Raw genomic sequence first — 72,089 nt, 5'->3', positions numbered from 1 at the left:
ACAAAAATGAAAAGTGAAAGTGGCAAATGGCATTCTAGCCGAGCGCCAAACACTTAGCAAAGTAAGTGGCAAATGGCACAATGAGCCGAACGCCAAACATTTACATAAAAATGATGTTAGAAGGCAACAAAAGGATCTTAAAATTTTCTGGGACAAGAGTTGGTCAAAAATCATTCATTTCATTTCTTTCAATTCATAACCAGATTAGGATTACAAAAATGAAACATCTTGATGAAATGAATGCAGTATAAAAGAAAATGACACATCTGCAGGGTATTAGTTAGTCCTATCTGCTCCTTCGGTCTCTTGCCCCGGCTCGGCGCTCTCATCACAACCATTATTTGTCCCATCTCCTCCGGTGGGAGAGTCAAGCTGGATAATCAACCCGTCCTATTGGGCTCTGCCCTCAGCAATAGGTGCAGGAGGAACCATGGTGGATAGAGGAGGAACATCCAGAGGTTGGATGGATGGGGGGATAAGAATGATCCTAGAAGACACAATCTCCTGACATTCTCTAAATATGTTCTCAGCAAGAGTAGGGTCAGGGTCAGCATATACCCCAAGTTGGTTGATCTTCAGTTCTTTGTCAACATCATTAGGACCGGCATAAGAACTGGATTGACCTTCAGGAAGAGAACGGTCAGTATAGCCGTCTCTGTACCCTTCGGCGTACCTGAGGGCCCCTATCCAGGAGAAACGATCATGGAGAGCCCTCATTCCTCCATCAAACCTGCCAATAACGCTGAACAAGGCTTAGCGTTCATCCAGGGCTCTCTTCTCAAGAGCCAGACGCATTGACCGTTCATCATCTAGTAAGCGCTGAAGGTTTTCTTTTTCAATCTTCAGAGCCTTTCGCTCGGTCTGTATGACGCTCTTCTCAGTTTGGAGAGCGTTCCTCTCATCTTGAAGGGATTCTGTATCCTTTTTCAGAGCGTCTCTCTCTTTCTCAACATTATTGTAACACCCCCAACATTTTCCACGCATAAGTTGATCAGGCTTATACACGAAAAACGAGGGATATCAAAAACAATTGGCAATATACAAGCATAGAATACAAAATGATGATAAATAAAGAATTTAGACAGGAAAGGAACACTAAACAATACAACATCCATCCATCCTTTATTTAATACAGTACTCCATTACAACTTGGAAATCCTATGTCAAGGATCTCTAAATATAAACCTGAGAGTTCAACGTCAAAAGTAAATAAAAATTGAAACTGAAGTAATACATAAAACTTCTACCCTGAACTGGATCATAAGAGTAGATGAGTTCGGATGGTGGTTCCTCACTGCTAACCTCAACCTTGGAACGGGTACTGACCGTATCCTGAAATAACAACAATGGTAGGTCAACCCCACGAGCAAGTCCTCTCTACTATGACCCAAATCAGAGAATCAAATAAATTAATCATTATGAATCGGACGAGTACTATATTTGCATACATCCTAAGGGAACTATCCAATGTATAACATGACCTCAACCAGAATAGACGGTGATCACTTAGACTCACACTAGGTGGTTAAGTGTCGCCTTTCCCTACCCGGGAAATCAACTATTATACATGGTGCACGATACTGACAACACAGACTATAACGAACTACACAGTGATGACACCTCTCAATGTACTGATGAATATACTGAGCATATCAATTAGGCAACACATGCCAACAATATTAATAAATATACCGAGGATGTCAATTAGGCAACACATGCCAATAATATTAAACCACATACCCCGACAGCCACACATCTGTCTATCGCAACGAATGCATAAGGTATAAATGAGTCTAAACTTATTAGCCAGCTCACATGGTTCTATATGGCAACACATCCATATAATATAAATGCGACATAATTAAACAGTCCATTTATTTCCTAAAATGCACACAGCATAATAATCATGGTTTATATATCATTTAACAGTATAAACATCCCATAAGATATCATGGATAATTTATATGACTAAAACCGTGGCATTATTTAATTTAACAGTAATGTTTGATACCATTTAATAAGATAATAACACTATTTATATTTAACAATGTCGTTAAATAAATCACATTAATATCCGTACTGTAAACGAGCCAATACATGCTTAGAAAAGATTAATCGGCCATAAGAATAAGTAACGGGTATTAAAATAATAATTCGTGGCCCGTTAAACACGTAAATACCAACACAATACCTAAAAATCCAAGTTTAAGGTTCTGGAATTTACAAAACAGGCCCTAGGGGTATTCTGGTAATTTCTAGCAGCTGACAGGGCCCCTCACGCGCCCCCACGCGCCGCCCTAAACTTCCCCACGCGCAGCCCAACCTTCCCCACTCTCCCACGCGCTTGCACGCGCTTCCACGCGCGTCTGGAGAGTTCCACGCGCGCGCACGCGCTCCCACGCGCGCATCGATGGCTTTTTGCTGACGCGGCGTCCTCCGGTTGGTTGGCTGCATCATCTTTCCTATATGCGCGCCACACCGGATCAATCCACCTATGCTCCTTTCATCCTGCGGCTGATGATTAGCGTGCACCATAATATGGTGTCCCGCGCTACACCAAATCAATCTAAGGATTCACAACCCATCTAACGGCTGCTGATCCATGCGCATGCTTGTTACAATACACCGCAACACACCAGATAACTCCGGTCACCTTCCTCACTGCCGGTGGCCAGAAAACTCGCCGGAAATTGCAGAAAAGCCCAGGAAAAATCTAGAAAATTCTAGAAAAATCCCTAAAACCTTATTTAATTATTTTCAGCCATTATTAATTGCATAGGATATTAAATAAATATATACCATCCTATATAATTAAAATTTCATTAATTTAATAAACTAAAATTAATAATTTATTAACCTCATAACCTGGTCTCTATGCATGAAAATAAACTAAACAATTAATTTATTAGTTCAAAGGGGAAAAGTAGATAATAACTTGCCTTTTTGGATTTAAAATAAATCCGCCGGTTGTGCGTAGTCGGGTAAATTTCTCCTACACCGGTCCAAGCTCCTTTTTTTCTCTCTCTTCCTTTCCACACTTTTACAATGGCTCACTAAAAGTTATAACTTTTTCTAACTCCCTTCCATTCCTTCTAAGGTAGGCTAGCTAATTTATATACAATTTATATAATATAAATATTACAAATATCTGATTTTGCATTTAACTAACCACATTCCCAACCATATGGCTTCAAGTCTTACCCATAAACATTAATGAAATCCTATCCTAATCTCTAATTTCATCATGACTTATGATATAATACTATTATTATTATTATTATTATTATTATATTATTATTATTATTATTATTATTATTAAACTATTATAATTATTATTATTATAAATATTATTATTATTAAACTATTATTATTATTATTATTACATAAAAATACATTATATCATCATAATACTTTATAACACAAATATAATACTTTAATTAACTAATAATGCTTAATTAAACATAATCAACAAATAAAATTATTAATAATAATGCATGCACCATTAAATGAACTCAATATAAGAATGGTAAAAAAATCTACACATTAATTAATTAAATAAACTAAACTCTTTAATAAAATACGGGGTATTACAATTATTGAGCTACACCATCAGCTCGGGGTTCTTGGTGCCGATAATGTTATTTTCCTTATTAGCTGCTTCAAGCCCAGTAGCGAGCCTGCGTGCCCGAGCGTTGGATGATTCGACATGCTTCTGCATTATCATCATCCTGAAAAGAGTCTGTAAATAAATGCATGAGTACTAATTTAGCCGAGCGTGTATTCAAGGAGGTCAGCGTATGAAGGCTTACTTAATCTTACCAGATGAGAGATTGAGAATTAGCTCCATAGCGGCCATAGGAAAACGGTTGAACGTTTCCTTTTGGGTCAACGCCTTTGCCACCTCGATGTCCGTGGGGGACCACAGGTTCTTGTAATAAGTCATGGCGGTTGGGCATCCTTAAACATGGTGTCATTTATGTTGACAACCGACCCATCCGCCCAGATGAATCGTGGGTTCCAGGGAACTAGTTCAGGAGGGGAAGTAAAAGTTCTGCCAGTTCCAGGAACACTGATAGCTATAGTCTGGGGAGCAGTGGATGCACCCACTCTAGAGGGTCAGATCCTTCTCGAGAAAGGGACATCATCGGGGTCGGTTTCACTATCAGGCTAAGGTCTCTTCCCTCGTTCTTTATTCTGGATAGGAGCAGTGGCTCTTGAAGGATTACTGACCCTTGGAGCAGCGTTTGGATTGACAGGCGAAATATTGACAACTGGGTTGGTGGTAATCACAACGTTTAGCGTAGTGCTGGAAATAGTGGCAGAAGTGGATGCCGAGGCTGGAGAGGAAGTCAGGGCAGGAACGGTGACACTCCTAGGAGGGTCTTTCCTTCTGCTAAAAGAAGAAATCCGAAGTTGACTCATAGTAATGCTGAGGAATGAAATATTGCTAAGATTCTCGGACACGAGGAGTTCTGAGCAAGAAGGGACGTTGCTTAGAACGTATTCCTTCAGGTAGTTGATCATATCCCTGCAAACGCTGTAACTGAGTTCATTATGAGGAATACCTAAAGAATTGCAAAGAAAAGAGCAAAAGCGAGGAATGTAAACTTCATAGGGGCAGTCACTCTTATGGGTCTTATACTTTTTATATAGAGAAACAGAGTATTCACCAAATGCATTCGGGACGGGGTAGTCCTTGGTAGCCTGAGCAAACCAAGCCCCCCGAACCCCAACTATGTTTTTCTTCCATCCTTTCTCAGAATCGAGTTTGTCCATATAGATGGATCTTTTTTCAATAGGGTAAAAATGATAATACATGTCATCCAACCTAATCTTGCTGACTTTGTAACAGAGGAGAAGATCTATAATATCAAGATCCAGACCTCTGTCATGGTTCAGAAGTAGCAGAACGGACACAACCCTAAGAAAATTGGGGTTGACTTGAAGAGGGGAAAGCTTCAATCTATTGAAAACGTAACAAATAAAAGGGTGTAGAGGAAATCTAATGATGTTTAGGTGAATGAGGGTGAATAAAGTTTCACCGGGAAAAAGGCCGGCACTGGTTTTAATGTTCACATTCTTAGGGCACTCCCTAATAAGAACGCTGCTGGGGAGTTAGAGTTTCATGCGAAGAATATCTAAATCGATGGGCATGGTGAAGATGAACAGGGCCTCCAGAGAAGTGTGTAAAATTCTTAAAGAAAAAGGAAAGGGAAGTAAAACTAACCTCAAGAGGAGAATCTTTCAAAGGAATTCGCCGGGGAAAATTTGATTTACTTGAAAAAGGTGAGCAAAAAGTTGATTGACAGCGAGATATGATATAGACAGTAGAGAAGGTTAAGAGTACGACTTGGGGGTTTTTTAAAGAGGAAGTGAACCCAATAGTCGAGACGTAAAGAAAATGAAGAGATTTTGAATCTCAAAACATTGGTTCATGAGCCGACCATTCACTCCCCACGAAATCGCCTTGAGCCGCCAAGTTATGATTAGCCATCATTAATAATCACACCCTAATTAATTAGGGAATGATTATGAGGGCAGTTGAGGGTGTCAAAAATGACGTGGGCCGGGTAAGGCCCATAAGATAGGCAATAAGTAGGGTAATTGATCTGGGTTCAAACCAAGCTCATGCAAAAGAAGCCCAAGATTAAAGAACCATGCCAAAGGACCAATGAAAATAATTAAGCTCATTAATAGAGAGGCCCGGGGTGTGGACCCAACATGGGAAGTTAGTTAGGAAGCTTCTAGAAAAATTGTAACAGTCTATAAATAGAGAAAGATTAGAGGGAAATACCCGCCGCCGGGGGGGGGAGGGGAATCCTTGAAGTGTAAAGATATTCTGTCAAAATAGAGAGAGAAATTTCTTGCAACTTCAACTTTAAAAGAAAAAAGTTAAAAAGTTTTGACTTTTTCTATTAAGGAAATTTAAGGAATTTGAAGAGTAAAAAAAATAAATAAAGATATAATTTTAGAAATTACAAAATTGAGGGGGGCACTGTATAATTTTTTTTCATATATATGAAAAAAAATTTAAAAAATTACCACATATATTATAGACTGCGGGCCAACTAAAGGGGGCACGTGCCCCCCTCTAGGCCTTCATTAGCTCCATTCCTGTTTAGTGCATTGCTAAAATTCTCTCGGTGTCAAGTGCAAGAACACAAATTCAAATTATAAAGCAAATAATGCCAAATGTAAAGTCCGGAACTAATCCACATCTTCCATCAGCCTTGATTAACGAAGGTCTGTCAAATTGTGGAAGTTCTAATTACCACTCTATGTAAGTATGAAGTACAAGCAAAGGTCTGTCAAATTGTCATGGACCTTGTGAGTTCAAATTACGAGTCTTCCTTTAAACATATACGAAAGCGATTTAAGCAAATCTGCAAATCGATAAACATCGAGCAAGACTCGCTGTTATCTTTCTTAAGGAAGAAGCAAGAAACTAGCTTTTGAAAAATAAGATATATCGTTGCAAGGGATGGAAAATTCTCCATCCCCGCCAGGGGCCGCCCCGCCTCGTTTATAGCGGGGATGGGGATCTTTTTACCTAAACGGGGTCGGAGATGGGTAAACCCGCCCCGCCCCGCTCAGATTAAGTGTAAAGTTACTAATATACCCTTACATATAATAATTTATTACTAAATTAGATTTAGTGTATATATGAAAATAAGAAGAAATGTATTTTTTTTTTAATTAAAAAAATTATGGGGCCGGGGACAGGGATAAAGAGTCGGGGGCGGGTATGGGGATGGTGGCGAAATTTTAAGCGGGGATGAGGATTGAAAAATTTATCGGGAATGGGGATGGGGAATGGAATCCCCGCCCCGCCCCACCTCGTTGTCATTCCGAATCGTTGTTGCTATGTTAGCATGTAATGACTAACGTCGCTTTACTTATTAAAGTTGTGAATAAAATGTGTGTTGGCTCATTCATGGTGAAATTTGAATGGAAATTGTGGCGTTGGTTTGGCCTTAAAAATAAGTTTATTATTATTTTTTAGCTAGAAATAACTGCTGAAATTTAATGTTCCACATATGAAAAGAAGATGATGCAGTAATGAGGCTGAGATGGTAAAAAGAAAAAATTATGGGCTGATGATTAATCACTAAATGTGGCATCTATGGAGTGAGGAAATGAATCAAGGATTTTTCTTTTTTTAAATAATCCCCCCCACCCGGGGCCTGACACAAAAAAAAAAAAAAGAGATTTTATTGACAAAGATAAAACAATATGGTACAAGGCCAAAAGTAAGGGCATACCTTTACATGAAAATGGAATTATTTTTGCATGACCTAATTGGTTGCTTATTCGTTGTCATTTTCATGTTGTGTTGTAATATTTTGTTCTAATAATTTATTCAAGTGTTTGGAGTTTGATTGAAGACTAGTGAGATTACAGAATTGTCATTTTCATTTTGTGTTGCAAATAATATCAACCTTTTAGGTTTGTGTTCTCGTTTCTCTATGCATGTGCTGTTTTTTACAAGTCTAGCTATCAGATACATTTTCTTCTGATAGATATAGATCTTGATTTTTAGTTTGACTTTTAATTTTAAAATATCTTGTGTTGCGTTTGGAAGTTCCAAATTGACACTTTGGATTTAGAATTGAAGGAAATTTTTGTACAAAGTTTTAACAAAATTTCTTCCTATTCTAAATAGAAGCCATTGATATTCGGTGCTCCCAAACGATAGGGTTAGTTCTTTCTGATAGTAGAAATATAAAAAGAAGAGAAAAAAGATAATTGCGTAAAGGCTTGAATGAGATAAATTACCCATTCACAGTTCTAGTATTTATAGATAAAATAAGCACATGCTCATATTACAAGAAATGAAACAAAATCAAATCATTGCATATTCTATGCCTAGACATATGCGCAAATAAAGTCAAATACATGATTAGTGGCTATCATATCTCACAGATAATATGGTAAATCACATCCCATGATTTGGGCCTATGATATCTCGGCTATTATGGTAAGTTATATCATAAATCGTGGTATCATAAATGCTAACACTCCCCCTCAAGTTGGTGCGTGGATATCTAAAACGCCCAACTTGGACAATGTTTTCTCAAACACAATCTTGCTGACGCCCTTTGTAAGAATGTCTGTAAGCTGCTGAGAGCTTGTGACAAATGGAGTACAAATTTGACCAGAGATGATCTTCTCTCGAATGAAGTGACGGTCCACCTCTATATGCTTAGTCCTTTCATGCTGAACAGGATTTGTTGCTATGCTAATGGCAGACTTGTTGTCGCAGTAGAGTGAGAATGGAAGCGACACTGGAAAGCACAAATCTATCATCAAGGTTATTAGCCAAAGCAACTCACCTACCCCAAGAGCCATAGCCCTATACTCTGCCTCTGCACTAGATCGAGAGACAACATCCTGCTTCTTACTGCGCCAAGTAACCAAGTTACCACCAATAGTTGTACAATAACCTAAAGTAGACCTCCTATCTGAAATTGATCATGCATAATCAGCATATGTTCAAGCCTCAACACGTAAGTGACCATGATTAGCAAACAAAATACCACGGCCTAGACACCCTTTTAAGTAGCGAAGAATCAGAATAGCTGCATCAAGGTGTGGGGCACGAGGAGAGTGCATGAATTGACTCACAACACTCACGGCATAAGCAATGTCAGGTCGAGTCATGGATAAATAGATGAGCTTCCCCACAAGTCATTTATACTGACTAATATCTGACAACAACTCCCCCTCAGAATCAGCCAACCGATGATTCTGCTCAATCGGAGTATCAGCAGGACGAGCACCAAGCTGACCAGAAGCATAAAGCAAGTCAAGAACATACTTGCGTTGAGAGATGAAAATGCTAGTCTTGGAGCGAGCCACCTCAATGCCCAAGAAGTATCGTAGGGGACCAAGATCCTTAATCTCAAACTGACGGCCAAGATAGCTCTTAACCTCATTAATTTAAGTAGTATCGTCGCCGGTAAGGATAATATCATCGACATACATAATGAGAGCAACTGTCTTACCACCTGAATGACGTAAAAACAAGGTATGATCAGCTGCACTTTGATGGAAACCAAACTTGAGTATAGCAGTGCCAAAGTGATCAGACCAAGCTCGAGGAGACTGCTTGAAGCCATATAGAGAACGACGAAAACGACATACCATACCAGAATGAGCAGGAGAATGAAAGCCCGGAGGAGGAACCATGTACACCTCCTCCTGCAAATCACCATTAAGAAAGGCATTCTTGACATCTAACTGAAATAGAGGCATAGATCGAATTGCAACAATGGAAAATAATACATGGATGGTATTCATCTTGGCAACAGGGGCAAAAGTCTCTTAATAATCTATGCCATAAGTCTGAGCATAACCCTTGGCAACCAATCGGGCCTTGTAACGAGCAACTGACCCATCTGGATTATGCTTGACTGTAAACACCCAACGACAACCCACAGCCTTTCGTCCAATAGGAAGCGGAACCATGTCCCAAGTCTAATTTTTCTTAAGTGCTTGTAGTTCTTCTGTCATAGCATCATGCCATTGAGGTTATGCTAACGCATTTGCAACACTGGAAGGAACAGGAACCGAGGCAACAGAAACAAGAAAACTCTAATAGGAGGGTGAGAGAGCATAATCATAAACAAAATTAGAAATAGAGTAAGTACAAGAACGTTTATCCTTTCGAAGAGCAATGGGGCGATCATTAAGCTAAACAATAGTTTGAGAAGACGGAGCTGGCGCTAAAGGAACAGGGCAGTCGATCGTGGGAGTAGAAGCTTGTACCTGTTGTCTCCGATTATAAACCTGTGAAAAAGGAACAATTCCCCCTGCTGGAGGGGTATCACGAGGAAGAATTATAGAAGAAGAAACAGGTAATGGTAGAGGAGTTGAAAATGGAAGAAGGTGATCATCCATTATATTCAATGGGAACCATTCACTCTGAGAACCAACTGAACCACTATAGTATGGTGTATGCTCAAAGAAAGAAACATCCATGGATATAAACCGCCGATGACTGGGAGGATGGTAACACCTATAACCTTTTTGAGAGTGAGAATAGCCCAAAAACACACACTTCAAAGCCTTGGGGTCAAGCTTTGTACAAGTTTGCCCCAACTGCTGAACAAAGCACACACACCCGAAGACTCGTGGAAGAATCAAAAATAGAGATGAATTGGGATGTAAGATTGAGAGTGGGGCTGCAAAGTTAAGAATCCTAGAAGGAGTCCTATTAATGATGTAAACAGCGGTAAGAACTGCATCTCCCCAAAATGACTGAGGAACATTCATGCCAATGCAGATTGCTCTGGCTAAGTCAAGGATGTGGCGATTCTTTCTCTTAGAACGACCATTCTGTTGAGGAGTTTTAACATTAGCCAACTGATGCGCAATCCCAAATTCTGTACATAACCGTTGTACCTCCCCATAAGTGTACTCTGTACCCTGGTCAGATCGGAATTTTTTAATGGTACGACCAAATTGAGTCTAAACCATTGTCATAAAAATTTTTAAAATGGTGTATACCTCATTTTTGGTTTTCATAAGATAAACCCAAGTAACACGACTATGATCATCAATGAACAACACGAAATATCAAAATCCAAGACTAGAAGTAACTGGGCAAGAACCCCACACATCTGAATGAACAAGATCAAAAGGTGTTAAAGCAGATTTATTACTACTAGTAGGATAATTGGAACGAACATGTTTAGCCATATGACATGTTTCACAGGATAAATCTGACATTGCCACGTTACAAAATAAGGAAGGAAATAAATGTTTCAAATAACCAAAAGAAATATGTCCTAAACGCATGTGCCAACGCATAAGCTGGGCTTTATTAGATGAAACAATATTAGAAAATGAAGCTGAATGTGCTTGCGGTGACAAAGGAGCATCCAACAGGTATAAACCCTCCACTTCACGCCCACTGCCAATCGTCCGTTTCGACACCAGATCCTGAAAAATACAATAAGAGGGAAAGAACGTTACACTACAATTTAATTGTTTAGTAACGCTACTAACAGAAATAAGATTTGTAGTCAACTTTGGAACATGAAGTGTATTTGACAAAGTTAATGAAGGAGTAACTGATATGTAACTCTTCCTAGCAATAGAAGATAGAGAGCCATCCGCAAGGTGGACCTTGCGTTGGCCACAACAGATACTATAAGATTGGAAGAGTGAGGACAACCAGTTATATTGTTTGAAGCACCAGAATCAATGATACATGGTGTTAAAGATGTAGATACGCTATGTGCAGACGCAATAGTACCTGAGTGGGCATAAGTAGAGGTTGGCTGAGATGATGCCTCAATTTGGTTGAAGAATTGCTTGAACTTGTCCAAATCAGCTTGAGTCAAGGTAACTGTGGCAGAAGATGTATAGGCAGGGTTGTTAGGAGTTGACAACAAGACTGGTTGTGTAACAGAATGTGCAGAGGATCGAGGTTGTTGTTTCTGTTGCGGTAGACGTCCATGTAGAGCATAACAATGAGATTTAATGTGACCAATTTTTTGACAATGGTCACACCGTCCACGTTGTCGTCCCAGAGGAGGTCCGGTGGTAGTGCTCTGAACTGACTGGGATGGTGAAGTTCCTGAAAGGTTGGGAATCCGAACTGCCATAGCGATCAACAGAAACAACACCTAATGGATGAGTCCGGCGGCTCTCATCTGACAACACATAGGAATATGCATCCTCAAGAGTAGGGAATGAAGATAAGCCCAATAAATGAACACGAGCATACTCAAACTCGTTGTTCAACCTAGCAAGAAACTGAAACACTCGATTCTTCTCCACAATTCCTATATATAAAACTGCATCATCTGGATCCTTCTAAGAGTGGAAGGAATCATAATATGACATCTCCTCCCAAATAGCACGAAGCTTGGCGATGTAACCTGAAACTGTCAAGTCACCTTGAGAAATCCTGGTGATATCTCGCCCCAGCTGGAAAATTCGTGCATTATTCTGCCTCTGAGAATAAGTGCGTTGAACTGAATCCCAAATCTGCTTAGCAGTCTTCATAAACATATAGCCAACAGCTATGTTTGGTTGCATCGAATTGACTAGCTAAGACATAACCATAGCGTTATCTGCAAACCACTGTGGATATGCCTTCTCTGACTCAGCTGGCTCTTTCTCAGAACCAGTAATATAGCCAATCTTGCCTTTGCCACCAATGAACATCTTGGCAGACTGTGCCCAAATCAAATAGTTGGAACCATCCAATTTCACTGTGGTGATTTGAAGTCCTGGATTTTCTGATGAGTTGGTGGAAAAAATGGCACCACCATCTACAGAACGCGAGCCAAGAGAATTAACAGTCGAGGACCCTGAATCTGCCATAATCTGTCACACGACAATAAAAAGAACTCCAAAAATACCACAAATTCTATTAATAAATCAAAGGGTCTCCTCAGACCATAAACAATGTCTCCTCAAACCATTCCCAAAAAATCCAAATACATACCTTTTTAAGGAGCGCTGTCTGCTTACATATAGCCAGACAACCTCCTTCTTAATATTCGGAACCTCTTTATAAACTATTTTTTTTTTTTACCCAAGCCCTTCTAGGTGTTGGAAACCAACTATTCCAATTTACCCAACCCTAGAATACTAAAAAAGAAATTGTAAAACTTAAAATACCTATTTTCGATCACAAAACAACAACACAGAAAAACATGTATAGGCAACGTCACACGATGTCACAAACAGCCTAAAGTAGCTGTCGCACAAGTAGCAAGGCTGCTGAAAGGTGTGGAAAGGTGTTAGCTCTGATACCAAGTAGAAATATAAAAAGAAGAGAAAAGAGAGAATTGCGTAAAAACTTGAATGAGATAAATTACTCATTCACAGCTCTAATATTTATAGATAAAATGAGCACATGCTCATATTACAAGAAAGAAAACAAAATCAAATCATTGCATATTCTATGCCTAGACATATGCATAAATAAAGTCAAATACATGATTAGTGACTATCATATCTCACAGATAATATGGTAAATCACATCCCATGATTTGGGCCTATCATATCTCGGCTATTATGGTAAGTTATACCATAAATCATGGTATCATAAATGCTAACACTGATTAAGTCAAACCATGCATGCATGTCATGGTAAGTGAGAAGATATTAATGAATTAAACAGCCTTTTGCCATATAATAGACAAGTATCCATATATATATATATGTTCTTCAAATTGGTTGGGTACCTTTATAGTTCTTGGTTTCTCTCCTTCATATAGTTGATTTTCTCTTCAAGTGGGCGTATACTCCTAATTTGTTTACTTTTTTTGCCAATCTATAAAAACGATCACTGCAATTTTTTCTTTTTTCTTTTTTTTTTCCCCTTTTTCATTTTAATCTTTCAGCCGGGAAATATCTTTAGTGGCTTGGCATTTCGTGAAGTTTTCAGTTTATAATTTTGATAAATGGTTTCTGTAGATGCATGGAAGTTCTTAATAAGTAGTTTGTAACTGTTTGAGTGGATTCAACTATGGTTTTCATGGTTTACCAAATTACCAGTGTAAATGAAGTGATTAGGTGGTTTGCTATTTCGGAAGTAGCCTAAAGATATTCTTCTTTAACAGGTATAAAGTATTCTTAGGCTCTGTTTGCATATACTTATGAGATAAAAGAAAAAAAGGAATAACATTAGTTAAGAAAAGAAAAGAAAAAATTATGATTGCAATTAAAACCAACTGTCATTATATAAATGGTTTATAATTAATATAATATTTTCAAGTTTTTATGAAACAATGGTTCCTTTCCGTATTTTGAAAATATTAGTTGTAATGTATTTAAATACATTCTATGCTGAGGGATGAATATTCGATGAAGACTTAATATAACAAGAAATTATTACATGATTCATTATTATTATTATTTTCCTGGCCTGTCAAATTGTGTGTAAAAATGTTAGAATGTATTAGCTTAGCTACACCATACCATAGCCTTAGCTACCCCATACCATATCCTTAATCTACCGATGTATAACTTGTGACAAATTTAACAAGTTTAACTACTAGCCTCTCAATAAATTTTGTATTTGTATTTATTATTATTTTACCTGAAAATTTAAAGAAGATTAGATTCACGACTAACATCAAATAATGAATTATCACATATCTTCAATGATGCACGGAAACTCTCACACTCTCCTATGAGCTCTCCACTTACATCTTAAGAGTTGTTGACTAGAAATGAGATTACTATATTTATAGACATCCTCCTCCCTAGTGTACACTAGGATGCATTACAATCGAGATTCAAGTACTAACATTCACTCTTTAAAAATCTCTTCCCCATGTTTACAAATCTACTTCAAATCTTCACTCTTCACTCTTCTAGAATATTTTTTTGTTACTGTATACACCACCGCAACATTCTAGAATCCCCAACACTTCTCACAGTTATGAAAGACTTGAGAATATAATTTTCCAAGCTTCCCAAGCAGACCACACGCAGAGTCCTTCTCAGCCTCCTCTTCATCCTCTGCACTCACGTGGTGCCTTGGCGGAGTGTGACAATATGGTGAAAATGATGATTATGTGACCATTGGTGAATCTGATATTCCAGTCACAAGTGATGATAATACTGATATGCGAGTTTTTTTATATAAAATTGCTACTTGCGTGACTAATGCTTCTATAAACATTTTATTTCATTGTATTGATGATGATATAGAATTAGTGATTTTTTTAAAAAAAACTATTTTTATAAATGGCATGTTGGATTAAATTTTATTACATTGAATAAAATTGTATAAAAAGATAGGTTAAACTATTTTATGGCGTCAAAACGCTAAAAAAAATACTCAGGCAAACTAGTTATTTTAGTAATAATAGAAGAGCTTCATAAAATCTTTAGCCAAACGGATTAAAAAAAACTGGTCTAGCATTAAAACTGGAAAATTGTTCATTAAAACTAAAAAACTGGTCTAACATTAAAAGGCTCTTTTAAGTACTGTTCTCATACACTAATACATAAGTCAAATGAAAGTAATAATTCTACTTAAACCAAACATAGTTAAAAGATGGGCTCTCTCCTAATTTTTCTTCCAAATTAGAGTATTTATCTCAATAAATGTCATATTAATTATTTGATAATAGCGATCAATATGGACTCCTATATATATATGTAAATAATGATAATACAAAGCGTGAGGAAGGCTAGTAGAGTAACCCATACATTACAAAGTCCGGCCCTGGCCCAATTACATCCCAACAAACTCATACAACCCAGGCCCAAGTACAGCCCCAAATACAAAGTATCTCAACAGAGTAACTAACACATGACAGTTAACCACATTCCGGTGTAGCAGGCTAGCAGGCATTGGTATCCAAGTGAAGCAGCAAACTTTTACGCGCTTCATCAACAAGATCATCTTCCTAATCTGGTGGTCTTGGAGGACGACGGAGAATCGAGCAAGGAATGCCCCATTCGCAAACAATTCTTCTGTTTATTGGTGAATCAATTGGTGGATCAGCCAACAGTTTGAATCGGACTGAATCCAAGATTTTGCTAAGGATTGAGTTGGCTGACAGCTTCTTCCTTTTAAAGATCCTGCGATTTCTCTCTGACCAGATATTGTAAACAAGGGAGGATAATGCTAAACGAGAGACATGTGCTCTATAATCAGATGCTTTCCCTTTCCAATGATGAGCTGCCTATGCTATTAAGTTGTTCCACGAGGATGGGAGAATGTGGAATCCGTAACGTGCTTGAATAGATGTCCAAATGGGAGAATGGAAGGTGCATTGGAAGAACAAGTGGTTGTGAGATTTTGGAACTAAGTTGCACAGATGACAAAGGTTTGGGCTATTTAGTAAGGCTGTGCAATCCCTATCTAATGTAGAGAATCTTGACTGGATAGCTAGCCATAACATGAATGAGTGCTTTGGGATGCTTAGTTTGGTCCACACTAGGTGTGTCCAGGGTAGAGAGGGGATGTGTTGTGTTGTGTAAGGTATTTGAGGGTATGAGCAATGGAGAATTTGCCTGATGGAGATGGAATCCAAAGTAGCTTATCATTGGTTTGTGAGTTTGGTTGGGGTAGTAGGTTATGTAGGAGCAGCTGGGGAATAACTTCTGTGATGGTGGTAGGAAGAGACCATGATGAAGTGGAGATAAAGGCACTGACCTTGGTGCTGTGTTGTCATAGCTGGAGGATAAGAGTTGCTGTCTTGTAACCCTTGGGTGCAGTGGTCTAAGATTAGACCAATTGTCATACCAAAAATTGGAATTCATTCCATTACCAATTTCTAGTTTGACAAGAAGTTTGATGGCATGTCTGAGCTGCAACAACTTCCTCCAAGTCCAAGAGCATTGGCTTGGGATGTCCACCTCCCAAATGCTCCTGCCTTTTAGGAGATAGGTGTTGATCCATGTAATCCAAAACATTCCCTTCCTTTCTGTAATGATATTCCAGAAGTGCTTCGATCATAATGGCAGTCATGTTCCACGTGTGAAGTGCAGGCAACCCTAGACCTCCAGCCCTCTTAGGAAGACAAACAGAAGGCCATTTGATCTTAGCTCCATGCACTTTGAGCTCTGACCCTGTCCATAGGAAGGCCTTGAATATGCTAGTAAGCTCATTGACCACACTCATTGGGAGAATGAATTTGGTACTCCAATAAGTGTGGGTACTATGAAGAATGAACCTAATGAGCTGGACTCTTCCTGCAAAAGAAAGGAATTTGCTAGACCAGTGTCTGATCCTAGCTGTGACCTTGTCAATCAATGCCCTGTAATCAACAGCTTTCAGCATGGTGGAAATCAGTGGCACACCCAAGTATCTAATTGGGTGAGCACCTCTCTCAAGTGGACTCCACTGAGGATGGGACACTAGATTGGAAAATCTGGCTCTTGCTATGGTTGACATGGAGTCTAGAGAGGCTAGAGAAGGTGTTAGTGGCCATAAGGAGTGAGTGCACAGAAGGGACACTCCCATGACAGAAGAGCATCACATCATCAGCAAAAATCAAATGAGTACGTGTCAACTCCTTGCATCTCCAATGGAATTTAACATTCACTTTTTAAAAATCTCTTCCCGATATTTACAAATCAACTTCAACTCTTCACTCTTCTAGAATATTTTTTTGTTCATGTATACACCACTGCAACATTCTAGAATCCCCAACACTTCTCGCAGTTATGAGAGACTTGAGAATATAATTTTCCATGCTTCCCAAGCAGACCACACGCAGAGTCCTTATCAGCCTCCTCTTCATCCTCTGCACTCGCGTGGTGCCAACTTCTTTCGGCGGAGTGTGACAATATGGTTAAAATGATGATTATGTGACCATTGGTGAATCTGATATTCCAGTCACAAGTGATGATAATACTGATATGCGAGTTTTTTCATATAAAATTGTTACGGAGGGGACTAATGCTAACATTTTATTTCATGTTGGATTAAATTTGATTACATTGAATAAAATTATATAAAAAAAGTAGGTTAAAACTATTTTATGGTGTCAAAACGCTAAAAAGAAATATTCACCTAAGGGCAAACTAGTTATTTCAGTAATAATAGAAGAGCTCCATCAAATCTTTAGCCAAACAGACTAAAAAACTGGTCTAGCATTAAAACTGAAAAATTGTTCTAACATTAAAAAGGCTCCAAACAAACTAAAAAACTGGTTTAGCATTAAAACTAAAACATGGTCTAACATTAAACGGCTCTTTTAAATACAATTCTCAGAAACTAATACATGAGCCAAATGAAAGTAAAAATTTTACTTAAACCAAACATAGTTGACGATCGATAGGCTCTCTCTTAATTTTTCTCCCACATTAGAGTATTTATCTCAATAAATGACATATTGTTTTTATAATAACAATCAATACGGACTCCTATCATTTTCCTATTTAATAATGTACTAGTGGTGTAAAGAATTCAGATTGAACCAGTTAACTGGACATGACCAAATCGGACAAGTCGATTTGGTAAAGTTTTTTTTCACTATTTGGTTCCATCTCAGTTCCAAACACATGGATGGTTTACAAATAGCTTGGTTCTGGCTTGAGGTCATGCAGGACCAAACCAAATCGGACCATTATATAAATACATTATAATATATATATATATATATATATATATATATATATATATATATTAAATTGAATTATAAAAAAAGTATATAGATGCATAGAACTAAAATGTTTTTTCTTGATTTGATTTCATTGATTTTACATTTTGATTCGACTCTAATTTTGATGAAAGCACTTAAAATCAACTTAATTTCAAAATAAGTCAAAATGGGTCCAATATGAATTGTGTACACCCCATAATGTACCTTTGAGCACTTCAAAATGACCGAGAAAGTAATTTACCGGGATGTACCTATGCCTACTTCGAGAAGAGTAGTGAAATCCAGGTTGAAGAATTGCACTGAATGTCTAACCAAATGGTTTTGATTAGTTATTTACGTAAAATACAAGTAAATGGAGGGCTTTTCTTCCTTATTTATTACATAAATGACTAATTAAAAATAATAAGTCTGAAAATTTACTACAATTACTAGGCATAAATATTATTTTTCTTTTGAGAAAGTATATAAATACCTAAGGATATTTTAAACGTAGTATTCCTGTTCAAGATATTATGTATTAGTACTTTCGAAATACTTTATACTTTATGGAACACTTCAAATTGAACGAGAAAGCAATATATGAGAGGTATAAAAGGAACTCGGATCCTCTACCCTAAAAGAATAATTTTTGATATGCCTAGTTTGAAATTTACCTTACAAAAAGATTAAAAAATTTATTATAAAACGGACTGAATGTGATTTACTGTTCTTATGAGATTTTCTTACCGGGTGGAAGAGCCATAGAATGGGGAAGGGAACGCTGACATGGACAAAAATTGTAGGGCACTTTCTTTTGACAAATGTTGGAATCAAACAATAAACAAAGCCTCCAAAGAAAGATCTCTAAGGCCACAAAGAACTTGTGGCTCAGAATTCACTTCATCTGCTGACCTGGCGTGCCCCCACTTCCTTATACCCACCAAAATCAAAAAAACATTCGTCCCCTCCAACCAAACTATAGACGATCCAAACGACGACGAATCGGGTCGTCCCTCCCTCCACCCTCCTTAGAGGACTAGAGAGAGACTTCATCTAGAGAGAGAAAGTGAGGGTGCTGGAAAAGGGTAGAAGAAGAATGTCAGAAGTAAAAGACCCAGCGATCAAGCTGTTTGGGAAGACGATTCCATTACAGCCCAACGAGGAAGCCTCGGGTCAGCCCAATTCAATCACTTCTTCTCAGGATAAAAACTGTAACTCACTCGGAGAGTCTCAAGAAGACAACAAGGTATTGAGTTATAAAAAAATAAATGTATGTATATATATATTGGCATCAATTATGTGTTCTTCTAAGACCTGCCCAAGTTTCATAAATAGAAAACTAAAAATGGGTCGATTTTACTTTCTATATGCTTTTTGTATTTCATTTTCATTTTATATAGGTATATTTATTGGCATCAATTATATGAACTTCTAGGAACTACCCACTTTTCATAGATGAAAAACTAAAAATGGGTCGATTTTACCTTCTCTGTGCTTTTTGGATTTCATTTTCATTTTGTGAAAACCTTTTAGTTTTCAAGTTTGAGTTTTTGCTATTAGCTGTCTGCAATTCTAAGAGCAACCCCAAATTCCAATACTTTCTATAGATTGACGTTTCTTCTTGATTATTCCTTCTTTTTTTTCAATTGTTTTGTTACTTTAAATATGATCATTATGGGAATTGAGGGTCTTAACAGGGTTTTTGACTGCTAATTTTGTTGGACATTTTTAAAATTAAATCAAAATTTTGGGGCTTGATTTGATCATGCTCAAGTAACTAACGAAGGTTATTTCATAATCGATTAAAACTCTCAGGTGTTTATTTTGTAATCATCAAAAACAATTTTTAAACTTTCTCTACATTTGTTTTAGAAATGAAAGATTTATCCTTTTTTTAAAAAAATTTTTGGAGTGATTGAATTGTTTTTGGTTTTTTATTGAATTGTCCTTGGCTTTTTGGACCAATTTTGCCAAGCGATCCATCGGCTTTCCTCTGCTTTCATAGTTGATTTCTGTTTAATTCTCAACAAGATGAAGATAGTTTAGAGGGATATCTGGAAGGCTTTGGATTAAGTGTTCGAAAATCCTCTAATTGTAGTGATTTGACATACCTTAGCTTCCTAATCTTTGAATCCTTGATCCTTTGCGTGTTTTGTTTCTAAGTGCTGATCCAGCTATGTCAATCAAGTCAATCTCATCGGACTTGATACATTAGAAATTGTCATGAATTCAGACAATATCAGATACACCAGTTTCTGATAGATATAGACATTGATTTTCAGATTGACTTCCAATTTTAAATGATCTTCTCCGGGATTAAATTTCTTCAATTTTGGATTACGGTTATGTTTTTCACGGAATTAAGTATCTTTTGCCTAAAGGGATTAGTTGCTATATATGTTGTTCTTAAAATAGCTTGGTTAGGTAGCTCTGATGTTCTTGGTTTCTCTCCTTCATATCTGAAGAAATTCTGAGATTTTTCACTACGTTTTCCTACTATTTTCTTTGTCATTGCAAATATTTACTCAATTTTAATTTATATGGTCATTGATGGGTTTCTAATTTTAAATAAATTTATGTCTTGATTAAATCAATGTGGATATAATCAAAATCATTGAGCACACTACCTATACCTTTTCAAGAAATCAAAAGGGAAGAGATAAATTTACATATCAGTAGCTAACGAGGAAAAGGAATGCATGAGATCTTTGTTTCCCGAGGCGTTAATTGCTCTATATTATCTTTTGAATTGTATTACTCCTACAATGTTGCTAATCTTATTAGTAAATGGTAATTCTAAAAATTTCAGAAACCTTCAGAAAGTGAACTAACTGGAAGTAAAAAGGAAGAGAGTTCTGGCCCCCCTACTGCAGAGGAGTTAGTTGATCTACCAACATCATGTGAGAACCCTAAAACACCATCTGTTGGCAGCGAAACTTTGTCACCGAAATCTTCCAAGAATGAGGAACATAGTGATACTAATATCTCACAAGAGAAGACACTGAAGAAGCCTGATAAGATTCTTCCTTGTCCTAGATGTAATAGCATGGACACCAAGTTCTGCTACTACAACAATTACAATGTTAACCAGCCCCGTCACTTCTGCAAAAACTGTCAGCGGTACTGGACTGCAGGAGGAACTATGAGGAATGTGCCTGTGGGTTCTGGTCGTCGTAAGAACAAAAGCTCACCTGCTTCACATTATCGTCACATAATGGTTTCAGACGCTTTCCAAGCAGCTCGAGCTGATGCTTCAAATGGGATTCACCAACCTTCTTTAAGAACCAACGGCAATGTACTTACTTTTGGCGCAGATGCACCCCTTTGTGAATCCATGGCTTCTGCATTAAACATTGCTGAGAAATCACAGAATTGTGTCCCAAATGGGCTTCATGGATATGAACAGGGGATCTCTGTTTCTTGTGGAGGGAGACGGAATGGGGATGAGTACTCGTGTGTGTCTTCAGTGACAGCTTCAAATTCAGTAGAGAAGGGAGGAAATGTCGGTTTACAAGAATCACTTCTGAAGAATTATCAAAGCTTTCCTCCTCAAGTACCGTGTTTCCCGGGACCTCCTTGGCCTTGTCCATGGAATCCAGCACAATGGATGTCTGCAATTCCTCCACCTGCTTTTGGCCCTCCTGGCTTTCCCATGCAATTTTATCCCACGCCACCTTATTGGGGTCTACCAGGTCCTTGGAGTATGCCATGGCTTTCCTTGCCACCTTCTTTGCCTAACCACTCTGGTGTGAGCTCGAGTCCTAATTCTCCAACCCTAGGGAAGCATTCAAGGGATGGTAACATGATTCAACCATCAAACACAGTGACAAAAGAGCCCTCAAACGTAAACAATTCTGAGAGATGTATTGTGATTCCAAAGACTTTGAGGATTGACGATCCAAATGAAGCTGCAAAAAGCTCTATATGGTCAACACTCGGGATTAAGAATGAGAAGACTGATTCGGTTAGTGGGGGAGGTCTCTTTAGGGCATTCCAATCAAAAGGTCATGAGAAAAATCATGTAGCCGAAACATCTCCAGTATTGCAAGCCAACCCTGCAGCCTTGTCTCGGTCACGCAACTTCCATGAGAGCACATAGTTAATGACAGCTGAAATGTTATCGTAAATGTTCTATAATGGCAACAGCTTCTTGCTAACTCCCGAAACCGGAAGTCGAAGAACCACTGTTGACCATATGACCATGTTGATTACCAACTTCCCTGGAGGAATCTGTGTGTGAAGCAATGCAACTTAGATGTAAGAGGAGCTGTCTCTAATATGCTCAATTAGCAGCTACATTTTATATCTTTTATCACAACAGTAAGAGTAGTGCTTTTTGGAAGGAGCTTAGATAGTTTGCTGATAAGTGTTCTTGTACATATATATACAAGATTGTTGGTGGTAGAATAATCAAAGAGATTTTTGGATGCAACAGTAATGTTTGGAATAAGATGTGAATCTAAATCAGGATTTTCTTTTCAAGCAGTACCCATGCAAAGTTATAGGCTCGTGATATACACAGCTTTACTTATGCATGTAGAGGGGCTGTTTTCTGTTTCGAACTCGTGACCTCCAGGTCGCAATGAAGCAGCCTTACCGTTGTGCTATTACCCGCCCACATTGTGTACATATATATATATATAGATATATATATATTGGTTGCATCACTTTGAATGGTGCCACTGCATTAAAATCATGGACAAGCCTTACCGTTGTGCTATTACCCGCCCACATTGTATATATATATATATACACATATAGATATATATATATTGGTTGCATCACTTTGAATGGTGCCACTGCATTAAAATCATGGACAATATATCAAAGGGCCGGAATGGAAATATTATTGTAACTGGGGCAGAGTAAAAAAGAAAAATATATATATTTGTAGGCCCTCGGTTGTGAGGATAAACTTGAATTTGTGTCACAAAGAGCCAAGGACCTTTCTCTTTCAAAGCATAAAAGGATCTAAACAACTAATGCAAAAAGGCACAAAATTCAGGATAAAGTTGATCTTTTTCTCCTCTTTTTGCCTTCTTTTTCCTGTTGCTCTCGCATTTTATTTGGTTTGGAATCTATAGGAAAAATCATAGATGTATCATGATCTGCATTAACTGACCATATCTGTGAATTGGTGTTCATACTTTGCTTGGATGTATCAAGATTGGATTGACATGTTTGTCTCTGAATGATCAGCCAAGGATGAGACATACAGATATCTCATTGTTGTTATCAACAATGGAAGGCCACATTTTCTGCATAAGATGAGTTGTTATGGGACCCTATACATGTGATGCTATGGAGACATTTTATCATCCTCTTTTGCTGTTCCTTTCTTTCCTGTTCTTTCTGTGTGTTTTTTTCCCTTCACAAGAAGTGAGTCCACTGCTAGGCCAGATCCTTGCCATTGCCTCAGGGAGAGTACTGATACACTGCAAGATAAATTTTGAATTTTTACAATTCTGTGCATTATGGTTCACAGTATTGGTTACGGTCACAGTAATGGTGTAACGGATTCGGACAAAATCAGTATAAACTAGTCGATACGAATCGCATATCGGATTTGAAAAATGATTGCGTATCGGAAAACCATGTTGTGGAAATCATTTAAAAACAACTGTTTTTGCATCCAATAAAAGTGAAATTTAAAACTTCGAAGTCAACCTGAGCTTTTGCCACTGCATCAAGTCTTTAATTATTTCAAAATTCATTGTCATAATAAAAAAATAAATAATAAATAAAAAAATAAGACATGGGAATCAATCACCATGTACAGAGGCAATATGTGAAAACCTTCATGACATTAAAGAAAAACCACCAACCCTTCGGAGAAACTGGCCTTCTATATTAAATTTCTTCCACTAAGTCCTATGTCAACCTTAAAATATACGGAGTATTAGACTATATTAGTGTGTGGCAAACGTTATAATAATCAATAAATGAGACTAAATTACAATTTCTTTAAAAAAAACAATGTTATCCGTTTGCAATCCATATTAACTAACCTTGTTATCTTTTCTTTCCTTCCAAATATCAAGGTATCATTATACTATTCTTTTATTAAAGCTCAAAATAAATATTACAACATGAAATTCAAATTTATTATCGTTAAATAACATAACGATAAGATTATTTCATTATGACATCAAATCATGTTTTTGAAATCAAGAATAATTCATTAACTAAAAATAAAGTCGTGTGCATCTAATCTTTCCCAAACTTTACAATAACAAAAATCTCATATACTGCATCCCGCGTAAACTCTGTATTTGGACCATTAGATAGCAACTTTTGGGGGGACAATTTTAAACTTATGATATTTTTGATCCATTGAACTAGTGACATGTTGGGCAAATTCCATTAGTGATGATTGACATCAGGTCCACCGTATTTTAATGTGTACTGTGCAAGTGAAGTGCTTGGAAAAGTAATAAAAGTCAGCTTTTTGACCAAGGTGGGCCTATAATGAAATTAAAAAGGCGAGGCAAAGGTGCATGAGACTTTTTGAACTTCTTTTTTCCTCTGCCAGTGGGAGATGACTAAAGTACCCTTATTTACCTAATTCCATTACTGGTACTGTTGTAAAGGAGATTCCAATATGAAGACACCATGCACGGTATATTTATATTGAATTAAGTCCAATTATAATATATATATATATATCAGATACTCACATTCATGTATCTATGTATTTACTTTTTTAAAGGAAATTAATAGTAATGACGTGGGAACCCTTGTTATTGGTCCTTTAAATTTGTAACTCACAGATAAATTTTCGGATAAGAAATCTCGTATTTAGCTCTTGAACCAATGAAACTAACTCGTACCGACAATTATTAAATACTTATTTCCGTAGGAGATAAATATTTTGTAGAAGATTTATTTATTTATTTATTTTCACATATGTAGAAGATCTATTTGTTTATTTATTTATTTTCCACATCTGTATAAGATGAATGATGCAGATGCTGATGATAATGATATTAGGTTTGGTTTTGTTGTACGTTTGTCAAAAGTATATTTCAGTTTCATATTTGAAGTCATGGGATGAAAAAACGGGATGTTTGTTAAGGGTATGAAGTCATCAGCCCGAGAATTACATTAATCGATCTGAGAACTACGAGAATTAGATCCAAGACATTCTTCATAGTTGAATTTGTCTTTCATTTATCTATAAAAAAATTAGAAATTTCTTGATCAAATAGATTAGAGTCTAAATTGAGAAATAGTAGAACTTTGTAGATTTTTTAATCACCCAAAATTTTAAGAGCTAAATTATTTGGTAAAATAAATATATATATATATATATAAATATATTATATTTATTTTTTTAATTTTAAAATTTTGGCGTTTATTGATAACAGAATTTAATTTTACTTAACGTTTTAACAAATTTTTAGTGACACTTATATTTGGTGATATTCAAATTTATTAATAATTGTATTTTAATTCAATAAACATTTATTCATAGTTAAGTACTGAATTGAGTAGTTTTTTTTTTTTTTTTTTAGTCCAGATGAAATAGGCCTAGATCCACTCCTAGGGAATTACTTGTTAAGCAATTGAAATTTATACATTCAACTATATATGTACTAGTAAAATGGTACGTGCGTTGCACGTGAATAAAACCTAATTTAAAAATAATATTTAATAAGGTAATTAAATAATTATTTTTTAAAACAATAATTAAAACTAACTTTTTAAACTAATAATCACACTAATTTATTAAATGATCAATCAATATAAAATTGACACAAGATAAAAGAGATAACCATTTTTCAAATAGAACTCAATTATTGATAGGTGTATAAATCCTAAAATAATATCAAAATTAAGACAAAATTTTTTATTACAATTTACTAATATTTATTTAGTAATGAATAATATTCAACAAATCAATAAAACTCTTTAAAAAAGAGAAGATAAAAACCTTAGGCAATATATATATATATATATATATATATATATATATATATATATAATAACAAGATAGGTGTTCTGTGGTAGACTTTTATATAAACTCTTTTAAATACCTCATATTAATTATAAAAAAAAAAAAACTCATAATAAACAAGTAATTTGAGTTTTATAGGAACTCTTTCAAATACCATCTAATTAAGAATTTATATTTAATAAGGTAATTAAATAATTAATTTTTTAGACAATAATTAAAATCCTAAAAGAGATAAAGATCGTAATTTTTATTTGAACTTTGCAAACAGAATTCAATTATTGGTAGGTGTATTTTCAAAATCCTAAAATAATATCAAAATTAAGACAATTTTTTTTATTACAATTTACTAATATTTATTTAGTAGTGAATAATACTCAACAAATCAATGAAGCTCTTTTAAAAATAGAAAATAAAAATTTAGGCAATATATGAATATATATAATAAGATAGGTGTTGTGAGGTAGAGTTTTATAGAAACTCTTTAATTAAGAAATAAAAAAACTCATAATAAATAGGTAATTTGAATTTTATAGAAATTCTTCCAAACAATTTATATTAATTAAAAATAATTTAAAAAATTCATAATAAATAAGTAATTTGTATTAGTGTTTTATAGAAATTCTTTTAAAAATTCTTTTTATACTAATTTATAAATATTTTTTATATTAATAAATAAATACCTAAATACTGAAATACTGAAACTCTTTACACTTATATATATATATATATCTTATATTTTGAATTTATTAAGTTAAAATATTACTCCTTACTTTATTACTTATTTAAAATTGAGCATTCGAGTATGCAAGCCATCGATCTGAGAGTTCAAAGTAGCCAATGGATAAGTTATTTTTTTGTTATAAAATATATATATATATATATATATATATATATATATATATATATTATTAACTGACTAGCTAGAAATACTTTTTAAGCTTAAAGAACTTATTTTTTATTAAAATATGCGTGTTAAGTTATTAGTATTAATCTATAAGATGTTAAATAGAATTGTACATTAATAACTTTTCTTGAAGAGAAAATTAGCCTTAATGGTGTAGGTACTACCGAATCATGGATCACATGATTTTGGGTTAATTAATAAAATTCTTGCGGAGCTATAAAAATTTATGTTTGATCCCTTTGTATACGTAGTATCATGCAAAATTTTCTAATAATTATGAATTTTTTAAAATTAATCTTGATCAAGGTAATTTAGTACTTTTATGAAAATTTTAGTAGTCATTTTTTCTTTTCTTTTTTTTTAACTTTATCAGCCTCAAAACTCACGCATGTGTAAAAAATACTTATCTCTTTACCAACGAGAAGAAATATCTTCCATATCGCTGATATCACACAATGATTGAATAATATTTAGGTAAAGTGCATATAACCCCCCTAAACTTTACTCTCTCTCCCTAAAAATCCCCCTGAACTTTTTTTTTGACAGAAAACCCCTTAAACTATCCCCATTTTTGCAAAAACACCTAGGGATCACTTTTCCAGTTGATTTTGTCTTTGAAAGAGGCACATGAGGCATGCGACCTATGTTATAAATTTTAAATGGCAATTTTGCCCTTATTAGTAAGAGAGAGGGAGAGAGTAAAAAACCCCCAAACCGTTAGCTCCAGCCATCGGCGACCTGTTTCCTCCTTTGACAATTAACGACGGTCTAGTGCAGAATTATGGTCACCGCAAAGAGCAGCGACACGAAGTTCCATCCTCATATGGATTTCTCGGCGTCGACCTCGAAGCGCAGGTTAGGGCCATATGTCACTACCACGGCCCCAAAGAAAGATGATTCATTCGATTCCTATCTATTTAGTGAATGCGGCAGCTAAAGGAAGGGACGCCGAGTCGGCAACCATCTCCATCCATCAAAAGCTTCTGTAGAGTCCGCTGCCCTTCCAGCTAGCACCAGTTTCTGGTTTGAGAAGAGCAAGGGCTGCTTTCAACAGAGCAGCGGCCTTCACAACGTTGCCTTCTTCTCGTATAACCAGGTCGCCGGAGCGCGATCTGGAAACCACTATGGACGGCAACCATGGTCGCCGTCCCTCTCAAAAATTATTGGGTCGCTGACCAACGATGCAACCTTCTTCAAATCGCGACCCAAGGTCGCTGCTTTTCACGACAGCTAATGTCGCCGTCTGGGGACTTGGAGACCTGTACCATGGGCCGAGCAGTAGTTTTGGACATGGGTCGCTTTTTCGCGACGCCGATGACCACCACCGGAGCAGTGCCTCCATCGCCGGCCATGAAAAGGAAAGAGAGGGGAAGAGAAGGTTAGACAGAAGAGAAAGATAGAGAGGGAGGAAGGGAGAGTCCGTACAGTAGCTATATTAGGGTTTCAAAGCTTCACTTTCAGAGTTATTCAATTGCAATGAACTGTTGGTTTTTTGGCTTTGGCGTTGACTCTGTTGAAGGTGCGATTGGAAGTGCAAAATCGGAAGCCTGAGCCATCGTTGGCGCCGTGACATCGAGGAGAGAGATTAAGGTTATAGAGAGAAAAGTTACGACAAAACCCATTTTTGTGGCTCTAATGGTTTGGTTCTTGAGTTAGCGGGGTGTTGTGAGAAGAAGGAAAATGGAGAAGGAGTTGGGTCGAAGGGGGTTGGGGGGCTGTGAACGACGGAGGTGATTGGGGAAGAAGAAGAGGGTTCGTGGCGGCCATGAGAATGGAAGGAGTACTAAAATGAGGTGGAGAACAGGTGTTCCTTGCAAAGTGTGGGGTGTTGTCTTGTGATAAAATGATGAGTTATCAAATTTTTATTGGTTATTGAAATTTGATTTTACACATCAGCAGCACAAGTTTATAAAGTATCAAAACTACGTAGTTTCACTAAAGGATAATTTAGTAATCTTCTTTTTCCGGTACCGGAAATTTCACTGTTGTCCTCAACTGCAACTTTTTAATAGTTCAGGGGGGCACTTGTTAAATCAGGGGGGTTTTGTGCAAATGCCTGAAAGTTCAGGGAGGTTTTTTGCACTTTACCCTAATATTTATCCATTTTAAATTTAAAATATATATATATATATATATATATATATATATTAACTTGTCTTCCCTGATTTAAAATTTAAAATAGACTAGCTTTATTTTATCATCATGACACATCATACGTGTGAATGAAGTTACTCATAGGTTAAGTCATCTTTGCAATTTTAGAATATTTTCTACATATCTACCTAAGTCATATTGTAGGACCGTATGTTTTCATACTTCCCTTTCTATAAACTCCTACAATGATGGAGAGAAAGAAACCATTGAAAGAGTTCTTTTCGTTGTTGGCTCTAATTTCCAAGAAAACACAATATAACCTTCCAAAAAGAATTTTGATTATTTTGAAATCTTCAAGGGAATGCCAAGTCCTCACATTTAATTTATATGAAACAATCTTTGAAGCCAAGTCCTCACATACAAATATATATGAAAAAAGTATTCAATGAAGGGAAGCAGCAACAATAATAAGAGTGCAAACAAAGAGAATACGTGCAACATGAGCAAATGTCTCATCAAAGTCAATGTTGTATTCTGTGTGAACCCTCTAATAACAAGTTAAGCCTTGCAACCAGGGACGGAGCTAGGATTTCAATTTAGGGGGGCATAGTGCAAAAAAAAAAATTTAATAAATAAAAGAAGAATTTTAAGTAGTAGTAGAAGAAGAAGAATTTTAGGTAGCAGAAAAATGACATAACCTTAGAAAGAAAAAGAATTAGAGATTGAAGAAGAAATTTTTTAATTTTTTTAAGGAATTTAAATAGAGGAAGAGAAAAATAAGAAAAAATTAAAGTGAATTTTAGAAACTAAAATAATTTTAGGGGGGGCATTATAAACAAATTTCCTTATATATGTAAAAAAATAAAGAATATGACTATAATAATATAGTGGGCGGGGCCAAGTTAGAGGGGGCATGTGCCCCCTCTGGGCATGAACTGGCTCTGCCCCTGCTTGCAGCACTCAACAAATGCATCTAAATGATTGAATGAGTCTTGATCTTGTACACCTATTTACATCCTACAACAGACTTTCTAGGAGACAAATTTATCCGATCTTATGTTTGAGTTTTGGTCAGTGCAACTAACTCATCTTTTATAGCTTGTTGTCAAAAAGGGTTAGAAGATGTCTCATGAAAAGTGTGATATTCCATGTAAGGTTGCAAATGCATGATAGCAATGAAAATCACTAAGATGTGCAAGTGGAGCTCTTACCCAAGTGGAACGGCGAAGATCCGAAATAGTTGTGTCGTCAAGAGCCTCGGATTGGTCAAATGATTGAGACTCGGTTGAGGGAAGATTGATTGCTCCTCATGATTCTAAAGGTTGAGAACCAGGAAAAATATCTACAAAGAATGTTGATGAAGGAATAGGAAATGTATTATCAGGCACATTGAATTTGGATAATGTATGAAATATCTTATGTTCCCAAAAGACAACATAACGAGAGACTCTGAGTCATTTACCGATTAGATCATAAAATCGATACCTCTTCTATCAAATTCCATACCTAAGAAAGTAACAAAGTTGAGTGCGCAGCTCCAATTTTGTGTGTTCATAAGGTTGGAGAAGAACAAAACAAGCACATTTACAAACTCTAAGATGATTATAGTCAAGTGGTTTGCCAAATAAGCGTTCATTACATGATAAATGGTGTATACAATAGTGAAAGCTGTTCCCCCCCCCCCCCCCCCCCCCCGCCCCACCAAAAAAAAAAAAAAAAAGGCAGGAATAGAAGCAGAAATGGTGAGTGAGCAAACTATGTCCAAAATATGTCGAAATTTGTGCTCAGTTCAACCATTCTGCTATAATGTGCTTAGACAAGATGAGTGAGAAACAGTGACATAATATTTGAGTTTTTGAAAAAATGCATTTTATTGATATTTCATAGCATAATCAAAACGAAATTTTTTGATATTTTTTGAAAACTGAGTTTGTTACGGCCCAGATTCTCAAAATCCGATGTGTCAGCGAGTGACCAGAAACTGACTCGATAATGGATCCCAAATGTGGAAGTGAAATAAAAGTAAAGTGGTCTCTATAAATGAATATCATCTCTAAGACGCCAAAGTGGCTTCCCGAGGAGGCCTGAGACTCAACGGAAGCTAAAATCTCAAAACCCGACAAGAAATAAACCAAGGGTAAAATGGTCATTTCAAACATATATGGATGCTACAGTGCATACCATTGGATAGACAATGAAAAACTAACAAACCTAGACTCAAGAATCATTTGATTCGGAGTCCGGACGAAAAAGATATCGAACTTCAAAATTTACGGAAAACTTGATAAAGGAGTGCAGGTGCGAACGATGGCCCGGCAGCCATGAATTTTCCAAAATATGTGGCAATTTGAGGGCCAAGATGGAGATTTTTGGGAAAATTTTGTGAAGTAACCCCCCCAAAAATCATGTTTTTCGATCAACTATGGTCCAAACCACAATTGAAAAATAAATCAAAATGACAAAAATGCCCCCAAGATAAATCAGGTCAAGAGAATTTAAAACATGCTGAGTTGCTGCCAAAGAAAGGAAAATGGGGTTTCAGGAGGTTTTTAAAACACCTAAATTGAATATGCAGTGTTAAAATACACCTACAAGACCTCCGGAATGGTCGACACGATTTTTTTTTAAAAAAAATCGATGAATAGTAACATTCTCAAATTTTTAAAAGAGGGCTCACACTAGAAAATTTGAGAAGACGCATGATTTTCGAGACCAAAATGACATTTTTTGGAAAAATACTGTGAAGCAACCCCTTCTAAAATCATATTTTCTAAATGACCATGTCAAGGCGGAAACTTATTTTTCAAGTGAAATATCCAAAATGCCCTTATGTGCATACTTTGCAAAAAAATGTAAATACTTAAGTTAAAAGGCATCCATTTCATATAAAATAACATTTTGTGCAAAAGTAAACATGTACACAAACGTAATATGTATTTTAATACGAGATACAATGACCCGCGGCCTCAATAAATGCCTAATACAAAATATTACCTATCAAACCTCCAAAATCTGAAAAGTTGTTTTCATAAGTAAAATGTGAAACCATGTGCATACATGTAATCCAAAAGAAGTTTGGCCCTTGACCACATATCGTACATATAAAATGAATCCCAAAAAGTGTACTTAGGTACATATTACATATTTCAAAGTAAAAACGACATATCAAGCCTAATGTGATACCCCCTAATTTCGGAATACGGGTTGATCAAGTCCGCGCACAAAATTAAGGAATATCAAAATAATTAAAGTATTTACACAAGCACAAAATACAAAGATAAATAATAAAGAATAAATAAACCGCTGCAGAAAACTATTAACTAAAAGTTTCATTAATAATTCTCCAAAAATTACAACTCGGGAATCCTGTATCTCAAGGACCCCTTAACAAAAGTCCACTATCCAGAAGTTCATTATTAAATACTAACCTTAAATGAAAATAATAATAATATCCTACTTTTAAATAAACCGAAAAAATGGATAAGTCCTCCAGCTATAGATCCTCAACCTTGAGACTTGAATTTCTAATAACCTGCAAAAAGAAGTCGTGGGTTAAACCCTACGAGCAAGTTCTCTCTACCAAACCTTTGAAAACCAATAAATAGATCATCTCTGATCAAAAGCAAACCTAATAAAGTTTTAACCTTAATATACCATGATATACATATATATATAACTAATTATATCCAATATAACAATAACATCTATAGCTAGGTGCATTAACACCAAAACCATTATCAATGATTAAATAATAATCATATCTAGTCCAATTCACAATTTCTTTTTAAAGAAACTCTCCTAACCTTAATTCCATCCTAGATGGCAATTTAATAATTTAAATAATAAAATATAATTAAAAGAATATTATATTTAATTCCAAAACCAATAATGATTTTAAATATTTAAATCACACAGCCAATATCTAGGCTTTGACAAATCATCCATGTCACCACCAATATTTTGTTATTAATATGTATAAAATAATACACTAACATGTAAGTACTAGAGTTCTAATTTAAGAATATCTAACCCTAATCCAACTGGTACACACAATAACCATATATGCAATTTAAACCTTTAATACCCATAACCATTAACTTATACTTTGGCAAATCAATCATGCCATTATAAATATATTTATTTATATATTGGTAACTCAACTATGTCTCCTTAAGTATATATATTTATACTTTGGCAATTCAACCATACCTCCATAAGTATATTTATTTATACATTGGCAATTCAACCATGCCTCCACAAATATATATTTTATACCTTTAAACTAGTAACTCATCCATACTTCCTATGTATGTACTTTATTCGTACAAATACTTAGGCAATATATTTATGCCTATGGCAATTCATTCATGCCTACAATTCAACTATGTCCTAATTTTAGACTCAACGATAACTAATTCATACACAGACATCTCACGCAAATTATAAACATGTCACTTTATTTAATAACCAGTCTATTATGATTAAATCAATCATACTATATACCAAATAAGAATAATAATAATAATAATAATACTCTTAAATAATAAATACAAATACACATATATTACGTATAACACCTTCCTTGATAATACTTGATTATGTAAATCATAAATATACATACATATCAATAAATATGTATATATACAACCTCCTAAATTAATTAAACCATATACACATATATAAATAATTATATATATATATATATATGTATATATATTTCTATTTCCTTCCGTCATGTAATATTAATTAATCATATATATGCACATTAAATACCGTAATGATACTCTATTTCTCTCAGAACACTAAGAGTATCTCCTTTAGTGGTTGGTTTAAACCCTAACAACCTTAAAATCAAATTTGGGAATTCACTGAACCCCATAGGACCTTACCGGGACCCCAAACACCTCTCCACGCGCCACCTCACTCCGCTAAAAGTTCCCAAACATTCCTCACGCACTTCCACGTGCCACCACATGCTACCAGGTGGCCTCACGCGTAGCCACGCGCTGCCACGCGCCTGCACCTCTTTTTGGCTGATGGGTTTTCTCCTGGTTGGCTGGAACTTTGCTTTCTGGTGAGCCACATTACACATGATTTCTTTTGTATTTACTGGACCACATCTTTGGTCCAGATCGGTTGTGCACCTATTCTCCATAGACCTCCACCACAGCAAATCAATCCACTTAAATTAACTTAATCTAATGGCCCAGATCAACGTGTACACTAACTCCCTATGCACACGACCACACTGGATCATCCGCATATTATCAGGACCATCCCATGGTCCTGATTTGAGGTGCACTAAAGTTCTATGCACCGCATCTCACCGAATCTCTAGTCCTATTTGATGCGTCGATTCACTCTCTAGCATATATGTAAATAGTATCTATATATATACACATATATACATATATACTTACACATATTTAATTCTAAAACTTCCAAAAAAAATATTAAAAAATCTCAGAAAATTTCAGAAAAATTATAGAAAATTGCTAAAAATTCTATAAACCCTAATTAATCCTCTTGGGTCACAAATCCACTTATACCTTGATTTTTAAAAATATATACAACACCTACGTACACCATTAAAATTCAATAAATCCATAAATCAAATAATAATTTATGTTTTTAATTATTCTGATCTAACTATGATGTAATCAGTAAATTTAATTTAAAATTCTGATACTCAAGGTGATAAACTTATGGGTCCTAAGAGGAGAGTTAGAAAATAACTTGCCTGAAAGTTTCAAAACGAAACCGACGCGTCAATCTTTGATTGTCTTTTCAAATTCCAGCATCCTCTGTCTCAGATCCGGCTTACTCCTTGTCAGCTTTCCCTTCTTTTTCTCTTTCTATCTCTCTTATTTTTCTAACGTGTAAAATTTTTAACAATAAAACTTTATGTCTATACTTATACACATTAATTACCCTAATCCTATTCCTACTAGGATTAGCAAATAGAAATAATAATAATTATCTTTTAAATAATATAATATATATAAACATATATTATATTACCTATATATATATATATATCTTCCATAATTAACTATTGGTTAATTAAATCATATATCATATATATATATCCTTCTATAACACTAATTAATTAATTATATTTATATATAATTAAATATATAGTTATAATTATACAAAAATGATTATTTAAATAACCACAAAACCATGAGCTTTATTAATTAACGCAATAAAGTTTCATTCACGCCCAAGACCATATCCTTTGGTTCAATTTCCCTTAAGCCCAGTCCAATTAATTTAAATAAATAAAATAATTAAATAAACACTTAAATTAAAATAACTAATTACATGAAACATATACACAAATAAGAATGTACAACTAAGTCACATCATACCAATAAAATCAATACGCCAACAATTCAATCAATAATTAAGTACACAAACAATCAATCATCATACATAATCATGAAATATAACTTAATTAAAATAAGACAATTAATCTAGCACTTAATTAAATAAAACAAATTATTTTAAAAAAATAACAATAAAAACAATTAAATCCAAATAAATTATTTTTAAAAAATAAAATAAAAGTAATTAATTTCATACAATAAATCCTTTAAAATATCGGGGTATTACTTTCTTCCCCCCTAACAAAAGGAATTTCGTCCTCGGAATTCACGAATCCATGACATGAAACTCTGGTTATTTAATCCAAGTTTTCATTCTTTCTTTATCCATGTGGAATTAATCCATCCACGCCTACTCATAAGTAGTAGATATATCTCGTAATTTATTAAGACGATGCTAAGCTAATCCACCTCGTTACATTTCTTTGCAACCTAATCTCACCAACTTATATGCGTTAGGAAAATATCCCCATTGCTGTATTTTCTTGCAGTAAAACAAATAAAACCCTTTTACACATATAACGCAAAATATATAACATTGCCAACAACAGACCATTGCCTAATCAAACAAAATATGAATAACCCACATAATGAGGTAATAACCTTATCTTTATTGCTAAACCACATTATACCCTCCACGTAAAAAAAATGTTTTAGGTAATAACTCGCTTTCCATTTGCAAACTCTAATATACGAGTTTACGATATTCTAACTATTTCGCCCTTTCTGGCAGTGCACATAAGATCTCTAAAAGAGTAATCTCCATAAATATATCCTTAATTAATATAGGACTCACAAGTCAACTCTTTTTAAACAACGATGCACGAATGAAAAATCTTAAAAGATCGTCCAGACAAATCCTTAAGCAAAGCCATACCAATAGGCAACTCCGAAAGCTTTATTTTATGCTCTCAACTAATCGTAATCAAACTATCATTTATGACCCATATGGAAATAAAAATCTCATCACTACGTCGGTACTCCCATCCTTAATTCTATGAAAGTACCCTCTCATATCCACTTTAGTATATGAAGTGGCTATATTAACTCCGTGATTTTCTCCTGCCCTCCTAAATAATCAAGAACTGAGAATTAGGTTCCTCAGTCAATGTAATACCCCTAATTTTAAAAAGGATATTCCTGGTATTTAATGGTATTTAATTTATTATTTAAGTGCATTTTATTTGATTATGTGTCATTATTTTTTTAAAAAGGATATTCCTGATATTTAATGGTATTTAATTTATTATTTAAGTGCATTTTATTTGATTATGTGTCATTATTTTTTTATTAGGTGCTTAATTATTTTCTTTTGTGGTGATTTAATTTATTTAAATGATATTTATTTTTAGTTATTTGATTAGAATTACTTGTTAGTGTTTTAATTATTTAATTGGCATTAATGGTTTAAGTGTAATTGGTTTGGTTATTTGATTGGAATTACTTGTTAGTGTTTTAATTATTTAATTGGCATTAATGGTTTAAGTGTAATTGGTTTAATTATTCTATGTGTGTCTTATTTTATGTGTGTCTTATTTGGTTTAATTGGGTTTACTAATTATTTTGTTCAATTAAATTATTTGTTAAGTATTTAATGGTGAATAGGGTAATTAGGTAAATACATCTAACTAGGGTTTTAATTATAGTATAAATTAGGGTTTTATATTATAGCCGTCGTAGGTTTCTACATTAATTGGATGGGCCGGTTAGGAGTGTGAGTTAGACTTAAATGAACCTAAAGTTTAGGAAAACTCTATAAGTATAAGGTAGACGTCTGTGTAGGGTTTTTTTAAACAAAGCACACGTTTTGTGGAAGTGGAGAAGGAAAAACGTAGTTTTTCACATTCTACCAAGGTTTGATCAAGCTCCGATCCCACTTTGTCCGTGGTCCGATCGAGCTGAATTTTGGAGGAGAGGTTCATGACTTAGTGATACACAATCTGAACGGTGGAGATCAGAGTTTGACCTCGGGAACAGTGATTCGTACTCGTGAACAATAACTGGGTCGCATAGGTTTTTTCCATTCTGCCCAGATTTCATCAAACATCCGATCCTGCTTCATCCGTGGTCCGATCGAGCTGAATTTTGGAGGAGAGGTTCACGACTCAGTGACACACAATCTGAACGGTGGAGATCAGAGTTTGACCTCGGGAACAATGATTCGTACTCGTGAACAGTAACTGGGTCGCACAGGTTTTTTCCATTCTGCCCAAATTTCATCAAACATCCGATCCCGCTTCGTCCGTGGTCCGATCGAGCTGAATTTTGGAGGAGAGGTTCATGACTCAGTGACGCACAATCTGAATGGTGAAGATCAGAGTTTGACCTCGAGAACAGTGTTTCGTACCCGTGAACAGTAACCGGGTTTTGGAACTCGCCGTGATTTTTTAAGAAGACGACGTTTAAACTTTGAACAAAAGTTTCTGAGGCAAGATTCTATCCTTACTCTTTCCCTTAGGCTTCATACTCTTTGCACTCTTAAATGATTCCAGGATTAATGAAGATTAAACCAAACTAAAATGATATCTGTTTTGCTATGAAACTGGTAGTTACAGTAGTGTTGTATGCTTGTTCAACCTAGAATAAGCATGTTTGTGGATGCATTGTGGTTCTGTGGTTCACGTTTTCCTTACCACTGCTAGTATAAATTATTGGAAGGATGGGTCTAGATGATAGCTATCTTAACTTCTGTAATAGCAACTGTTAGAACTTAAATACTAGGAGGATTTGAGTTTAACACTAGATCGGTTTTGTGGAACACTATAATTTGAGCATGTCTACATACATACTGTGAATATTGTTTTGATGCTTACATTATCACAATTAGTATCAACTGTGGAGGTTAGGATTTTGTGATACATACCCTACATATCTGTATGTCATTTGTAAGGTGTTAAATGGAAGTTTTAATTAATTCTGTCTTTATATCAGACTAAAGGGAACAACTTAAATTGGGCATGTATATGTTGTTATTGTGACCCTGTTTATCAATGCTTATTTTATCACTGCTAACATTGAATGTTGGATGTTGGAATTTAGTTGATATATACTTGATTTATTGGTATTATTGACTACTGGAGGATTGGAAAGTAGGCACCGGTATGGGACGGTGGCATACTAAGGATGGGTTTGGTTTTTAAAACAATACCATTACCCACCTACTTGGAATAAGGATGGGATTAACTAAAAGTTAAGTCCCGTGGATTTGTATTGTCATGGCAACTACTTGTTGAGCGGCAATACCAGGGATTTTGGATGGATTTTATATATGTACTGTTATGGTGCCTCGGTATGAGCGTGAGCCTCAGGACCGATGGCTAGGGAGCGTATATGCATCGGGATGTGTAGCTGGCTACGATGGTTGGAGGTGTACCCTATTTAGGTATAGGTACATATGCCCACTTCGTGTGCGTTTTAGCATGTTACCTCTATTCAGGTTGAAACCGGCCTTTAGTGTGACTATATATATATTTACGGACTATTAGCTATTGTTGAATTGTTTTGGATGTACATGCGTATCGGGCCTCTGTTTGGATTGTAGTAGTATAGAACTTGCGCGTGGGCCTGACCCACTTCTATTTTTCAGGTACACGATAGTTCCAGGCTTAGACGTGTTCGTGCTGAACAGAGGTCTCTATTCACTCTTCCGACGATGTAGGGCTCTCTCTATAGTTTTATTTCTGGACGTTTATTACAGTTGTTCTATTTTCCATTTGGATGTTTAATAGGGGTCCACTAGAGATGGATTACCAAGTTGTAAACTGATGGAGTTTTGGAGTTTGGGTTTGATGGATTTTAATAATTATAATATTTTGTGGATTCTATTTTTAGTTCCTTACAGCTTTAAATTCATTTCTTAATTTATTTTGTATTCCGTGTTCATTATAAAATATTAATTGTTTGATATTCCCTCGAGTTTGGGCCTGGGCCTGATCAACCCGTGTCTCGGATCCGAGGGGTATCACAGTCAACACTACTTTCCTTAAAATTATCACAAAGACCTATTAGTCATTCCTTATAAACCATACCCTGTCGGATTCTTCTGAGTAAAAACAATTCCTTTAAAAGTTAACTCTCTATTTCCAAGTTGACCTATAGTTTCTTGGTGAGTAATAGCAAGTGTACCAGCTTTACCACTATACCTAAACGAGATAACTTCTCAACAGACTAACCATTTTATATTGTATTGACGTTTAAGAATATCTGCAACTACGTTCATCCTCCTTGAACAATACTGAGTGTAGAAGTACTAACATCCCACAATTCAGTTAGCTACTTTATCTCGCACATGTGTTTATTATATGAACATAAACAATCAACCTTCGTAGTCTATGCCATTCAATCAGTCTTCATAATAAATATTGTCTTCCTATATACTGATTTAGCAAACAATCCTGGCACCTACGTTCTTGCCTTCTCCAATACCTTCCAAATCGGTGTCCTACCATTTACTGACAAGACTCAACGATTCAACCTTAAGACACACTAACGGACTGAATGTAGAATACAATGAATCCTAAAGTTAAGCTCTAAGTAAAAGAGTATATAACGCGGAAGTCACACAACGAAAGACACCCTAGGGATACTTGAACCTGGAGTGCTCTGATACCAAATCTGATACCCCGTAATTTCGGAACACAGGTTAATCAAGTCCGCACACAAAATTAAGGAATATCAAAATAATTAAAGTATTTACACAAGTACAAAATACAAAGATGAATAATAAAGAATAAATAAACCGTTGAAGAAAACTATTAACTAAAAGTTTCATTAATAATTCTTCAAAAATTACAACTCGGGAATCCTGTAACTTAAGGACCCTTTAACAAAAGTCCACTATCCAGAAGTTCATTATTAAATACTAACCTTAAATGAAAATAATAATAATATCCTACTTTTAAATAAACCGAAAGAATGGATAAGTCCTCCAGCTGCGAATCCTCAACCTTGAGACTTGAACTTCTAATAACTCGAAAAAATAAATCGTGAGTTAAACCCTACGAGCAAGTTCTCTCTACCAGACCTCTGAAAACCAATAAATAGATCATCTCTGATCAAAAGCAAACCTAATAAAGTTTTAACCTTAATATACCATGATATACATATATATATAACTAATTATATATAATATAACAATAACGTCTATAACTAGGTGCATTAATTCCAAAACCATTATCAATGATTAAATAATAATCATATCTAGTCCAATTCACAATTTCTTTTTAAAGAAACTCCCCTAACCTTAATTCCATCCTAGACGGCAATTTAATAATTTAAATAATAAAATATAATTAAAAGAATATTATATTTAATTCCAAAACCAATAATGATTTTAGATATTTAAATCACATAGCCAATATCTAAGCTTTGACAAATCATCCATGTCACCACCAATATTATTTTATTAATATGTATAAAATAATATACTAATCTGTAAGTACTAAAGTTCTAATTTAAGAATATCTAACCCTAATCCAACTGGTACACACAATAACCATATATGCAATTTAAACCTTTAATACCCATAACCATTAACTCATGCTTTGGCAAATCAACCATGCCATTATAAATATATTTATTTATATATTGGCAACTCAACCATGCCTCCTTAAGTATATATATTTATACTTTGGCAATTCAACCATGCCTCCATAAGTATATTTATTTATACATTGGCAATTCAACCACGCCTCCACAAATATATATTTTATACCTTTAAACTAGCAACTCATCCATGCTTCCTATGTATGTATTTTATTAGTACAAATACTAAGGCAATATATTTACGCCTATGGCAATTCATTCATGCCTACAATTCAACTATGTACTAATTTTAGACTCAACGATAGTTAATTCATACACAGATATCTCACACAAATTATAAGCATGTTACTTTATTTAATAACCAGTCTATTATGATTAAATCAACCATGCTAAATACCAAATAAGAATAATAATAATAATAATAATAATAATAATAATACTCTTAAATGATAAATACAAATACACATATATTATGTATAACACCTTCCTTGATAATACTTGATTATGTAAATCATAAATATATATACATATCAATAAATATGTATATATACAACCTTTCTAAATTAATTAAACCATGTACACATATATAAATAATTATATATATATATATATATATGTATGTATATTTCTATTTCCTTCCGGCACGTAATATTAATTAATCATATATATGCACATTAAATACCGTAATGATACTCTATTTCTCTCAGAACACTAAGAGTATCTCCTTTAGTGGTTGGTTTAAACCCTGACAACCTTAAAATCAAATTTGGGAATTCACTGAACCCCATAGGACCTTACCGGGACCCGAAACACCTCTCCACGCGCTACCACGCGCCGCCAAAAGTTTCCAAACATTCCTCACGCACTTCCACGTGCCACCACATGCTGCCAGGTGGCCTCACGCGCTGCCACGCGCCTGTACTTCTTTCTGGCTGATGTGGCTTCTCCTGGTTGGCTGAAACTTTGCTTTCTGGTGAGCCGCATTACACAGGATTTCTTTTGTATTTACTGGACCACATCTATGGTCCAGATAGGTTGTGCACCTATTCTCCATAGACCTCCACCACAGCAAATCAATCCATTTAAATTAACTTAATTTAATGGCCCAGATCAGCGTGTACACTAACTCCTTATGCACACGACCACACTGGATCATCCGTATATTATCAGGACCATCCCATGGTCCTGATTTGAGGTGCACTAAAGTTCTATGCACGGCATCTCACCGAATCTCTAGCCCTATTTGATGCGCCGATTCACTTTCCAGCATATATGTAAATAATATCTATATATATACACATATATACATATATACTTACACATATAATTCTAAAACTTTCAAAAAAATATATAGAAAAATCTCAGAAAATTTCAGAAAAATTATAGAAAATTACTAAAAATTCTATAAACCCTAATTAATCCTCTTGAGTCACAAATCCACTTATACCTTGATTTTTAAAAATATATTCAACACCTACGTACACCATTAAAATTCAATAAATCCATAAATCAAATAATAATTTATGTTTTTAATTATTCTGATCTAACTATGATGTAATCAGTAATTTTAATTTAAAATTCTGATACTCAAGGTGACAAACTTATGGGTCCTAAGAGGAGAGTTAGAAAATAACTTATCTGAAGGTTTCAAAACGAAATCGACGCTTCAATCTTTGATTGTCTTTTCAAATTCCAGCATCCTCTGTCTCAGATCCGGCCTACTCCTTGTCAGCTTTCCCTTCTTCTTCTGTTTCTATCTCTCTTATTTTTCTAATGTGTAAAATTTTTAACAATAAAACCTTGTGTCTATACTTATACACATTAATTACCCTAATCCTATTCCTACTAGGATTTCCAAATAAAAATAATAATAATTATCTTTTAAATAATATAATATATATAAACATATATTATATTACCTATATATATCTTCCATAATTAACTATTGGTTAATTAAATCATATGTCCTATATATATCCTTCTATAACACTAATTAATTAATTATATTTATATATAATTAAATATATAGTTATAATTATACAAAAATGATTATTTAAATAACCACAAAACCAAGGGCTTTATTAATTAACCCAATAAAGTTTCATTCAAGCCCAAGACCATATCATTTGGTCCAATTTCCCTTAAGCCCAGTCCAATTAATTTAAATAAATAAAATAATCAAATAAACACTTAAATTAAAATAACTAATTACATGAAACTATACACAAATAAGAATGTACAACTAAGTCACATCATACCAATAAAATCAACACGCCAACAATTCAATCAATAATTAAGTACACAAACAATCAATCATCATACATAATCATGAAATATAACTTAATTAAAATAAAACAATTAATCTAGCACTCAATTAAATAAAACAAATCCTTTAAAAAAAATAACAATAAAAGCAATTAAATCCAAATAAATCATATTTAAAAAATAAAATAAAAGTAATTAATTTCATACAATAAATCCTTTAAAATATCGGGGTATTACACCTAGCTATGCGTTACAACTTGAAAAGACAAAACAATACATGCTAACACTTGCATGCTTGTGAAATTATGCATAGGTACTCCAAAATGACAAGTCAACCTAGGGATGTTGTGTATCCCAAAACAAGGTCTTCTTACCTGAAAAATATCCCAAACAATTAGGGTGAGTAAACAAAGTTACTCGTAGGAAATGAACATGCGTATAACCTAAAGTTTTAACGGTTTTGCAAGTTTATATAAACCGATCCATGTGGTTCATGCCGCCTAACGTTTATATTCAAAGTATTACTATATGTTCATCCTTAAGCTACATTAGAATAATTTAACATAAACCACAATGTTAATGCAATTTAACAACATTGGAACATCCAATACAACGCATCAAGTTATAAATCCTCAATATTAGCAACTTGGAAACGAAAATGCGAAATCAACCGATTGTGGACATACTTGGACATCACATCGGATCAAACCGAACAATAGTAGCTATTTTGGGTTACTAGCCCGCCGGGAACTACCCTAGTGCGCACGTGTGGGGAGAACTCTTATCTCCCACATTTGAGTCATACTCTAATCATAGTAAAGACAACGACATCCCAAGTTTTCAAAATCAACAAATTGTGCAACAATGTATATACACATATACCCAAAGCACTTAACAATTTACCATGCACAATCAAATCATGGAAACCACACAAGTCATGCCCTATGTCCTCTAACTACAATGGCATACGAAATGTCGAATCTTCATTGTGCAATTCGTTACACTCAACAATGACACAAACAATGCCGAATCTTCATTGTACGATTTGTTACACATAATAACACTATGATCAATGCATAAAGCCTATTCATGTGAATATACAACAAGTCCTAAATTCATAATTTTAGCACAAATACAACATCAAATACACAATATAATCAATGGAAACAATTATATAGCATTACTAAAATCACAAACTCAAAATCTCTAGATTTCAAAATAATTCCAAATGGATTCAAATTCATATATGCTAAAGATCAAGTTAAGGCCTTTACAAATACCAAGTTCTAAATGAATTTCATACAAGGTTCAACTATATACAAGTCTTAGAAATTAAAGAAGACATGCATACAACTTATATTTACTTCAAGAACACTTAAAACACTAAGATTATAAATATGAAAACACTCCCTACCTCACTAGAGAATTGAATCTCTAGAATCCAAGGCAAACCAAGACAAATTAAGAAACCGGACAAGGGTTTTATAGAGGAGGATGAGGGGAAGCTTTTGTATTCCAAAGGCTAAGCCAAAATGTGAGAAGAAAGGGCTTGAAATTAAGGTTTAAGGTTTTGGTTAACAAGGTCCTTCAATGAAGGCAACAGAGAAAATGAGGAAAGAGATGAAGTTGTGGGATTTTGTGTATTCTTCCACTCACAAGAATATTGATAGTCAAACACACACACACACAAACACTACATCTCACACACACTCTCTCTCACACACACACACACACTAAATGCAAAACCAACACTACCTCTCTCACACACACACTTTAGGAATTTACAAAAAAGTTCCTCTTCCAAAATATCTCAAAATATAATTTGTAAAAGGTCCATTCTCTAAATATCTCACAATTCAAATTGCAAAATGGTCCCTAAAATGAAAAATAATTACAAAATATAATTACAAAATTACAAGTACAAATATTTCTGAAGAAACTATGCATCCATGTCTTTACGTGAAAAGTAAACAAGTAACATACTTTTTCACAAAAGTAAGAATACGTATTTCAAGGGACTCAAATGGAATGCATGCATATGAAGTCGGAAATCAACTCCGAACAAGAAACCGAACTCAAAAACCTATCTCGGGTCTCCAAAACCCTAAGGTTACACGAAAAAAAAAAAAAAAAAAAAAGGAATGAAAATGATCTGCTCATTACAGAGTTAAAATCATTTTTGAAAAATCACGATATATGTCAAGTGATTTAGAACTATTTTTCATTAAAAATATACATGTGAATTGTAAAAAATCATCAACAAATATCACAAATACTGTGAGCCTCGGATGATAGACTTAAGAGAAGGTCCCCAAACATCATAATGAACAAGGTCAAAAGGAGTACAAACACGACTCACTTGTATTAAAAGGTAATGCAGGTTGTTTGCCTAACTGATATGAAATTAATGCAATCAAAACTCCCCATTTTAACTTAACCTAACAAACTTTTAGAGACTAAAGGTTGGACACGAGGCAAGATAAGGGGAATGGCCTGTGTAGATGTAGCAGAGATGGTGGGAGTAGGCAGATAAAGAGATGAGAGTTCGAACAATCGACCAAGCTTATGTTTAGTCCCAATGGATCCCCTATACAATACAATCATTAGAAGAAAATATTATGTTTAAGCCTAACTCATTTAATTGACCAATTGATAAAAGATTAAGAGAAAAATTTGGTACAAGATAGACATTAGGAATGGATAATTGGAGTGAGAAACAGTCCCTATATGACTACTGGTCATGGTGGTTCCATTGGCTGTATGAATGACAGGTGAGTAAGGTGCAGGAATTTGAGTGGTAAGAAAAGTGGAATCAGATGTCATGTGATTACAGGAAACGGAATCAAAATACCAACATTTATTCTTAACCGGTGTGGGATAAAGAGAAGAGAAATGTGAACTTTATATTCTAGTTTAAAACCTGATTGATAATTTCTCAAGGTCAGTTATAGAGAATGTAGATGAGAAAGATGAAGACTTGCCATAAGTAGTAGACACTGGTGCTGAAGCTGGTGATTGCAGTGTTATAGTATTCGTAGAAGTCATAACTAGAGGAGAATAAGTGAGTTTAGCTCGAGTACGACATTGATCAATGGAATGTCCTCGAATCTGATAGAAGGTGCAGGATAAAGAGTGATCACATGTGTTGTGAAGAGAAGATGTTGACTGAGAAGGCATTTATGTTAGAGCAATGGAAGTTTGCAAACGTGCCTTCCTATTATCAAGCTCATTGAGAATAACTTGAATAAGATGAATAATTCCATTTTATGCCATTAGAGATCTTAAATGTACAAAATAAACTGTAAATTTGGAATCAGCACAAAAACTGGGCTGGAATAGTGTCTTTGAAATTTTTTTACTCACACTGCTAACGTGGTAATAATACTAATATGGATGCTGATGTGGTAACACAGTTCAGACTGGTGATGTATCTGTTGATGTGCCAGTTGACTGTAACGACCCACTCCACCACATGGTATGATATTGTCCGCTTTGGGCCTAAGCCCGCACGGTTTTGCTTTTGAGCTTCACCCCAAAAGGCCTCATACCAATTGGAGATGACACACTTACATATAAGTACTTCACATTTCCTCTACCCAAGCGATGTGGGACTTGTGCACCCTTAGCTCGCCAGTGTGGTAGCCTGATAGTGTCTCTCGCACCTGCCCAGGGCACACTCGCCCACAAGGTCATCACAATCCACCCCCTAGAGGCCCGACGTCCCCGTCGGCACACTTTCGGCTGGGTTAGGCTCTGATACCATTTGTAACGACCCACTCCACCACATGGTATGATATTGTCCGTTTTGGACCTGAGCCAGCATGGTTTTGCTCTTGGGCTTCACCCCAAAAGGCCTCATACCAATTGGAGATGACACACTTACATATAAACACTTCACCTTTTCTCTACCCAGGCGATGTGAGACTTGTGCACCCATAGCTCGCCAATGTGGTAACTTGACAGTATCTCTTGCACCCTCCCATGGCACACCCGCCCACAGGGTCATCACAATCCACCCCCCTTGGAGGCTCGACGTCCCCGTCGGCACACTTCCGGCTGAGTCAGGCTCTGATACCATTTGTAATGACCCACTCCACCACATAGTATGATATTGTCCGCTTTAGGCCTGAGCCCGCACAGTTTTGCTCTTGGGCTTCACCCCAAAAAGTCTCATACCAATTAGAGATGACACACTTACATATAAGCACTTCACCTTTTCTCTACCCAGGCGATGTGGGACTTGTGCACCCGTGGCTTACCAGTGTGGTAACCTGACAGTGTCTCTCGTACCCACCCACGACACACCCGCACACAGGGTGCGAGAGACGCTATCAGGCTACCACACTAGCGAGCTACAGGAGCACAATCCCACACCGCCTGGGTAGAGGAAATGTAAAGTACTTATATGTAGGTGTATCACTCCTATTGGTATGAGGCCTTTTGGGGTGAAGTCCAAAAGCAAAATCGTGCGAGCTCAGGCCCAAAGTGGACAATATCATACCATGTGGTGGAGTGGGTCGTTACAAATGGTATCAGAGCCTGACCTAGCCGGAAGTTTACTGACGAGGACGTCGGGCATCCAAGGGGGGTCAATTGTGATGACCCTGTGAGCGGGTGTACCGTGGGCGGGTCTGAGAGACACTATCAGGCTACCACACTGGCGAACTACGGGTGTACAAGTCCCACATTGCCTGGGTAGAGGAAAGTTGAAGTGTTTATATGTAAGTGTGTCATCTCGAATTGGTATGAGGTCTTTTGGGGTAAGCCCAAGAGCTAAACCGTGCAGGCTCAAGCCCAAAACGAATAATATCATATAATGTGATGGAGTGGGTCGTTACAAATGGTATCAGAGCCTGACCCAGCCGGAAGTGTGTCGACGGGGACGTCGGGCCTCCAAGGGGGGTGGATTGTGATAACCTTGTGGGCGGGTGTGGGTGGGCGGGTGCGAGAGACACTGTCAAGCTACCACACTGGCGAATTACGGGTATGCAGTCCCACATCGTGCTTATATATATTGTGATGACTCTGTGGGCGGGTGTGCCGTGGGCGTGTGTAAAAGACACTGTCAGGCTACCACACTGGCGAGCTACGGGTGCACAGTCCCATACTGCCTGGGTAGAGGAAAGGTGAAGTGCTTATATGTAAGTGTGTCACCTTCAATTGGTATGAGGCCTTTTGGGGTGAAGCCCAAGAGCAAAACCGTGCGGGTTCAAGCCCAAAGCGGATAATATTATACCATGTGGTGGAGTGGGTCGTTACAAATGGTATCAGAGCCTGACCCAGCCGGAAGTGTGTCGACGGGTACGTCGGGCCTCCAAGGGGGGTGGATTGTGATGACTCTATGGGCGGGTGTGCCGTGGCCGGGTACAAGAGACACTGTCAGGCTACCACATTGGCGAGCTACGGGTGCACAGTCACACACTGTCTGGGTAGAGGAAAGGTGAAGTGTTTATATGTAGGTGTGTCACTCCTATTGGTATGAGACCTTTTGGGGTAAAGCCCAAGAGAAAAATCATGCGGGCTCATGTCCAAAGCGGACAGTATCATACCATGTGATGGAATGGGTCGTTATAAATGGTATCAGAGCCTGACCCAGTTGGATGTATGCCTACGAGAACGTCGGGCCTCCAAGGGGGGTGGATTGTGATGACCCTATGTGCTGGTGTGTCGTGGGCGGGTGTGAGAGACACTGTCAGGCTACCACACTGGCGAGCTATGGGTGCACAAGTCCCACATCGCCTGGGTAGAGGAAAGGTGAAGTGCTTATATGTAAGTGTGTCATCTCCAATTGGTATGAGGCCGTTTAGGGTGATGCCCAAGAGTAAAACCGTGCGGGCTCAAGCCCAAAGCGGACAATATCATACCATGTGGTGGAGTGGGTTGTTACAAATGGTATTAGAGCCTGACCTAGCCGTAAGTGTATCGACAGGGACGTCGGGCCTCCAAGGGGGGTGGATTGTGATGACCCTATGGGTGGGTGTGCCGTGGACAGGTGCGAGAGACACTGTCAGGCTACCACACTGGCGAGTTACGGGTGCACAAGTCCTACATCGCCTGGGTAGAGGAAATGTGAAGTGCTTATATGTAAGTGTGTCATCTCCAATTGGTATGAGGCTTTTTGGGGTGAAGCCCTAGAGCAAAACTGCGTAGGCTCAGGTCCAAAACGGACAATATCATACTATGTGGTGGAGTGGGTCGTTACATTGACATTGACATGGACTGATGACATGGCAAGAATGGGCCCCTGCTACTGATGTAGTAGTTGAATGGGTGATGACATGGCATTTTGACGTTTACAAATGACTTGGCGATCTGCTAATGTGGATACTGACGAATCGCTGACGTGGCAGGTTGCACCTAGCGCATGAGGTAGACTATGGGTGAGTGGGAGCTTCTGAAGGAATGTGTGATGAAATGTCAATGCGTCAGAGCACATGGTAGCGCACGTCGAAGCAAAGAAACCAACAGAATGTTGTGCCAGTGCATATAGGCTCCTTTTCAGCTGTTTTGGGTGGCGTCGGAACAGTCCAGGCCTAAACTTTAGTCCGAGATTATCAAAACTATGAAAGGACTTTTGGATGATCTATTTCGAATACCAAACTAAATATGTGTTCTTGATGGACTATTGGTGTAATGATCCTGTCATTTTCCTTTCTTTCCTTTTTCTTAAATTTTACAGATGAATTTTTTTTTTCCGTTGAATTTTCTTTTCTGAGTTCGTTACTCATCACTTAGTGTAGTCTCGAGTGTTCGAAAATAGTTTCTGAGACTCTTTCCTTTGGATTAACAACTTCCTTTAAGGATCGGGTCATTTTCACATTTTTATTTTTTTGCACACTATTCACTTTTCGTCTTTTTCTCGTTTGTTACTTTGTTGGCACAATCTCACTTTTCATGTTCGGAGTTGAGTTTTAACTTCATGAGTTTTCATTTTAGTTGATTTCCTCGAAACATGTACCTTTACTTTTGGAGAAAAGCTCGCCAATTGTTTCTTTCTCCCGTAGGGGCGTGGATGAAAGGATTCTTCAGAAAAATTGATGTTTCTTGGGGTGTTTTTCATAAATATCTATTGGAGATATTTTGATTAGGGGTTTTTAAGAAAATATCTTTTGGAAGATATTTTTATTCTGAGCAGTTTTGTAATTATCCCTTTTTGTAGAGGCCATTGTGCAATTAACTAAAATTATTACAAAATACCTCATTTTTTTTATTTTGGTTCTTTTTCATTCACTGTGTTTTACCGTTTGAGCGCGTTTGCGCAAATTCCACTTTTCCAGACCCGGCGGGGCACTTTTAGGGTTTTACTATAAATAAGGGGTTATAAAATTAAAATCATTTCAATTCCCCTTCTTCTACACTGCTGCAAATCTGATCTTCAAGCTTTTCCATGGCTGCAACCCTTCTTTTCCCAAATTAACCTTCTTCCCTTAAGTAAAATGTCCTAGTACCTTAGTGGTTATCATAGGCCTTGGCGAGGTGCTCCTTTCCCCCTTATTGGAAGCTGATTTTGACCATTTTTGAGTTTGGGTTTGAATTTTCATGGTGCCTCAAGGGTTATTGTTACTTCCCTCGTTGTCCCCAACAAAACCTAGAAGTATCGTCAGATTCGGAGCAGTTTCCTTCCGATAGGGATTTGAGATTTCATCTCAAAGTGAGATAGGGGATGTTTTAGATTTATATAATTATTGTATTGATTGTTTTATAAGCTTATACAACATGTATGCATGTCTCTGTAATTAATCTAGAATTTAATTTAATTATTTTATTTGTATAAGATTTAATTCTCATGGTTGTTTATAGCTTGAAATTAAATTGTGGCATGCTATTTAATTTAGCCTTGATATGTTCATTAACATATATTAAATTGGGAGGATCTGAATAAGCATTGCAACTTTTATTTAATTTTTCACTTGTATGAAAATTTAATTCACATGAGCGTAGCTAGCATGGAATAAACTTGTAATTTTATATTAAATTAGGCCTTAGTATGTTCTTTAACATATGTGAATTTGAGAATATTTGGTGTTATTTTAAAATCTAGAGAAAATTAATTAATTAGGTTAATTAATTTTATTTTAAGTGTTCTACTCACTTAATTAGATTTTTAATTTAATATTGTTGATGAGCTTGGCATGTTCTATCATATACATTAATTTGAGAATAATTGAATAGGTTTTGAGACTTTTATTTAATTATTTTCTCTGTATGGAATTTAATTCACATGATTGTACCTAACTTGGAATGAACTTACAATGTGATATTAAATTAGGCCTTAATATGTTCATTAGCATACATGAAAATGAGAATATTTGAATGAGTGTGGAGAACTTTATTTGATTATTTTCTTATATGAAATTTAACTTACCTAGTTGTGAGTTAGGTAGAAATAACTTGTAAAGTATTATTAAACTAAGCCTTGACCTTTGACTTGTATTAATTTTAGAATATTTTGAGTTACTTTGTAATCTTAAGAATTTAATTATTTAATTTAATTAAATTCCATTATATGCTTCCATTGAGGTAGTTAGGTATTGAAGTTGTTTTCATGCTTAACTTGTAAAATTGGAACTTGTTGTATGATTACATTATAGTATTCCATATGTGAAAGTTATAGTTTAACTTACTTATATACACATTATATATTTGACATGTCGTATGCCATTGTAGCTTGAAAATATATGACGAATATTAAGTGTTTTACTTGACTTGTTTGTGCATGGTAGTTGACTAATATATTGTGTAAATGTATTATACCTTGATGCACAACCTGTTGATTTTAGGAAAGTTTACATGGACATTAAATATGTTACAGCTGGGGCATGGCTCTAGTACGAGGGATGAAAGCTCCCCCTACAACATATAGTGTGCACTGGGTGGTTCCCTATAGGCTAGTAACCAAAAAACACCAATATATGGTTTTATTCCGGGTTTAGTGCGCACTAGGTAGCACCTTGAAGGCTAGTAACCCGAGATCACGTGTTTGGTCATTGAGACAGTAAGTCCTTGTCTTTCCGCAACTACTTGATTTCCCATTCAATTTCAAATTGTTTAATATGGATTATTTATAACTTGTGATGTGGTGTTTGACATTTCAATTAGATGTAATATACATGTGCTTAGTATACTTGCATGTCTTATTTTTCAATACAAGTTAATAGCACTAAATTGTCATAACTTGTAGTTTCCATAGTTTAGATTTCAAGTTATTAACTTTGATAATCTATACCTTAATGCGTTGTATTAAAAGTTCTAATGTTAGTTAAAATTGCATTAATATTGTAATTTGGGTATTAATTGTTTAATGTAGCCTAGGATGATTTCTTAGACTCATTTGGAACATAGACGTTAGATGGCATGAACCGTTTTGGTTATTTTCGCATTTTAGGTTACAAGTTGATAACTTTGAATACCTATGTCTTGTTACACTATACTATATGCTCCTGTGTTGTTAAATTGCATGAATGATGTGGTTTATGCTATAAATGCTCCAGGGTAGCTTAGGATGCTCCCTGAGTCTCACCTTTGACATAGACACTAGGTGGCATAACCGTATGAATTGATTTATACTAACTTAATAAGTTTGTAAAATGTTAGGTCTATGCATGCTCATCTCCTACGAGTAGCTTTATGTTACTCACCCACGTAGTGGGGATATTTTTCAGGTACATGATGTAAGATTTGAGGCTTTGCATTTACTTTGGGATGTCTTGTAAACTTAAAGTATCTATTTTATGAAAATGTTAACATGAAATGCTATTTTTGATTCAAAATGTCAAAAATTGTATATTTGGTTCTAAATATGTAATGAGCACCTAAGTGCGCCATTTGTAATGTATTTGACATGTATGTAATGAGGCCATGGGCCAAGGCCATTTTATTTGTAGTCTAAGTTTATTTCTAAGCTAGTTTATTAAAAAATAGAAAAATGCAATGTTTTACCTTCATTACTTTTGCATAGGGTGTGGGAAATGAGCTTTAGCACTTTCATAGGGTTTATTTATTTATGCATGAAGTGTGGTGCTGGTGTTGTCGTCGTCCCACCATAAGCTTAAGAGTATGCATTAAGAGGAGGACCAAGTTTTACATTTATAAAAGTCACTACTACCTTCACTAAAAATATAGTTAGGGTGAGTAGGGATCGTCCCAAGGGATTGAGTTGTCGTACTAGCTTGAGGAATCACAATTAGGGTTAGTAGGTCGAGTGATCAAACAAATAGCTGGTTAGTTGATTAAACTAGAGAACAAATTAAACTAAATAATTGAATGCAATAAAGAGTAAGAAAGAGAGAAAGATCTTGGGGTTTAGAGGTCACCACCAAACAATACTTTTCTACACCCTTAACAAGTGACTAATGAGGGAAATGTGTGTTGCAATACTAATGTGTGTGTGTGTTTGGTTGATTCAATTAGCAAGGATGACCAATTAAGTATATATTGTCTACGCAATATGTTAAAAGCACAATATATCTAACAATTAAGTGTATATTGTCTAAGTAGCATGTGAAAAGCACAATATATCTAACAAGTCATTAATCATTTCTTTAAGCTCACAAGCCAAATACACAATAAGGTTAGAGACATATGCTACTTGCATTCAAAAGTATGGAATATTAAACAATAAGCATGGATTGTCCTTCCATTTAACAACTATACTACTACTACACTACAATTAAGTTAATGACATGAAATTAAATTAATTAAGCTAAGGGAGAGGCACAATCCATCAAGAAATGAGTATGAACCATCAAGAAAATTACAAGAGCATTCCATTAAGCACTATATTTTGACAATCTCTAGATCTAAGGCATTAATACACATAGACATGCATTAATAACACAAGAAATAGAGACAAACACATGAATATCTATTCTAGCATACATAGACATATGAATAGAATGAAATGATCAATTGGAAGTATTAAACCACATAAATCATTGAATAAACAAGATCTATATATATATAAGTGCCAAAACATGTATTACAACACTAATCCCTCAATAATACACAAAATCAAGATGTAGAAAGCATGCTTGGGTCTAACTCTAGCCCCAAGAGGATGTCTAGCCACTCATGGTAATGCTTTTCTAACCCTCAAGGGTAAACTCCATGGAAGAAATCTACTCCTTGGTTGATGAAGAGCTCCCAAGCTTGTGTCTCTAGCCTTCTCCTCCTTTCTTCCTCCCTAAGAATAGCCTCTATTGTGATAGATGGATCCTTCTCAAAAAGTGTATCATATTCTATATATAGGTAGGTCAAGTGACGCATAAAATGAGCTGGGGTAATGCACAAAATATTCCCCAATGATTGGATAAAGACAGCTTTCAATGAGCTGAAAATTTAACTTTTTCGCACTAGAGGAAGTTCGATCGATCGAACCTTGGACTTGGATCGATCGAACTTAGCTGAGATCTATCGAACTGAAGTTGGATCGATCCTCAATGGCTGCGCCTTTTTGAATAAAAACAAATCTGAGATATTTCGAAGATATTTTTGGGAAAAGGACAAAAGTGGTTGGTAGGGTGGTACAACTAGATAAGATCAATCATTTGGATAAGGATAAGGTAGTTCGATCGATCGAAGAATGATGTTGGATCGATCGAACTTTTGAGATCTCTGAAAATGTCATTATGGCTCAGATTCATCTTGAAGTGCCGAGATCGATCATGTTGGATCGATCGAACTTTGATCTGAGATCGATCGAAGATGTTAATTCCACCTTTTTCTTCATTTTGCTTCCACTTGGCTCCTTTCTTTGATTCATCCCAGAATTGCTTCATTTCTGCTCTTATTTGGCTGAGTTAACTTATTTTCGGGATAAGTGCCTGAAAATGGAAATAACACGAAATCAATCTAAAACGGTAAAGTAAGATAAATAAAGGTACTAGAATGCCTAAGTTTAGGTGGTTTAAATACGCACTTTTCAGCACTCATCATGTAGCTAAGGCCAAACGATCTTTTGAAATCATTTTATAATTTTAGTTTCAAGTTTCTCTTTTAAAAGTCATTTTTGACAAAATTTGAGGTTTAATAGGTGATAGTTTGTATTTAGCGACCATTAAGGCCGTAAACCATTGGAACGTGTGTAAATATGTATATTACGTTTGCGTGAATGCTCACCTTGAACAAAATATCACATTTGTTTGAAATGGATACTTGTTGGTCTTAAGTTTTCCATTTAAGACATTTTCTTTGCATTTTGAGGTTCGGATAAGTCGTATTTTACATTGGGCATTTTTGGGAGCCGCGGACCATTCCCGCAAGCTTAAAATCACTAAATACGTTTGCGTGCATAATCGTTTTAGCATACAACACCTTTTAGGGTCAAATAAATACTTGGTGCAAAGTTGTTCATTTTTTTTTTTTTTTTCGTTTTTGACCCATCTAATCTAAGGGCATTTTGGAAATTTCTTTTGAAAAATAAATTCCGATCTTAACATGGTCATATAAAAAATGAGATTTTAGGGGGGTTTCTTTGCAACTTTTTTCTAAAAAATGTCGTCTCGGTCTCAAAAACCCCGCGTCATATCTGATTTTCTGTGCGCACATACAATTTTTGAAAAAGTCTGTTGTAAGGGCATTTTAAGGATTTGACGTAAAAAATAAAATTTTCTTTTGACATGGTCAGCTTGGAAAAATTATTTTAAAGGGGATTTTTTCTTTGTGTTTTTCCAAAAAAACATCATTTAGTGACTCAAAACAGCACACAAATTTCAGCAATTTGCACAAATCATTATTTACCGCTGTCAAAACACTATTCACGGCCGCGACGACGTCAAAACTTTGTTTTGACTTTTCTCTTCCATCCAAATTCCGAATCAAGTGATTATTGAGTTTAACTTGATTAATTTTTCACTATTTTTTCAATGGTGTGCTCGTTAGCACCCAGATCTTGCTGAAAATTACTATTTTGCCCTTAAGGCTAAACTTGTCCGGTTTTTTTTTTTTTTTTTTTTTTAAATTGCTTCCGCTATACTTTCTTATGAGTTCTGTGACTTCATGGGAAGTCACAGATGTGTCTTGGGAATGATGTACATTTTCAGAGACGTTGCTTCCATGTAAATAGACTGTTTTGACCTTAGGGGTTTCTTTTGGTCTTTTTTTGATCTTTTATTCCGTGTCGGTTCTCGTGGAGTTCTGTGGCCTCATGAAAGGTCACTTTGGTGTCCTAGGGATGTTGTATATACCTAGAGACCTTGTTTCTGTTTTCGCTTCCGCATTTCGGATCTATTATCGAGTCAAACTTCGGTTCATTACAGGACGCACTAACTTGAAAAATCAGGGCCGTCACAATTGAAACACCACCAAGTACTTAAAAAAATAGAAAATAAATGAGGAAGTAGAGAAGTGGATGGCTTTGATACCATCTTTAAAATATTAAGAGAGAATACATACAATGTATTATATTGATATGAGATAAGCAATATACACGTGTACATGAGGTTTATAAAGGTGAGGATATGGGGATAGGTAAATAAGTGTTGCCCAAAGGACTCTATACATGTAAGTAAGGTGGCGGTTATACAAGATAAAAACCCTAACCCTAATGATCTAACAGGTCCACCCCCATATTTTATCTTTTGTGTAATGTGCAAGTGAAGTGCTTGGAAAGTGATTCAAGTTAGCTTTCAAGGCGGAAGTGTGGTAATGTACCCCTGCTTTCTCACCTATAATGAAATTAAAAAGGCAAGACAAATGTGCTTGGGACTTTTATTTTTCTGTTTTCCCTCGGCTAGTGGGAGAAGACTAAAGTACCCTGACTTGCTTAATTGCATTACCGGTACTGTAAAGGAGATTCCAATATAAAGGCAACATGCACAGTATATTTATATATTGAAGCCCATTTATACATGAGCAATTCTACAACTAAGGATGGATTGTTTTTGTTGACTAAAAAAAATTATTTATTTATTTATTTTTTGGTCCACCAAAAATTCTTGTCAGTAACAAATAAAAATAATACATCTTATTTTGAGTTTCTATCATTTTTCATTTTATACGCAGTTGTCTATATGTATTTATATATTTAACTAAATAATGACGACTTATTAAATCATACTTAATACTAGTATATTCTTTCATTTCAACTCTAGTTTTTGTACAAAATCTATTTTTGTGGATGTCAGGGTTTGAAATTTAGCACCTACAAGATTGATGATGGTGACAACAATGACAATAATAATACTGATAAGGGTAATTAGTTTTATTTGTCTAAAGAATACTGTATTTTGTTCTTTTTCTTTTATTTTTTATTTTTGAAATTTTAAAACAATTTATAAAATATTAAAATGTGTAGCGAAGCCACAATAGTGAAAGATTGACAATCTACAGACCGAACAAAACACCCTAATTTTAAAGAAAATATAATTACGTATTTTTAAGAGAGGTTTATTTAAATTAGGGTAAATTGCAGTAACACCTTTCCAGGTTTGTCTAAAAGATAGGTAAGTACAACTTAAGCCATTTTTTAACAATGACACCCACTAAATTTGGAAAACTAGACAAGACACCCCAACCATAATGAAAATACATATTTACCCTATGACCAACTAAAATGACCATACTACTCTAAGTGAATATACAACCACATGTATACAAATTTCTACCTTCAACACCACCATCGCCAACATCACCCACCACTGCCCACCCCCTCTTTCTCTCTCTCCACTCATCGGTCATCCCACTCACGAGTCACCAGTCACCACTACTGTAACATCCACAATGCAAATTGGTCATTGATTCTATCGAACTCACATGCAGTTGCAGATGTTGAATCAACTGCATGTGATTTTCATTACTCACCACCACATGCTGATTAAAATCGTCCATTTCTTTTATTTCTTCTTTTTCCCAAATTGGTGTTCATCAAAATTTGTTGTATTAAAGTCCCTGCTAGCTACAAATTAAAGTCTGTTCTTCCATTCCTTGGGTCTTTACTTTATTCCCCAAACCTTCAATCTCTTAATCTAAGTAGATGTTGCATGTACCAATCAATATTAATTTTTACATGCTTCTTAGTTAACCATTTTGACGATCTTTTGATGTAAATCAGAAAACAATTTTATTAGCTAATTACCCATATGTCATTTATTTTTATTTAAGATATATCAGTTTCTCATTATTACTCTGTATTTCTTTAAAATTGGTAATTGTTGAACCAGCCTTTCATTAAGTTCTTAATTACATATATATATATAAACAACTCAATAATTATTAAATAATGACAACAGAATTGTAATGATAAGGACCCTCGTGCATGTATGTTAAAATTTCTATCCTTATCAGGACAAATGCAGATCTTTCTCTTAAGATTTCAAGATTTTTTCATGTAACTAAAGACATATTAGACATTTCATGTCACTTAAGGCTGTGTTTGGCTCATTATTTACAAAATGGGGTGTCATTGTTCAAGTTTGCAAGTCTAAGTGGCAAGTGGATCACACTCTCTTCAATTTGTATCTACTAATCTTTTAGGCAAACATAGAGAGATGTCACTGCAGTTTATATATAAAAATCTTGACTTTCATATGTAAATCTCAATTGCTATACAAATGTTTTCCACTTCTAAACTTATTGGTTACATATGACATTGCTCATCTATTTATAGCTTTATGTCTATTCTCTCTAGTTTTCTAAATAAATGCCCTTCACTAATTACAATTTTCCAAACTCTTTACCATTCTAAAATTTTCTACTCTCTGCAAATATTCTAGAAACTTTCAATTTTCTCCTAACACTCCCATATTCTGAAAGATAAACTTCACTTATTTTATGTGCAGACATTATTTTCAACACCCACATGTTGCGTGTATGGTGTAACTTCTCTTGAACTAGACGAGCGTGACAATAAGATACCAGAGATTTTAAGAGTTAAATTAAGTTGTATTTGAAAATTAAGATTTATAATATATATATATTGAATTTTAAGGGTATAGAATTTATTTATTTTTTCCGCAAACAAAAACAACACTACACAATAACAAAATTACATATGACATGCGTTACTAACATAAGGATGTTATCCAACAAACAAAATCACCAAAAGAAGTACAAGTCATTCCAAGCCCTCCAAAACATCCCAAGACAAAAGGAATTCAGGCCGCGTGATCTACATAATCTGTAAAAAGAACCCAGAAGTGGTGGTACTAACTTTCCCCACGCACCAGCAGAATAGGCTTGACTTAAGAAAGTGAAATTAATAATTTTATTAAGTTAAAATAATTACTCCTAAAAAGTGAGAATCAATGTGCATGTATATAACACCAATTAACACACTAACTCACTAGAAATACTTTTTAAGTTTTTAAAACTTACTGTATTTAGGATTAAAATATGTGTATAACATTATTAGTATTGATGTGTAAAATGTAAAGTAACTGTGTGTTATATATAATAACTTTTCTTGAAAAAAATTGAGCCATAATGGTGATGGTCCTACACGATTTTGGGTTAATTTATAAAATTCTTCTGAACTATAAAAATGTTTGTATCATCCCTTTGTATACGCGGTATAATGTAATTTTTATTTTGGGTTAATTTGTCACTCTGTTGCTCCATAGGGGCTTGGGCAACATTTGGGCTATTTTGTTATTCTCTTTGGTTGCTTGGATCTAAAATATTTGGGCCCTGTATCTGAGCTTTGTCTCTTTAGTTAGCCTGAGCTAACTATTCTTTCTGTATCTTTGGTTTTAATCAATAAAATCTTATTAACCTTTCAAAAAAAAATATTTGCCCTTCGCAGCTGAGAAGGAACCAACCATCTCTGCATTGCTCACATGGTACAATTATAGAATGATACTTGTCCATTTTGAATTTAAAATGTATAAAAATAAAAAATAAATATAAATATTAACCTGCCCTCTCTTATATATAAAATTCAAAATATATCAGTTGATATCATGCGAAGGAAGTTACTTAGAAGTTCTTTAATTTTGCTTTGCAATTTCATTGCAAATATTTTCTCCATCATCTCTGCCTCAAAAGTCATTTTCTTTGTGACTTTTTCCAGCCTCCCCTTTTGCAAGTCTAGAATCTTTCCTCCATCTCCACCTCAAAGTCATATTGTAGGTGACCATTTTCATACCTCCCTTTCTATAGACTCCCACAATCTTGGAGAGAAATTAAGAAACCAGAGAGAGAGAGAGAGAGAGAGAGAGAGAGAGAGAGAGAGAGAGAGAGATTTCATTGTTGGCTCAAAATAATTTCCAAGAAAACACAACATAACTTCCAAGAAGAAAATTTGATTATTTTGCAACCGTCAAGGGAATTGCCAAGTCCTCGTACATCCAAATATATATAAATATAAACATTCTCCAAGCATTCCTTTCATCACCCAATAATACTCTCTCTCTCTCTCTCTCTCTCTCTCTCTCTCTCTCTCTCTCTCTCTCTGTCTCTCTCTCTCACACACACACACAATGGAATGGACACCAACAAAGAACATCTCATCTGTACTTCTATTTTTCTTCAGGATTCTCTTTTCTCCAGACATCAAAGTCTATAACTTTTTCTCGTATGTCCAGCATTTCTTCCAAATTCTGATGGCATTTGTCTCCTCCACCAAGTGGAAACTTTGGGCCAACATAAAAGCCCAAAAAACCGAGCCACTGAACCAGCAGTTTTGCTTTCAGGAGAAGCCCAATGAGGAGGCCCAACTATGTAGTAAAGACCTAAAGATGGTGATGGACAGCTTGGGCATATTTTTATCTGTATCTGACGATTCTGACCCTTGTGGTGACAAGTTTGGAGTGGATGAGTTATCAGAACTATTTGATGAGGAAGAGCCTAGCTTGGAAGAGTTGAAGGAAACTTTTGATGTGTTTGATGAGAACAAAGATGGGTTCATAGATGCAATAGAGCTGCAGAGAGTTCTCTGCATTTTGGGCCTCAAGGAAAGATCAAAAGTGGAGGATTGCAGAAAGATGATTAGTGCATTTGATGAAAATGGTGATGGAATCATTGATTTTGATGAGTTTCTGAAATTTATGGAGATATGTAATACCTAAAAATACATACATACATATACATACATACATACATATATATATATATATATGCAGTACTTGTTATATTAAGTCATGTCTCCTATCATATGTCAGTTTTGCTAGAAATTGTGAAAAAATAATAATAATAATAATAAATAAATAAATTAGGCTTGACCCTTCTTAAATAACACGTCTACTTATTGAATTTTTATTTTTTTTTCAATGTACAATAATTGATTACAAATATAAACACCTTAGTTTTGTTGAATACTCTAAATCATACTGGTTTACTAACCCAATTACTATAATTTCCTCTTAAAATTGAACATTGAGGAGAAATTATTAAATAATTTTGGACCATCTATGATCCAGTCTAACAAAATAACTTTTGTTCAGAAAGTTCTCAAGATTGAGAGTTGAGCCCTCTTAGAAACATTGTGTGTGTGTGTGTGTGTGTTTTCTTTAGTTTTCGAAAGAAAAATAAAAAATTCTCCATAACTTTCAATGGACTTTTTCACAAAACATAAATTGAGAACAAAAAAGCTCCAAAGGTGTCGAAATGTGATTTTGGCTCTTTAAACTGAAACTTTTGCACTCCACTTAATTTTAGTAATGTCATTTTTATTTTATTTTTTATTCCATCCGAAGTTGATAGAATTATGGATTGATCGGATTCGAGCAGATTCACGCTTGGCCTGCCATCAATTCGATACAATTATTTATTGATTCAATCTAATCAGATAATTAGATCAAATTATTCATGAATAAAAATCTAAATTCAATTTATTATTTCTGATAATCCAATTCATCACGAATGTAATTTTTTGGTAAAAAAAAAAAAGGGAATAAAATCACATAACCTCCCAATAATTCAATCTGGTCAGATAATTAGATTAAATTATTCATGAATAAAAAACTGAGGGTAAAGTACATTGATACTTCTGAGGTTTGCCAAAAAGACACTCAGATGAAAGTTTGTCTATTTTGGAACAATAATACCCCCTCAAGTTTGATGCACCTACTAAAGACACCGCAATGGTAATGAATTGACATTTTTGCCCTTTGACTTTTATATTAACCAATTTAAATGTTGAAATGACCATTATAACCTCATACCCATAACCATTTCTTTCTTTCTCTCCTTTTTGTTCTCTCATCCTCCCAACACCACACACACACATATATATATGTATATACATATACATATATATATACATACACAAGGTGGCAGGATTGTGAATTTCCTCAACTCTCTCTTCACCGCCGGAAACTCAAAGAAGGCCACTATTTCCGGCAGATCAAAGACAAGCAGATCAGCGGTGAATCGAAGATGCTGTCGAAGAAGAAGACAAGCAGATCGGTAGTGAACTGTTGTGAGGTCCTCCCGGTCCAGGGCAAGTGTTAGAGTTAAAGACGGACCGGGAGCCATCGCTTCGAATATAGGCAGAATCGGAGCTGTGCCGGTGGGGACAGGCGCCGCCGATTTCTTCAACAGATGGGTCTAAACGAATATGGCGGATACGAGTTCGCTGTTATTGTCCTCAGCTCCAAAGCCGACTTTGCTTCCTCTAATGGGCGATGGCAGAGATGAATCGGTGGCTGCGCAGATGAGGGTGGCGGAGGAGATCTTTGGCTTTGATGATGTCGGCTGTGATGGAGGCGGTGGCAAACTCGGTGATGTGCAAGGCTGAAGACGATGATGTCATGGCTCGGCTGTGGATGATAGCGACGGCGAGATCGGCTTTGGATGATGGCGGCCGGCAAGCAAGGACGGCCAAAGAGAAAAAAAAAATGGCGGTGATGGATTCACTATTCTGTAAATGGGTCACTCTCTCTTGCTTGTTTTTTTTTTTTTTTTTTTTGGTTTGGCTTTTTAATTAATTGGTGGTGATGATTGGTGGTGAGGAGTGAAGGCTAACGATGAATCAATAGCGAAAATAAATTGGGGTGGTTGTTAGGGTGGAGATGGTGGTGGCTATGGATTTTGGTGTGGTGGTGGCGCCAAAATTAGTTGTAGGGTTTTTAGATTGATTGGGTGCTGAGAGTAATTTGGTCATTTAAGTATTTTGATATTTTATAATTAAAAATAATAAAATAGTGAAGGATAAAATGGACTTTTTACATGTTTTAAGGTTGTGTTTGGATGACAAATTTCACAAGGGGGTGTGGTTGTCGCAAAATAGGCAAACTTTCATTTGAGTGTTCTTTTACCAAATCTCAGGGGGTGTCTCTGTACTTTACCCAAAATCTAAATTCAATTTATTATTTCTGATAATCCAATTCATCAAGGGTATAATTTTTTGTTAAAAAAAATGGTAAAATCACGTAACTCCCTTTTACTATCATTTTCGTGCATAAAAAAATCACACTAAAATTAAACACCCACTTCAACTATAAAAACGTTATCACATTGCTTCATTTTTATTCGAATCCGCCAAGTCAGTGTGAATTGACAAATTTAACCTTATTATATAATTAATATGAAATTTAAAAACATATTAATTATTATTTTGCAAATTACAAATTTAACCTTATAGAGAGAGAGCGAGCGAGCTCAATAATGGTTTTTCAATCGCCTCCACACTCACATCCTATTATTCATATTCTTCTCTATCTTCAGTCAGCAATGGCATCTTTCCAAGCAACATCAACCACTCGTGTATCAATTTATATATCAACACACTACCAGGGGCGGATTTAGTATTAGCCCACCCTATTGACAATTCCTGGATCCGCCCTTACACACTACTCATCAATCACATGATTCATATATACATATATATATAAGTGTGTGTGTGTCTATATAGATGTAGATTGTCAAAGAATCGGTGTACATGATTAATTGGCATCGGAGGAGCAATACTGAAAGAGTGGATGAAGACGACCCACTTAAGGGTATGACGTGAACTCTTTTCGCTCCTGCAAAGGCTTTGAGGATGGCTTAATTCACTGTGAAGTGAGTGAATTTGATGTATGGACAAGCGAGGTGACTATTTCGGCAACCAGTAAGGTCGCTGCTAACAACCAGTAAGGTCATCACCGGCGACAACCTCATGTTGTTCGGGGATGGATGGTGCCGGCAAGGTTGGCCAAGACTTGTAACTACCATACTAAAGGAACGTATGGCAGTGGTATGGGGGATCGATATTGGTGCCGGTGAGGTTGGCCTTGTACATCTCCGGACACTTGAACTTGAACTTGACGTTATTAGCAGCTTCGGCCATGGCGGAAAGTAAGGCTCGCAAAGGGCGTTAGGAATTGTGGGAGGGCGACGCATAGCCTTTACATTTATAAATATCCGTTAGGAATTTTAGCTACTTTGTTGGAAATAGTGGCCTAGTTACACACACAACACTATACTATTTAGAAGAGAATAAAATGGAGGAAAACACTTTTTATTTCACTTTATTGAAAATGGGTACAATACATGGGTTTATATAGGCTTCAAAACATAAATGTAAATCAAAATTAACACCCCACTAACATACCATTTAGTAGGCAAAACTCCCACTAACCCACTAACATGACCATTTAGTAGGTAAAACTCCCACTAACCCACTAACATGACCATTACTAGTTGTAACTCTCATGCCCCCCACTAACTCTAATAAAAAAAACTCACATAAATATAAAATACCAAATAAAAAAGCACCTATGACTTTCAAAGACATTTTAAAATATAATAAAGTTTAATTTCTAACACCCCCTTTAAACTTGATTTTTTTTCAACTCCAAACAAACTCCTTAACTTGTGATAATCTGCAGACTTGAAGGGCTTAGTGAAAATATCCGTAACTTGATCTTGTGACTTGATGAACTTGAGCTCCACTTCCTTCTTGGTTATGCATTCTCTAATGAAATGAAATATTGTATCAATATGCTTGCTTCGTTCATGAAATATCAATATGAAGTGGTTGCAACATATTCTGCTTCACAAGTTGAGAGGGTGATAATGGGTTGCTTCTTTAAACACCATGTAAAGGCAACATTTCCCATGAAAAAACAATAGCCAGAAGTACTTTTTCTATCATCCAAATCTCCGGCCCAATCACTATCAGAATAACCCACAAGTTTGAAATCATTAGAAAATTAATAGAATAACCCAAAATCAAGGTTACCTTTGATGTAACGAATAATCCTCTTAGCCACCTTGAAATGAGTTATGGTGGGTCTTTCCATAAACCTACTAACAAATCCAACCGCAAATAATATGTCCGGCCTTGTGCATATTAAGTATCTCAAGCTTCCAACAAGACTTTTGAAAAATGTTGGATCCACCGACTCTCCATCTTCATCTCTTGACAATTTAATTCTAACTTCCATGGGTTTGTTCACCAATTTACAATCTTCCATCTTGAATTTCTTGAGAATTTCCTTAGCATAGCCTTCTTGGTGAATGAAAATTCCATCCTTCATTTGCTTGACCTCAATGCCAAGATAATAAGTTATGATGCCAATGTCCGTCATCTCAAACTCTCAAGCTATAACCTTCTTGAAATCTTCAAACATTTTTGGATTGCTACCTGTGAAGATTAAATTATCCACATACAAGCAAACAAAAAATATATCTCCATTCTCACTTACTTTGGAGTAAAGAGCATGTTCATATGGGCACTTTGAAAAATTATTGTCTTAAAAATATTTGTCAATTCGCTTATTATTCCACGCCCTTAGTGCTTGCTTCAAGCCATATAAAGCCTTTTTCAATTTCAAGACTTTGTTTTCTTGCCCCTTTACAACATAACCCGAGGGTTGTTGAATATACACCTCTTCTTCAAGAAACCCATTCAAGAAAGCCGATTTCACATCCATTTGGTGGATTCTCCAATTGTTTTGGGCTGCCAAAGAAATTAACAATCTAATTGTTTCCAAATGAGCTACGGGTGCAAATACCTCATCATAGTCAATTTCAGGCTTTTGGTTGTACCACTTGGCGACCAATCTTGCTTTATATTTTTCAACTTCACCATTTGCATTTGTGATGTTTTCGATTTTCAGCATTTTTCATTTTTCTGGAATTTTGTCGCCGCAAGGGCATTTTCGTCATTTCACGTTTTGCGCACCGGACACTGTGGGGTGTACCGGGTGTGTCGGTGAGTTGGTTGGAGCATTTCATTGAGTCCAGGACTCTTTGAAATGCAGGGTTGTCCATTTTCACATTTTTTTTCTGTTTTTCGGACCGGACGGTCCCGTGTGGGATCCGCTACTGGAATTGTTGTGCACGGGAATTTTGGTTGGGTCCATTTGCATTTCACACATTTTATTTTATGTGTTTTAAGTGGCATTTTTATGGTGGTGCATATTCATATACATATATTTTGTGGTATAGAATTGCAAAAAAAGAAAAGAGAAAAGAAAAGAAAATTTGTGGGCCCCACCACTAACTACATAAGCGGTCTAGAGACCACTTTTTCATTCCATTGTCTCTCTCCCCGCTGGTTCTTCCTTTCCCTCAATTTCTCTTCATTTTTCTTTTTCTTTTGAGAAGCAAACTTTGATCCAAGATCCCATCTTCATTATTTGATGATTTAAAGTGCCATTTGAGGCAAAACGGAGAGGACGACGAGCTCTACGCGTGAGTACCAACAATTTCAGCTTTGAGCCTCCCTTTGGATTTCGAATTTGGAGACCCATTTTAAGGGTTTTGCATTAAACTTGAGCTAGGGGTTCTTAATTCATGTTATCTTGCTCCTTGGTGAATTATATCTCCTAAAATGATGCAAGCATGTTTAATTTGAATGTTAACTATTTTAAAGATCTTCTAATGCTTCGTTTGGTTGGAGGGATGGAAAAATGGATAGAAGAGATAGAAGGATGGATGGATGAGGAATCCCTAGGGAACGGAAGGTGTCTCCTCTATTTTTTGTTTGTTTGAATGAAATGGATAGTAGAAAGGATGGATGGGGTGATACTTTTTTTTGTTTGGTTGGAAGGAAGGGAAAGAGATTTTTTATATTTTTTTACCAATATATCCTCACTATATAAAATAATAAAAAGTAGATATCCATTTGAATTTTTTTGAAAAGGTTAAAATTGGAAATTGTATATTGTTGGTAGTTATTCATTTTCTCTCTCCTCCCTTCCCCCCCAAAATTGGGCGAATAAAAAAATATGAAGAAATGAGGGATGAAGCATCCCTCCTTGCTTCCTCCCTCTCTTCCCTTCCCTCCAACCAAACACGAAAACCCTCATCCATCCCTCCTTTCATCTATCCCTCCTCAATCCATCCCTTCAACCAAACATAACATAAGTGTTGTTTAGAAAATACATGATTATGTATATGAAAAGCATGCTTAGATGTTGTTTGGTTATGTGTAATGTGTTAATAAATTACTTGAGACGATAAAAATGGAATTTGCTTAATTGTGTAGTGTAATTTCTCTAAATTCTATGACATTGAAAGCATGTGACATATACATGTGCATTATCATTGGGTTCTCATGAAGGAAATTGTTTTGAAATGAAAATGGGAATTTTGGGGAAAATGTTTTTGATGAATTGGTTTTGTGAAAACCCGGTCGCCGCGGGGGTACCAAAGGGCCAGAGGGTTAATATAGCCTAGAGGGAATTAGGGAGATTGCCCTAGCGTAGTTGAGATAGCTGGGCCCAAAATGACACCGCGGGGGTACTAAGGGACACTAGCCAATCCTTCTCTCGTGTTGCTGCGGGGTCACCAAAAGGCGGGTTATATTAACCGTTTGAAAGTGATGGTTTTGGAATGAAAATGAGGAGCGACATTGACATGCATGGCATTTCGTTGCATTGCATTGATTATATTGAATTTGTTATTATGTTGTGTATTCCCGAAATGATATGACCCTATTTCCCATTACTCTATTCTTTGTATGGATTCACGGGGACACAAGAGGCGTGTCTTAAGTGCTACCTACTGAGCGATTCGCTCACCCCATTATATCTAACATTTTTCAGGTCATGGAAAGGAATTGACGGATGATAATCCATGACGATGGCCGCTTGTTATACGCCAAAATAATGTAGTGAATGTGCGGTTCAAGAAAAGCCTTTTAGGTCAACTTTAAATTTATAAAAACCACTACCAATACTACTACTAAAGTAGCAAGAGTGAGTAGGGATCGTCCCAAGGGATTATACGTGTTAGAATTTAACTTCAACTCTAGCGTATCACAAGATTGCAAAAGATAGAGATTGGTTGATTAAACTAGAAAACAATTAATTAAAATGACAGTGAAATAAAACTAATTAGAGTTAGGGATTTAAGATATATGAAGAGATGACTTAGGGTGTTGGAGTCACCACTAAACTTGTGTAATTAACTACTTGTTTTCCATTAATGGGGAATACATTGTTATGAACAAAATGCGACTACCAATTACAATATTGAGCATGGACCATCTAATTTATATATGAATTGTCTACCTAAACTAAGTGTAGCACAACCTATCAATTTTAAGCATGACCCATCTAAGTATCAACTATTGTAACACACATCAATCTAGAGAATCATGGAATTTGTAATAATAAGTCATGGAATATCTAAGCAAGCATAGATTGTCTAACTACCTACAACTATGAATTAAATTGTAGAACAACACATCAAACATAAGAATAAACCACCAAATGAATTGACAAATCCATTCAATGAAAACCCATGCTTAGCCATCACTAAATCCTTAATTAATCACACATAGATATGCAACCAACATAGAGAATCTAGTGTAGAGATCAATTCCCCAAATAATCACACATAATTCATGAAATTCACAAGGCTAGAACACTAATCACAACAATATATATAGATCCCCAAAAATAGAAATATAAGAGTTTAGATTACACAAGATTTAGGGCTCATCCAAGCCCTAAGTGTAGATCTAGCCAATCATAGAGGAGGTGGATGTGGTCATGAAATCAAGCTCCAAATATGGCTCCATCTTCTTCTTCTTCCTCTTCTTCTTCTTCTTCTTTGAAGCTCTAGAGATGGAAAGAGAGTGGATCTAGAGATGGGTCTTGAGATGTGCCTCCACTTCCCTCTTTTCTTCTAACCCTAATCTCTAACTTTGGTAAAAGAGATAAATAAAAAATACAATGTAAAAATAAAAAGATAAAAAGCTCCTTTACAAGATGGGTCACTTCCTTTTATATAGAAGATCATTTTCTTAGTCACTAAGTCAAGAATATAGCTTCAAAAATATCTAATCCCGTACTATGTGGTAGGTGGGAGTTTTGGGCGCGCGCGGAATATGACAATTCGCTGCTAGCAAAAGTTCGATCAATCAGAGAAAAAGTTCGATCGATCAGAGAAAGTTCGATCGATCTAACTTTGATTTTCAATCGATCCAACTTTGATAGATCTCAGAAAAAACGATCGATCTCAGAAAAAGTTGGATCGATCCAACTTAGCAGATTTTCAGCATTAGCCTCTTTTTGCTCCAAATCAACCTCTTTTTGCTCTGGATTATTACTAAGACTTAGTTTGACTCCAAAAAGGCCTTAAGAAACCATTTTTAGCCCATTTTAACATTATTGACCTTAAATAGACAAACACACAAATAAGTACTAAAATGAAAAAATAAGATAGATAAAGGTCCTAGAACACTCAAGCTTAAGAGGTTTAAAGTGCACTTTTCAGCGCTCATCACATCCCCAAACTTAACTATTACTAATCTCTAACAATAAACTACAAAGTAAAGAAATGAAATGAACAACTAAACAACTACAAACTAGAAAACAATAAAAGGATAACGCCACTTTTGTAGGGAACACGATTGCACTTAGCATATGCAACAAGCCTTTTAAACCCCTAGGTTATCCCTAATGGACGAGTGAAGTCTCGTGAGGGTTTCCAGAAATGATACCCACAAACATTAAGCTCATTCTCACAAAAGAGACATCAATATTGCAAACAAGCATTGGGAGAAAACTACCTTAAGTATGCAATTTTTCAAACATTTCTAAGTAATCTCCCAAAATCTCAACATCAAGTAAGCAAGTATGGTCCTTCACACATTAAGAAAATGATCATGCAAATCAAAACAACTCTAGAATCCTTTTGAGTGGACCGGCATCAAATATGTTGGTATTTAAGCCAACTAAAGAATTAATCACATCCTTACCCTCAAACTAGCACACAAATTTAGTACCAATCATCAAGACAAAAAGTGGACCATTTATTAAGGCTTCATTCATCTAGGTGCGCTTATTTTTTTCACTCAATTTTTTTTTTCATTTTTTATTTTTTTATAGGATCAAAGATGGAAGTATAGTGCAATGTGTTGATCTATTAAGCTTTCTACTGATCCATGAGGTTGAGCGTTAGGTCAATGACCCCCAAACCAGATGGCTTTAGGGCACTAGGTGTTCAAACACCCCTACGGACTTACAAGCTCAAATCAACTAGGCTACAAATCAAAACAACCTCCATCTAATTATTTCCCACTTCTCACCTTTTGGGAGAAGTCCTCACTTTTTATTTTTTATTTATTTATTTTATTTATTTTTTTTTTTATTTTTTATTTTTTATTTTTGTAAGCAAGTTCAATTATTAACCTAGAGTTTGGGCCCTCCACCTTTCTGCGTGAGAAATTCAGTGCTTGATGAGGCTAGAATCCCGGCTACTTAGTGAAAAGGGGTTGTTATCCACCTTTATCAAGAACGAAAGCTTTCAATGCACTACTAACCCAATTGGGATATAACCAATTCAATAATCAACAAAGCATGTACCCCACAAATGAATGCTAGTGTGCGCCTATGTTAGTGTAGAATATTAGAGTGAATCTCAAAATAATCACAAAATCAGGATGATGTGGACCACAAATGCAAGCAAAATATTAATCTTTCGAAAAATTTACTCCTAAATGGCATCCACAAGGCATACAAGGAGTATTGAATTCTCAAGTTAAGTAATTTTTAAATTTTAAATAATATAGTCTTCAAAAGATCAAAATCGTTGTAAACATCGATCTCAAATCTCTATCATGCAATTAAGTTTCAAACTTAAGTAGAATGCAACAAAGACACCTTACCCCCAAACTTAAACTGCACACTGTCCTTAATGTGCAATGAGAACATTAGAAAAGATGGAAAGAGTATACCATGGTGATGTAGACATGAAGCCTGGTAGCGATCCAATTCGAAAGGCGTCTCCCTAAAACTTGAAATTAACAACCTACTCGAATAACCACACTAGCAAACTCACATCAAATATCAAATGGGATAAGAATAATCAAATCATGCAATCTAAGGCAATATAGTACAAGATGAAAGAGAGATATGACATCAAGCCCTAATTAAAGCATGAATACACACAAGGGCACAATGGTGAAACTTTTTTTTTTTTTTAATATTTTCATTTAATGAAAGCAAGTATATACAAAATGTAAAGAAAACAAAGAATAAAATGCATGAACAAAATATAAAAAGAAAAATAAGAATGTAAAATATAATGAAAGAATATATACAATGTAAGAAATAAAAAATCAATATGTACAATGCAAGTATATACAAAATTTTCTTACTTTTTGTTTTTCATTTTTTTTTTTATAACATAACAAGTATGTATACACACATAAAAATAAAACAAATAAACATGTAAGAAATGAAAATGTAAGGAAATAAGGGATGCAAAAATTTGTTATTTATTTATTTATTTATTTTTTATTTTTTTAGGAAAGTATGTACAATGAAACAAAATGCAAAAAAAAATAAAGAAATAAAAATGAAAATAAACATGTATGAAACAAGAGATAAATGACACAATGTGTCATGTGGGTACTAAGTTTAACGTCTCTAGCAAGACGGAATGCTACTTTAAAAAACTGTCTTTCATTTTTTTTTTTTTTTTTTCAAAATTAAAAATGAGAAATTGAAAATATTTTTGAATTTTTAAAAGATAAAACAAAATAAAGAAAAGAA

The 72,089-nt window shown here is 35.4% G+C and overlaps 3 protein-coding genes across 4 annotated transcripts; 2 read left to right on the top strand and 1 right to left on the bottom strand.

Annotated features, from left to right (window-relative positions):
- Positions 1–19,019: 19,019 nt before the first annotated feature.
- LOC132302868 (cyclic dof factor 2-like) lies at positions 19,020–22,556 on the top strand. Of its 2 annotated transcripts, none has more exons than XM_059799859.1 (2): positions 19,020–19,314; positions 20,914–22,556. In XM_059799859.1, the coding sequence occupies exons 1-2, from the start codon at positions 19,165–19,167 to the stop codon at positions 22,165–22,167; spliced, it is 1,404 nt and encodes a 467-aa protein (XP_059655842.1). In that variant the 5' UTR covers positions 19,020–19,164; the 3' UTR covers positions 22,168–22,556. The 2 variants fall into 2 exon arrangements, with proteins under 2 accessions (XP_059655842.1, XP_059655841.1); XM_059799858.1 differs by having other exon boundaries at positions 20,878–22,556.
- Positions 22,557–60,565: 38,009 nt separating this feature from the next.
- LOC132302184 (probable calcium-binding protein CML46) lies at positions 60,566–61,400 on the top strand. The gene has a single exon (XM_059799062.1). It carries the CDS (start codon positions 60,633–60,635, stop codon positions 61,218–61,220), a length of 588 nt encoding a protein of 195 aa, XP_059655045.1. The 5' UTR covers positions 60,566–60,632; the 3' UTR covers positions 61,221–61,400.
- A 3,764-nt stretch (positions 61,401–65,164) lies between these two features.
- LOC132304782 (uncharacterized mitochondrial protein AtMg00810-like) lies at positions 65,165–65,666 on the bottom strand. Its single transcript, XM_059802502.1, has 2 exons — positions 65,318–65,666; positions 65,165–65,250 (listed from the first exon to the last, which is right to left on the bottom strand). The coding sequence occupies exons 1-2, from the start codon at positions 65,664–65,666 to the stop codon at positions 65,165–65,167; spliced, it is 435 nt and encodes a 144-aa protein (XP_059658485.1).
- Positions 65,667–72,089: the final 6,423 nt, after the last annotated feature.

This window comes from Cornus florida, unplaced genomic scaffold, assembly GCF_030987335.1.
Source record: "Cornus florida cultivar Cherokee Brave unplaced genomic scaffold, ASM3098733v1 CherokeeBrave_3.0.0_Hap2_Chr04, whole genome shotgun sequence".
Classification (NCBI taxonomy): Eukaryota; Viridiplantae; Streptophyta; class Magnoliopsida; order Cornales; family Cornaceae; genus Cornus; species Cornus florida.
This window is presented reverse-complemented; position numbering and strand designations above follow the sequence as displayed.

Coding starts and splice junctions, on each gene's coding strand:
- LOC132304782 (XM_059802502.1), bottom strand. CDS start 65,666: ATGACGGACATTGGCATCATAACTTATTATCTTGGCATTGAGGTCAAG. Junction 65,251..65,317: donor GATTATTCGTTACATCAAAG/GTAACCTTGATT, acceptor TTATTCTGATAG/TGATTGGGCCGGAGATTTGG.
- LOC132302184 (XM_059799062.1), top strand. CDS start 60,633: ATGGAATGGACACCAACAAAGAACATCTCATCTGTACTTCTATTTTTC.
- LOC132302868 (XM_059799858.1), top strand. CDS start 19,165: ATGTCAGAAGTAAAAGACCCAGCGATCAAGCTGTTTGGGAAGACGATT. Junction 19,315..20,877: donor AGTCTCAAGAAGACAACAAG/GTATTGAGTTAT, acceptor TAAAAATTTCAG/AAACCTTCAGAAAGTGAACT.